The sequence below is a fragment of the Nomascus leucogenys genome, chromosome 12 (genome assembly GCF_006542625.1).
Source record: "Nomascus leucogenys isolate Asia chromosome 12, Asia_NLE_v1, whole genome shotgun sequence".
Classification (NCBI taxonomy): Eukaryota; Metazoa; Chordata; class Mammalia; order Primates; family Hylobatidae; genus Nomascus; species Nomascus leucogenys.
The window spans coordinates 74,322,424-74,393,146 of record NC_044392.1 but is presented as its reverse complement, the minus strand read 5'-3'; the positions used below and the strand labels follow the sequence as shown (position 1 = coordinate 74,393,146).

Here is a 70,723-nt window from a genome sequence, read left to right as displayed (position 1 = left end):
CTATCTATCTATCTATCTATCTATCTATCTATCTATCATCTATCTATCCATCTATCTATATCTACATATATATATTTCATATCATTTATTCCTCACAATCCATTTCAAAGGTTAAGAGACTGATGCTCAGAGAGGTCATTATGAAACTAAGTTCCAATTCAGGTTCAATTAACACCACACTCTGTAATTTTAACCTTGAATACAATGAAAGATTTGTCAAGTTGCTTTCACTTCTGGCTTCATTTTGTGATTTAAGAACATGTTCGTCCATTTGCACGGGTAAGACTATCTTCTCAGTGCAACAACTAAAGGTTTCATGGCAGTTCTGATAGGCCTAAGCTGGGAAATAAAAATAATTCTGAGATTTGAACTGCAGATGAACTTCACATATTTTTAGCAGGCCTTCCTAGGTATTTAGCAGAGCCTATTACTGTTTTTGATTAAGATTGAAATTTCAATTGCATTTTGAATCTTCAGAAAGGATTTCCATAATTTTCTCCTATCCTTCTCCTCCTCCCAGCATCACCCATCCTCAGCTCCCTGACTTCTGCACAATAATTCTTTGAGGTAGAGGCCATGAGCTTCTTGACCAGGGTCATACACACATTAGAGGCTGTGGCATCAGTAGCCTCAGATTTGTTTTCGATGTAGCAGTGTAAGTATAGGCTGTGGTTGAAAGGGGGTTGTAAATAAAAGTGATAGTCTGTAATTTCCTTATATCTTTTGTTTTGCAATTTCCAAGTAGATTATTTGAGCTGGCGGTAGAGCTCTCCAGATCTATCCCTTTGAGAAAGAATCACAGTTTATTTCCTTTTTTTTAAACTTCAAGGGTAGCTGTACCCTACTTAATGATTACATGAATTTTTTCAACTGTGCTGTTTATGGCATATCCTATCTGGCGTATTACCTTAGCAATAGTAATAATGTGACTTAATTAGTCTTTACACTTAAAAAAGAGATAATTTGTGCATTTCATTGGCATATAAAAATAGGCATTAGCTTGTAGTGTTGATGGATGCAGAAGTTTAATCAAATTCTCTGTATAGAGGAAGAGTCCTATTCTGAAAATTATAAAATGGCTATACACACGCATGCACAGATGCACACACACACACACACACACACGACAGTCCTAGGTTAAAACAAATTAAGCAATTTTCTATATCAGATCTTGCTAGATGTGAGAACACTCTCTTCTAATATGGAAATGCTGAATTTTTAAATTGTTGCCTGTGGACATGTGATCTTTCATTCACATGAACACAATTTTGGTAAGCTTTACCATATAAATGAAAGTGAATTTTTCAATTGCTTTTAAAGGAGAGATATTGTGTTTTAGGATTTTCACCTGCATGATCCACAAAGTGGACATTATCAAGTGTCTATTTAGAATAAATAACAAACAATTATTTATCTAGATAAAGTATAAATGGTTTTCACAGAGCTGGATCTCTCTTACAAATGTGCCTCCTCAGACATTGTTTGAGCCAATCATACACCACAGGAATGTAGGGATTTCAGTTTGCCATTTCTCTGACACATCACTTGCCCCCAGAGATGCTGGTTTACCACACCTGTTGGAACTTTGTAACTAAAGTGTAAGAGGGGCTTTATAGGCATGTTAAATCAAGTGAAAGAAAATTGTCCATAGTTAGTAGCTAATGATCAACAATAAAAATATGGCCATTAGAAAAAAATGTTCAGAAGGAAGCAAACATGAGAAGAGCATAAAATGCCATAAGGCAAGTAAGGAAATAAAAGATCTATAGATTGGAAAGGAAGAAATTAAACTATCTTTGCAGATGACACAATTTTTTATATACAAAATCTCAAATAACTGACAAAAAACCCCCAGAATGAATTAGCAGTTATAACAAAGCGGCAGGATACAAGGTTAATCTACAAAAATCAATTGCTTTCCTACATACCAACAATGAACAATTTATAATTTGAAATTAAAAACACAACACGATTTACACCAAAAATAAAATGTTTAGGAAATTACTTAAATACTTGGGTATAAACCTAACAAATATGAATATTTATAAAGAAAACAATAAAACTTTGATGGAAGAAATCAAAGAAGATCTAAATAAATAAAGAAATATTCCATGTTCATGGATAGAAAGACAATATTATCAAGATGTCATTCTTCACAACGCAGCAAGTTGTTTTGTGAATATTGGCAAATGGATTCCAAAGCTTATATGAAGAGTCAAAAGACCCAGAATAGCCAACACATTATTGAAAAAGAAGAACAAAGTTGGAGCATTGACACTACTCAACTTCAAGACTTTCTATAAAGCTACAGTAATCAAGACAGTGTGGTACTGGAAAAATAACAGGCAAATAGATCAATAAAACTGAATAGAGAGCACAGGAATAGACCTACAGAAATATAGTCAACTGGTCTTTGACAAAATAGCAAAGGCAATTCAATGGAGAAGGGGTGGTCTTTTCAATGAATGGTGGTGAAATAACTGGATATCCACATGTAAAAAAAAAGTCTAGACACAGACCTTACACCCTTCACAAAAATGAACTGAAAATGGATCATAGACCTAAATGTAAAACACAAAACTATAACGTTTCTAGAAGATAACATCAGAGAACTCCTAGGTTATACCTTAGGTTTGGCAACAAGTTTTTAGATACAACACCAAAAGTATAATCCGTGAAAGAAAAAATTGGTGGATAGAACTTTGTTAAAATTAGAAACTTCTGTCTATGAAAGACACTGTTAAAAAATGGAAAAACATGCCACAAAAATTTGCAAAATGCATATCTGATAAAGGACTTATATCCAAAATATACAAAGAATGCTTAAAACTCAATAAGAAAACAAACAACTGAATTTAAATATGGGAAAAATATGTGCAGAATTCAAGTTACCAATGTAACATTGGCCAGGTGGCCCAGCAATCTCCACGTGTACTCATTGCAGTCATATTTAACCACTGACATTGTGACTTTGCTTTGTGACTTTTCCTCTTCTGGGTACCGAGATGCTATAAAGCCAAATGATACAGATGCATCACATGTCGTAGGCTGATGCCACTACCTGATTTGTTTACTTGCAATTTGAGCCATTTAAAGACCAATAAACTTCCTTTAAAAAAAAATGAGCAAGAGATCTTCTAAACAGACACCTCAGCAAAGAGGATATATAGACATCAAATAAACATATGAAACAACGCTCAACATCATATGTCATATGTCATTAAGGAATTATAAATTAAAACAACAAGGAGATACCACTACACACTTATCAGAATGAGGAAAGTCCAAAATACCAACAACACCAAATGCTAGTGAGGATGTGGAGCTATAGGAACTCTCATTCATGCAAAATGAAGCGGCAATTTTGGAAGACAGTTTGGCAGTTTCTTACAAAACTAAGATACTCTTACCATACAATGCAGAATGGAATGCTTCCTTGGCATTTTCCCAAATGAATTGAAAACTTATGTGCACAAAAAAACCAGCACATGGATGTTTATGGCAGCCATATTCATAATTGCCAACACTTGGAAGCAAACAAGATGCTTTTAATAGGTTAATGGATAAACAATCTGTGATCCCTTCATGCAATAGAATATTATTCAGTGCTAAAAAGAAGCCAGGAAAAGAAATGGATGAATCTTAATTACATGTTGCTAGGGTTAAAAGCCAATCTGAAAAATGCTGTGCATTGTATGACTCCAACTATATGACATTCTGGAAGAGGCAAAACTATAGAGAATATAAAAAGATTAGTGGTTGCCAGGGTTTGGGTTTGGGATACAGAGGGAGGAATGAATAAGTGGAGCACAGAGGATTTTTAGGGCAGTGAAACTGTTCTGTGTAATACAGTAATGATGAACACATGTCATACATTTGTCAAAATTCATAGAATTGTATAATACAAAAGTGAACCCTAATATTAACTATGGACTTCAGTTAATAATAGTGTATCAATATTGGTTCATCAATTGTGATAAATTTACCACACTAATGCAAAATGTAGTAATAGGGAAACTATGTGTGGGGAGGAGGGTAGAGGGAGTAAATGAGAACTCCTTGTATTTTCTGCTCAATTTTTCTGTAAACCTAAAACTTCTCAAAAAAGAAAGTCTATTAATTAAAAAAATTGAATCAAGGGTTGTGCATGACAATAGCAGGTAATTTAGGGATGAATACAATTTGCTTGACTTAGAGCCCAACTAGCTCTGAAACTGTCTTAGAAACCAAAACACACTGGGTTTCCAAAGCTTACTGCAAATGAGAACTTTGCATACGTGGAGAAAGTTTGACTAGAAAAGTCTTACTGGGGAAGATAGAGTGTCTGAGGAAGTGATCAAGTTGGCTAACAGTAGCTCCTCTTTCCTCATGGCCTTAATTGGTTGAGGTGGCTACCACTTGTGAAAGGAAGCTGACTGGCTGCCACCCACAGCCACCTCATCCTTAGTGGTTGATACAGTTTCTTTCATTAAGTCTGGAGAGAATCTTTCTCCCACAGGTGTCATGATGCTTTGGGGTCCCTTTGAAGTTGCTCTTGGTCTTTCAGTTTTTTTAAATCCAGTACAAGTTTCCCCAGAACTAGGTCAGAGAATATCAAGATGACTCAAGCCAAAGTTGCTCCCAAGAGTCCCCATCTCTTCTGAAAATCAACCACAGTCCCAGCAAACTCTTGGTTCTCTATCCACTCCTCCCATCACCCATTCTCAGGTTGAGTGTGTGCCTCCCATCCCTCTCTCCTTCAAGTTTATCCCACGGTTTTAATTCGTGGGTCCCAAATACTGGTTGAAAATATCATTCATCTTTTACAAAGAGAGAAAGAAAAAGTAGTTTAGAATGTGTCCTCTTTACTGTTTCTTGCAAAAAGCCCTAATGTTTCTCAGTGACTCTGGTCACTCCTGTGGAGGTAGATTGGTCTCTTCCTTGGACCTTTTCATCTCATATGAAATAAGCGATGCCACATTTCTCTCTTTAGCCTTATATTCTTCTATGAAAAGAGGTCGTTTTTTAGCAGCAGCAAGGGATATTCTGGTGAAATTGCTTTTGGCCACTGAACATAATGATTCAGGATGCTTCTGGGTTTTTTTTTTTAAATACCCTGTTATGGATTTATTATCCATTAATTAACTTACACTGAACTTAACCATGGTGTGGCTTCCTGTATGCAATTATAAAACTCAGGCTGGGCGCGGTGGCTCACGCCTGTAATCCCTGCACTTTGGGAGGCCGAGGCGGGTGGATCACGAGGTCAGGAGATCGAGACCATCCTGGCTAACACGGTGAAACCCCGTCTCTACTAAAAAATACAAAAAATTAGCCGGGCACGGTGGCGGGCGCCTGTAGTCCCAGCTACTCGGGAGGCTGAGGCAGGAGAATGGTGTGAACCCGGGAGGCAGAGCTTGCAGTGAGCTGAGATCGCACCACTGCACTCTGGCCTGGGTGAAAGAGCAAGACTCCGTCTCAAAAAAAAAAAAAAAAAAAACTCATTTCAACAATACAGGTGGAAGTGTGGTGGCCTCTCATCATCTTGATGGACTCGGTAGGCTCCCCCAAGTGTATCAAGCTAGAGCTCATTTTCTATTTTTCTGTTTTTCTATTTTCTGATCTCTAAACCCTGCCTATTGGTCCAGAGGTTAAATTCAGAGTGATCTATAGAAACGTGGCCCAGTTTCCCAAAAACATAGTTGAGATTTGGGACAGATTTCCCATGGACTGGGAACCAAGGTGTAAAATCTTGTGTTTGTAAAATCAAATTTTACAATTTGAAATTCAAATAGGCATACAAAATCGTGAAAATATAAGGATGTAGGGTGACTTTCATGTGGCTCATAGGTAGAAACAAATTGTGAAGTGAAGCAGAACCCTCAAATAAACATTTTTTTTTATGAGAGAAAGAAAATGTTATGAGATAAAACATAAATGTGGTGTTGAATGAAATCCCCAAATGGAAAAGGGAGGAGAGGAGCAGAGAGGTTCTGAGGAGACAAGCCAAGATTGTGAGGCTGTGAGGGTCTGGGAACCAGCCCCAAGTTCAGGCCACAGAAGAGAATGGAAGGGGTGGTAAATACTCCACAACTTGGGCCAGCTTCTACATCAACCATTTGGCTTCGACTCTGTATAAAAAAACCTAGACATCATGACTACATAACCTGAGAGAATCTCCACATCTAGGTGTGAGGATTCTAGATTTTTATTTCAAAATAATCTTGGACACTTACTCCCTGATACAGGGCTCCTTCTCTTACCTCATCCCACCGACCCCTGGGCCCAGGCTCCTACAGCTGCCTCATGTCACATACAATCTCTGTTTGCCTCTGTTTAGGAGGATGCCAGAGACCATTAGGATCTGAATAAGATTTTCTTATTAAGTAAGTAAAAAATTTGAAATTAAGAAACATTGGAGGGAAATCTGAAGCTTTCCCTGTTGGGGAAGGACTGCTTCATTTCTGTGCTTCTCTGGACCCTCTGCTCTGAGATGGGGGATGTGATCCTGAGCTTCATGTTTGTTTGGATTGTGAAGCTCCAGGGGCTTCTGTTGAACAGACTGTTCTTGATTCTAAGGCAGGACTGCTGAGAGTGCAAAGTTCGTCCTTAAAAATAACATCTCTATCTCTCAACTGGGCAAAGGGCCTTGCACTTTGGAATGAGACAAAAGGTAACCGTGGGATTTTGAACTTGAGCAAAGAGAGGGGGATTGTGGGTTCTGGGAAGCTGCTTTTTTGGGGCCTTTTTTTTGAAGGACAAAACTTGACAGTTTATAATTTGGCCAACTTGCTAGCAGATAATCAGTTATTATTGTCACTTGTAGATAGTGTCTGGCAATCATAGAGAGCTGGTAAGAACTAATGATTGCTAGGGACTCTGGAACCAACCTGGTGTCTCTCCCTCAATTTCTTTTCATTTTTCACAGAGCCCATTTCAATTAAGGTAATTAAAACGCTATTATAATGTGTGAAAGCCTGAGCAAATTATTTATATTTCTTAGTCAGTTTCCTTTCTGTAAATTGGGACTAAAGGAGGCTTGATGTGAGAAATAAATAAGATCTGACTGTAAAAACCCTAACACATATTAGGCATGCCATAAGTGCCAGTGCCTTCCTCTCTCCATCTCATTTATTGGCTGACTTGTTTATTCCTTTCTCTTGGTAAAAACTGACAAGGGGAAAGTAAGTAAGAATGATGTGAGGAAGCTCTCTCTACTGATTTGTCCTGATAAAAGAGAAAGATTTATTTAATAAATGTTCACCGAGAGCTTTTCATGTGAATGTGCATGCTGGACAGTAGGGAAATGATGAAATTGTACATTATACATTTCATGCCCTCAAGGAGTTTTTAGAGTAGTAGAGAGGCTGAGACAAGATTAGATGAGAGTTCTACAAACTGGTAAATAAGAAACACTCCGGGAATGGGTAGGAAATGTAAAGTCATTTCTGGTTGGATTCATCGTGGTGTTGGGGACAGAATGGAAGCAGCGTTAACAGTGCTTCTCAAGTGCCGACCGTGTGATGATGAGCATGCATGTATGCTCTTATGCAATGCTCACAGAAATTCTGTGTAGTACACGTTCTTAGATTCACTTTACAGGTTAGGAAATCGAGGCTCAGAAAAGTTAAGGAACTTATCTGAGATCAAGTAATTAGTAAATGGTAGATTTGGGACTCTAAACCAGTTATCTGACTTCTTAACTCTTTTTCCCTATCCCACCTTGTTTCAAAGTATTAGGGACAAAAGATAATTCTAGACAAAATGACCATTGTTTATAGGTGGAGATGGAGGAGGGCTCTTTCTTTTGCAGGTGAGGGAAGAACATGAAGAAAGTCCTGAAGCAGGACAATTTATTCTCAATTTTGGCTATGTGATCTTTTCAAAGCACTATTTCCATGAGGCAGATCCATCAAACAATTGGATGTATTGTACCACGCGGACAATTTAGGAGCAATGTAGGGCTTAAATAGAAATGCCACTGATTAATTACAAAAATGGAGAGGACTTCTGCTTGGTGCAGTCACCTGAAAGCCAAATCCCAATTCTGGCTCTGCCATTGATTTCCTGCAGTTTCAAGGCTCTAGGAACAGCAACCGTCCTCACGTGTCTCAGCTACCTTCCTCTTTGTAGTCATCTAAGGCACCAAATGAAAGGCTTTTTTTTTTTTTTTTTTTTTAAGAAATCTTGTTGAATTGTCTCCATATTGTTGCTCTGTTCAGACTCCAGGGACACAGAGTTTCTGGGCAGTCTGGAGCTTCTCCAGGAATGCTAACCTTCTGTGAAGGGGATTGCTCTGAAGAGGCGAAATGCTTGCCTTTCAAAAATACATCCTTAGGGAGGCTATCAGCTGCTTCATTTTTGCACAGTCAGGGGAATTTTATCCTCTGGTAAGGGATTTGAGAACAGTTGGCTGTGGTTGCCTTAAAGACTCCACAAGGACAAATGTCCAGAGCGCAGTCACTCCCATTACCCAGAGGCCAAGGTCTCTTTGTTTATACCCCTTGTAGCTTTTCCTGAATTCCTATCCTGTCTGTCCCAATCTTACACCCTGTTCTGAGTCTGGAGAGAGTCATAGTCATTGGAAGTGACTCCTATAAGAAGCCAATATGTGGTGTAAGTTTTTCCTTCATTCGTTAATTTGTTAGTTTGTTCATTCATTCATTTTAGTAGAATTTTCTATTGTTAAGAAACACTTGTTACATAACATCAATGTTTTCCTAACTATGAGTCATAAAGAGGATGCTGGCTTCCTTTGTTTTGTTCCTATGAAGATATATGAAAACAGGGTTTCTAAAAAATTAAGTTCTTTGACAAATGGCATTTTTTACCCCCTTACCCCAATCAAGTGGTTGGAACCCATTTACTGTGGAAATTTTTGACACTACAGGTGAACCAGTTTTAATCTTAACTCTTCCCTCGAGACCAGTGAAAGATCAAAGAATTTAGAGAATTTAAACAAGTGGACAACCAATGGTTCAGGTCCATGTGTGCAGCTGGAATCCACCTCCATCCAGTATCCACTAGGAATGGAGTCTCCTTCTGGCAAATTCACTCTTCTGAAGCCTGTGGATTGGTCTAGTTTGGGTTGTGGGTGAGTCTGAAGATACACGTTGTCTAGGATGTCTTTCTCAGTCTCTATGTCTCCATCAATCAAATGATAGCATCATGTAGTGTTTATATATTAATAAAAGTTTTGTTCCTTATTTTGTCCTTAATCCTACCTCAAATAGATTAGGATATATAATATCCTAGGTGTAATAAAGAATGTGAAGAGGGTTTATCAAGAACTTCATTACCAATGGTGTATCATGTAGAAAGAGAGCATCCCCTGAAGGGGATAAGGGAGATTTTATACTCATGTATCAAACCAAATGTCAGCCAGAATACCAGCATGAAACAGGAATGACTCAGTGCAGTGAGCAGGCTCCAGACAAATGCGTAAAATAGCTGTGGTTGCCTTTTGATATCTCCCATGCTCCTTGTTTCTGCCTTTCTCTCGTTCCAACTTTAACAGTACTGTCACTAGCCCATACTCATCTCTCTCTCTCTCTCTGTCTCTCTTTTTCTTTATCAAATCTCTAGTATCCAGACATGATCTGAAATGTATTCCCTCTAGGGGGTAGAAGTGACTCAATTTGATATTTCACTCATGAGACATTGAATGTAATAAAAAAAGGATGAAGGTCCAAATATGGACTTTCATACATCTGGGAGCTGAGTGGAAGTGTCTTAAGGGATGAGCGCTTTGTGGAGACACTGGAGTCAAGTGATATAGGTGATTTAATTTACCCTGTTTGACTTCTCAGCAGCATATGACATGTTGACAACTGCCATGTTTTTGAAGGCAAATTTTTATTATTTTAAAAATTATATTTATTATTTATTTATTTATTTATTTATTTATTTATTTATTTATATGTTGCCCAGGCTGGAGTGCAGTGGCTTGATCATGGCTCACTGCAGCCTTGACCTCCCAGCCTCAAGTGATTCTCCTACCTTAGCCTCCAGAGTAGCTGGGGCTACAGGCACACACCACCATGCCTGGCTAATTTATTTCTTTTATAGAGACGGATCTCATTATGTTGCCTGGGAGAATTAGTCTTATTTTTGTGTACAGAAAACTCAACAGTATATGGTTAACCAAGTTTAGTAGCAAGTGTTCCAGCTCTTGACTTTTCCTGCTTGGCAATGTAAGCCACAGATTTAGGACCCAGGATATTGCCTTCCCAGTGGTGGCAGATCTCATCATATCTGTCATTGTCATTGGTCCTGATAGCTTCCGACAGCTTCATCAAAACTCCTCTGTCTTCCCAGTTAAACTGTGTGAAGGCGACAGTGGTGCAGGTCTTCCTGTGGACTAGATGTCCCAATCTTGCCTTCCCGTTGATAAGGCAGTAAGGGACCTATATTTTACACAGGGCAGGCAGAAAGACAACCAGCTTGATGGGATCCTCATCGTGTGCAATCACCACCAGTTGAGACTTCTTGTTCTCCACCACGGTGATGATAGTGTTGAAACTGCTTGAAGGACAGGTGGTCTCTTAATGGGGAGAGCCCCTTTGCTGTCAGCTCTCGTCTCAGCTCAGGCCAACAGTCTCTGCTTCTTCCCTTGCTTTGTTTCTGGATTGCACTCGTCGGCCAGCTTAAGCAGTTGAGTAACTGGCAGTCCAAGGCCTGAGTGAACTGGTCAATGGCAGGAGGAACTTTTGGCTGCTCATGGAGGATAGCCCTTTGCCGCCACAACTGCATGTAGCGGGGCCATTTGACAAAGCAGGTGAGGTCCCTTTTGGGCGGGATATCCTGTCCAGTGCCAAAAGTCTTAGGCCTTTTCTCAAACAGGGACTTACCACCTTCTTGGCCTCCTGCTTCTTCATGACAGCAGGGGTCGGTGCCACATTCTTCCCCTTGGCCTCCTTTCCTTTCAGCACCTTAGGCGGTTGGAGGACAGGGCGACAACTGCCTTTTTTAAGAAGCCCTCTCCTGTCTTGGATTTTCTGTCATCATCCTTTCCTGCTCCCTCCATTTCACTGTCCAAAGCATCTCATATCTCTTTGTTCTTCTCTAAACAGCTTTAAATATTGCTGTTCCTAAGGGATTATTCTCAGGCCTTCTTTATTTCTTTCTCTAAACTCTCCCCCTAGGTTGCCTTGTTTATTATCAAGGCTTTAAACACCATCTTTATGCAGATGTCTTCCAAATTTTTATATCTATCCCTCTGAGTTCCAGACTTCCCTAAAACTTTACTTGACATGTCCTAGTTAAAGCAGCTAAGTCAAAACTCTTGATTTTTTTTTTTACCCCTACAACCAATTTCTCGTCTCTACCAGTCTTCCTTAGCTTAATAAATGTCAGTGCCATCCACCTGGTTTGTTATTAAGAGCCATCTTTCATTCCTCTCTTTTCCTCACCAGCTATATCCACTGCATCGTTGATATGGTTTGGCTGTGTCCCCACCCAGACCTCATCTAGAAATGTAGCTTCCATAATTCCCACGTGTTGTGGGAGGGACTGAGTGGGGGATAATTGAATTATAGGGGTGATTTCCCCCATACTGTTCTTGTGGTAGTGAATGAGTCTTATGAGATCTGATGGTTTTTATAAGGGGTTTCCCCTTCCACTTGGCTCTCATTCTCTCTAGCCTGCTACCATGTAAAATGTGCCTTTGCTCCTCCTTTGCCTTCTGTCATGACTTGAGGCCTCCCCAGCCATGTTGAACTATGAGTCCATTAAACCTCTTTTTGTTTATAAAATACCCAGTCTCAGGTATTTTTTCATAGCAGTATGAAAATGGACTAATACAATCATCAAGTCCTAAATTCTACTACCAAAGTACATCTGAGATCCAGCAGCTTTTCTCTGTCTCCATTGCCACCATCCTAATTTATGCCACTATTGTTTTTCCCCTAGACCTCTGCAATAGCCGCCTTCCTTATTACACCAAATAAGATTACATAAAAAGCAAAAGTGTAGTGATTTAGAGTGAATACTCTGGAGAGATACAACCTAGGTTTGAATCCTGGCTCTGCCTATTACTAAATATGCGAATTTAAGCAAGTTACTTAAGTTTTCTGTGCTGCAATTGCTTCAGCTACAAAATGATGAGAATAATAGCACCTGCCTTAATATTAAGTGTATTTTTTCCATTTGATTAAATTAGTTTTTTAAATGAGAAGAATTCTGCCTAACATAGAAAACTCTTAATATGTAAATAAAGTCATGTTATTCAGTGCTTAAAACCCTTTAGTGGCTTCTCATGTACTTGATATAAAATTCAAGCTTCAAATCAGAGCCTCTATGTCCCATGTGACCTGGGCCTGCCTCCACCCTGACCTCAACTCTGTTCACTCTCCCTCTCTTGTTGTACTCCAGACACACAGGGCTTCTCTCAGCTTCCCAGACATGCTAAGCTCTTTGCTGTCTCAAAGACTTCTCTCTTCCTATTCCATCTGCCTAGAACCTCCTCCAATTCCTGATTCCTTTGCCTATTTCAGATTCAGCCTAAATAACACGTCTTGTTAGCAACTTTCTCTGGCCATGTTATTTAAGGTAGGTTGCCTTCTTTTGTACTAGAGCTGTTTTGTTTTGTTCATATCACTTACTATGTTATTTAGTAATTTCATTTGTTGTTGTTTTCTGCCATCCTCACCAAAATGCAGGTTCTGTGAATCCAGTGGCATGAATATTGTGCTCATTGTTGGATCACTGGTACCTAACACAGTGCTTTGCACATAAGTGCTCATAAATATTTACTGAATGAATGAAATGAACAATTGCTAGGCCAGTCTTGACTTTCAGAAGAAACTCAAATATAAGCCAGAATTCAAGCTCTGCAGGATGTACCAAATAATACACCAACAAGTACTGGCCACCTGACTTGCTTTGCTATTCAGTAAAACAAGCAATATGGTGGATAGTTGTCAGCCTAGTATAGGAGAAAGTTCTGAATATGGAGACAGAAGTCCTGGGCTCTTTGTCCAGGATCTGATACTAACCATCTTTGTGACCTTGAACAGGCTCAACACATCTCAGAAACTCACTCTCTCATTGGAGAATGAAAGTGGTTGAAGTAAGCAACCCCTAAGGTTCCCTCCAGCATAACATTTGTTCTGGATGCAACATTTCTCCATAGAGAAGATAAAATCAGCACATAATTTGGTTCTCATGTTGGAGATAAATGAATTTTAGGAGAATTAAGAAATCATCCACAGATACTAGGATAGATTCACCTTAGAGTATTTTAAATACATGAGAATTTATCCATTGGATAATTATTTATTGATCCCTGCATGCTCTCTGGAGTCATGCCCACTGTTACCTCGCCTAACAGCAGCTCCTCTACTTTTTCTTTGTTTGCACAGGCCACAATTTAAACAATATTTCACTACACACATGCACACACACACACAAAGAAAACAGATACACACACGTGTATGCACACAGTCATATAAACACACATTTTCTTTAACTCTAAGCTTTTATTCTTGCCTTGTTTCCTACAAAATCCACTATTCTATCAATTTATTGAGAAAAAATATCCCCAGTCCTGTTAGATAAGGATTATTGGGTTATAATTTTACCGAGAATGGGAAGGCACATTTTCCACAACTTCTGTCCCACTAATATCCAAAGCCCTTGAGTGTGCCCAGGGCCCTGCTAACAATTTCTATAAAAGTCTCTATCCACTTCTTCCTCTCTCACACATTCAAACATTTTTTCACATTTTAAAAACAATTTTAAAATATGTTTGACTTAGCTAGTAATTCACATTATTATTATGATATTAAGGTTAATATTCAAATGATATAATTTTTATATATTTTGTAATGTGATTATACAGTGTTTTAGTTACATTTGGGGATAATGGGTTCTCTTAGGTTTGATAAGCCTCCATGCACCATTTCTTATTCTCCAAATTCTACCCGTTCTTCCAGAACCAGCTCACGTGCTGCCTCCACCATAAACCTTGCTTTATTGCTTTGTCAGGAAGTAACCTACCCTTCCTTTGATCTCCTGTAGCACTTTATTCATTCATTTGTTTATCTATCCATTTATTCATTCACTCATTCACTATTCATTACTATCTAATTACATAGTAGATAGTAAATATCTACTATGTGTAAATAAAAATCTCTTCTCTCGTGGAGCTTATAATTTAATGGAGGAGACAGACAAAAAGGTGTACATATTATGTTAGATAGTGATATGTTAGATGGTGATATGTTTCATGAAAACATAAGGCAGGATTATTATTTTCATGAAAAATAAGGCAGGATAAGGTTATAGATAGTTTTGACATAAGGGGGTAGCCTCAAGGAGAAATGTTCTTTAATCAGAGACCTGCCAGGAGTGAGGGATTAGGCTGGAAGACGGGTACAGGGGAAGAAAATTTTAAGTGGAAGGCCAGTATTTTAGTCTATTGGGGCTACTATAACAAAGTATTTTAGACTGGGTAACTTAAAAACAACAGAAATTTCTCACAGTTCTAGATGCCGGGAAGTCCAAGAAAACATCAGCATATTCAATGTCCAGTGAGGGCCTCCTTTCTCACTCATAGGTGACTCCTTTTCTCTGTGCCCTCACATGGTAGGATGAGGTAGTTCTCTGAGGCCTCTTTCATAAAGGCACTAATCCCATTCATGGGGACTCAACCCTCATGACCCAACCACTTCATAAAGGCCCCACCTCTTTTTAAATTAAAAAAAATTTTTTTATTATACTTTAAGTTCTGGGGTACATGTGCAGAATGTGCAGTTTTGTTACATAGGTATACACGTGCCATGGTGGTTTGCTGCACTCATCGACCCATCACCTACATTAGGTATTTCTCCTAATGCTATCTCTCCCCTAGCCCCCCACCCCCCAACAGGCCCCAGTGTGTGATGTTCCCCTCCCTGTGTCCATGTGTTCTCACTGTTCAACTCCTACTTATGAGTGAGAACATGCAGTGTTTGGTTTTCTGTTCTTGTGTTAGCTTGCTGAGAATGATGGTTTCCAGCCTCATCCATGTTCCTGCAAAGGACATAAACTCATCTTTTTTTTATCAAGGCCTCACCTCTTAATACTATTGCATTGGGGATTCAGTTTGACCATATGAATTTTGGGGGACTATAAACACGCAGGTCACAGCATCTCACCTGTAGGCCCCTAAAATTTTATCATTTTCTCATAAAAAATACATTCATTCCATCCCATAGCCCCCCAAATCTTAACTCATTCAGCATCAATAGTTCAAGTCCAAAGTCTCATCCAAATATCATTTAAATCAGATATGGGTGAGACTCAAAGGTGTGATTCATCCTAAGGCAAATCTCCTCTAGCTATGAGCTTATGAAATCAAACAAGTTAGGTGCTTTCAAAATATAATGGTATGACAGGCCTAGGACAGACATTCCCATTGCAAAAGGAAAAAATAGGAAAGAAAATGGATAACAGGTCCTGACCAAGTCTAAAACTGAAGAGGGCAAATGTTACATCTTAAGGCTTCAAAGTAATCTTCTTTGACTGGAATTCCCATCTTCCAGACACACTGGCTGGGGTTGGGTCCTCAAATCTCCAGTAGCACCCATAGCTTTGCTGGGTACAGCCCATGCTGCAGTTGTCATGGGTAGAAGTCTGGTGCCTTTGGTTCTCTTAGGCTGGAGTGGCATGCTGGTGGATTTAACAGTCTATGGTATTGGAGGTTGTCCTGCCCCCATTAGGCATTGACCTAATAGGGGCTATCAGTAATGACCCATTCCTGTGGCAGGCCATTCTGTGCTTGGGCCCTGCTGCTCTCTGGGACATCCTTCCAAACCTAGGGAGGCAGCCATATCCCCACAGCTTGTGTACTTTGCACACTGCACTTTGTGCTGGGGTTGGCACAGCATGGATACTACCAAGGTTTATCACCTGCCCTCCAGAAAGGTGGCTATTGTAACCTGCACCACACTTGGGCCACTGGAGCCATATCTGGGGCAGCTGAGGGGCACTGCACCAGAATGCAGGGAGCAGAGACTTGAGTGATGTCTTGCAGGCACCCAAGGCCACACTTGGCATTATTGTGTCCTCCAGGCCTTGGCACTCTGAACGTGTGATGGCAAGGACAAATGAATAGTTTCTAAAATGCCTTTGGGGTTATTCTTTCGTTGTCTTGAAGAATAGCACCTGGCTTCCACTGACAATTACTCATCTCCTTTTCAAAGGGTCACTTGGCCATAACCTTGACATCCTCCTTTTTCTTTCTTTACAATATGCCTAGGCTGAGAATTTTCCAAATATTTAAGACCTGCTTCTTATTTTATTATGAATTCTGTCTTTAAATAATTTTTCTTTTCTTGCCCTTTACTGTAAGCCATGTCAAGAGAAACTGTGCAGGTTCTTCAACATTTTGCTTAGATATTTCTTTAGCCAAATATCCAATTTCCTTTTTTGCAAGTTTTATCTTCCATAAAACACTAGAACATGAACACAATTCAGCCAAGTTCTTTGCCACTTTATAACAAGGATGGCCTTTCCTACCATTTCCAATAGAGTGTTATTCATTTCCATCTGAAATGTCGTCAGAGTGGCCTTTACCGAATCTCCATGTTTCTAACAACATGCTGTTTATGACTACTTATGTACTATTTAAGAAGACTGAGGCTTTCTCTACAGAACTTTTCTTTTTCCGGGTCCTCACCTGAATCACCGTTAATGTTTAGTTCATGGCAACGTAGGCTTTTTCTATCATGCACCTCCAAACTTTTCATCCTCTACCCTATTCTAAATCTACTTTGACATTTTTAGGTATTTGTTATAGCAACACCCTGCTCTTGGTACCAATTTCTGTCTTAGTCCATTTGGGCTGCTGTAATAAAATATCTTACACTGGGTAAGAAATAAAAGAAATTTATTTTGCACAGTTCCAGAGGTGGAAATATTCAAGATCAAGGCACTAGCAGATTCTGTGTCTGGGCCTGCTTTCTGGTTTGTATGTGGTGTTTTCTCATTTCATTCTCACAAGGTGGAGGGGTTCAAACAAGTTCTTTGGGGCTTTTTCCATCAGGACACTAATCCCCCTAAAGGCCTCACCTCATAATACTATTGCAATGAGGATCAGGTTTCAACATAGGAATTTTTGTGGGACACAAACATTCACACCATAGCAGCTAGTGTGTTTGGAGAGGACTGTCTGAGAGGGAGTCTGATAGGAGATGAGAGCAAATATGTAATGTGATGGTGGGATGGGGATAGGGTGCCAACTCTATAGTTAATTAAGGATTTTGATTTTTACTCTGAGTGAGATGGGAGACCATTACAAAGTTTTGAGCAGAGAAATAACACTATCTGAATTGTGCTTCAAAAGAATTGTTCTGGCCGCTGGGTGGCAAATAGGCTATAGTGGGTGAGGGATGGAAGCAAGATAATTGTCCATAGGCTAAGGCCATGGTAGTTATGGTGGAAATGATGAGACATAGTTTTATTTTGCAAATGTTTTGAAGGTAGAACTGGCAGGAGATCACGCTAAGATGTGGGGGATGAAAGAAAGATCAGGAAGATGGGAGAGGGAGCAAGTCTGGAGAAGATTAGAAGTTCAGATTTAGATGTGTTATGTTTGAAATGTCTATATGAATTTTGGGAATAATTGTGGAATGAACAGTTATATTTATGAGACTGGAGTTCACTGGAGAGATCCAGGTTGAAGATGTAAATTTGGAAGTCATCTGCATATAGGTGGTATTTAAAGGCCTGAAAAATGTAAGAGCTTACAAAGGAATGGTGCGTTTACCTGTGCCTCTTTTAAACATGTTTTCTATACTTTATTATTAGTTCTAAGTTTTCTCTTGCCCATTACTAGGTTAATTTCCTTGAAGGTAGACTCTGTGCTTTAACTCTCACAGAGCCTAGCCCAGAACCTAGCTGTAAGTAGGATCTTAAGAAATTATTTTAGCTTGAGTCAATAAAACAACTTACTAACAGTGCAAGATAGTGTGATTGTGAGTTAAAATTGTGGTATGGTTAATGCTAGAAGATTTCAGCAAATGATGTGCTCAGTGTGGTTTGGAAGGCATTTTCCAGAACATTGACACTAAGAGGGGAAATAAGGAAAGGGAATGATCAGAATAGGGGAAGAAGAGGAGAAAAGCCTATGGAATTGGGAGAGCTGGATAATAGGAGTTGTTTTGGTTCTACGAAGGCTATTACAATTGAAAAAGACATGCCAAACCCTGGTTTTCTTTTCTTTTTTTTTTTTTTTTTTGAGACACAGTCTCGCTTTGTTGCCCAGGCTGGAGTGCAGTGGCATGATCTCGGCTCACTGCAAGCTCTGCCTCCCAGATTCATGCCATTCTCCTGCCTCAGCCTCCTGAGTAGCTGGGACTACAGGTGCCCACCACCACTTCTGGCTAATTTTTTTGTATTTTTTAGTACAGACGGGGTTTCACCGTGTTAGTCAGGATGGTCTCAATCTCCTGACCTCGTGATCTGCCTGTCTCAGCCTCCCAACATGCTGGGATTACAGGCGTGAGCCATCATGCCTGGCCCAAACCCTGGTTTTCTGTACTTTATTATTAGTTATAAGTTTCCTCTTAGAATGGAAAAAGATGCCAAACCATTGATTGGATAGGGAATAAATAATTAGAGGATGGTTGAAGAAGAGGGTGACTTACAACAGCAATTCTCAAACTTGAGCCTGCCTGGAGGACTTGTTAATACACAGATTCCTGGGCCTTCACTTCTGAAATTCCTGGTTCGATTGGTCTGGGGCAGGGTCAAGAATCTGCATTCCTAAAAAAATTTGTACGTGCTGTTGTTTCTGCTATTTCGAGATCTATACTTTCAGAACCACAGGCTTACAAAGGGGGCAACCTTTATAAAATAAATTTGTAAAATGTACTTTGTATGAATATATGTCACAAAATCATGCTCTGATTTGTTAAACTCTTTTCTAAAAATTTTAGAGTTTAAAGTTCTTATTCCAATCTTGCAGACTGAAACATTTTTTCAACAACTCAACCTTCTTGCCAGCCTTACTCAGAACCACCATCAACTCCCACCAGACTTTTCCTCAGGTATCTGGAACAAATCATGGCATACCTGATGGCAATATGCAACATGTGACTTGAGGGTCACTGAATTACAGGGCTTGAACAGAAGGCAGATATTATTTAGTTCTTTTCCTTTACATAACGTTTTAAAATTTACAAACCACTTACTGAGGTCATGGTATATTTCCAGTGCTAAACTAGATGCCCATGGCATAATAATTACAATATTAATGATGTCATTTAATATTTATTGAGAGCTTCCTATGTTCTATCCACTGATCCTAGTGCTTCCCATGTATTAACCATATCACCAGCCATAACACCACTATGTGGTATTGTAGTACTCTTTTTTCTTTTATTTATTATTATTATTTAGGTTTTAGGGTACATGTGCACAATGTGCAGGTTTGTTACATATGTATCCATGTGCCGTATTGGTTTGCTGCACCCATTAACTCGTCATTTAGCATCAGGTATATCTCCTAATGCTGTCCATCCCCCCTCCCCCCAACCCACAACAGTCCCCGGAGTGTGATGTTCCCCTTCCTGTGTCCATGAGTTCTCATTGTTCAATTCCCACCTATGAGTGAGAACATGTGGTGTTTGGTTTTTTGTCCTTGTGATAGTTTACTGAGAATGATGTTTTCCAGTTTCATCCATGTCCCTACAAAGGACGTGAACTCATCATTTTTTATGGCTGCATAGTATTCCATGGTGTATATGTGCCACATTTTCTTAATCCAGTCTATCGTTGTTGGACATTTGGGTTGGTTCCAAGTCTTTGCTATTGTGAATAGTGCCGCAACAAACATACGTGTGCATGTGTCTTTATAGCAGCATGATTTATAGTCCTTTGGGTATATACCCAGTAATGGGATGGCTGGGTCAAATGGCATTTCTAGTTCTAGATCCCTGAGGAATTGCCACACTGACTTCTACAATGGTTGAACTAGTTTACAGTCCCACCAACAGTGTAAAAGTGTTCCTATTTCTCCACATCCTCTCCAGCGAGCAAAATAACCAACTAACATCATAACGACAGGATCAAATTCACACATAACAATATTAACTTTAAATGTAAATGGGCTAAATGCTCCAATTAAAAGACACAGACTGGCAAACTGGATAAGGAGTCAAGACCCACCAGCGTGCTGTATTCAGGAAACCCATCTCACGTGCAGAGACACACATAGACTCAAAATAAAGGGATGGAGGTAGTACTCTTATTTCTGTTTTATAGATTAGGGGTTGGCAAACCATGGCCTTTGGCTTGTTTTTTTAAGATTCACGAGCTAAGAATGGTTTTACATTTTCAAAAGATTAGAGAAAGAGAGACAGAAAGAGACCAAGAAAGAGAAAGCAGAATATGCTATAGAAAGTATACTAGAGTTTGCAAAGCCTAAAATATTATCTGACCCTGTACAAGAACAATTTGCTGACACCTGTTATAGATGATGCAACTCAGCCAAAAGGAGGCTCAGATGGTGGAGCCATTAGAACCCAGGTAGTCTGTATCCGGGAAAGACAAACTCTGCTTTTGAGTTGGTGATTAAGACCCAGAGAGATAGAAGAAACTTTCCTGTGTTGTCAATTATTGGCAGTGCTGGGACTTCATGCCAAGACTTTCAGTTCAGAGTTATTTCTGATACACCCCAGGATGTTCTTGATACTCTTTCCCACTCCCTCCAGAATAGACCTTAGAAATAACCAATTTTGAACATGTTAAATGCTTGATTTTCTTCTCCTACTTGCCCAGTGTAAAGTTATCTGGTGAGGAGAACTACAAGACAGCTCAATTCAGTTTTGGATACGTTCAGTGGTTAGACATTTGTCATCAAACATCTGGATAGTTATGTCTTTCATTTCTACCTCATCTTATCTTCTTGCAAATTTGGGGCTAGTACAAATAAGAGATCTAGCTCTATCACCTGAGTAGTCTGAAAGCTATTTCCATAATGATATATTGTCTTTTCTTTTTCCTTTTTTAGTTCTTATACTGTGCTTCCAGATGACTCTGTAATGGGTTGTAGTTTTCATTTCTTAGGTTAAAATTACTTTTTACAGTAGGCTGAAAACTTTAAATAGAATGGATGATATGCCTTGGGGAGAGCCAATGCAGATATTGGGGGTACGGAGATAATTAAGATGGTGCCCCAGGCATTATCAAGCTGACATAAGGAAAAAAGAGTTCCTGCACCAAAAAGCCAAGCTCCTCATGCATCCCGAAGATAATCCAGCTAGGCTATATGTCTCAGCCCATTCCTCACATCTAGGATTACATTAATCAGTATCCTTATTCACTGCTCAGGGCAATGTCATTTCACTTAAGCTGAGAAAACAATGCAGCCACCAATGACTAATTAGTCTAGATACTCATTTTAAATATGGATAGCCAAAAACAGTAGAAACCAGCAGCATGCAAACCAAGTCCTAAAATGAAAAAAATTCTGAAGAAACAGAGTTATATAGGAAATTGAAGAGAACTTTAATAAAATTCTAATCAAGTACTTCCAGAAATATTTGAGAAGATTTTAAACACATAAAATAAGAATAGGTTGCTATGAAAAAGAAGCAATTATGAAACTCTAAAGTGCTTTAGAAAATTTAAAACTTGATTTTCAAAATATTCACACTCCTCAGTGAAACATTGAATGAGATAGCTGACAATGGAGTTAGCAATGGAGAACAAGTCTGTCCAGGAGGAATACAATGCAAGTCACATATATAAAAATTTTTAAGTTTTCTGGTAGCTACATTAAAAAACGAGTAAAAAGGGGGACCTGGGCAAGATGGCCAAATAGGAACAGCTCCAGTCTGCAGCTCCCAGTAAGATCAATGCAGAAGGAGGGTGATTTCTGCATTTCCAACTAAGGTACCTGGCTCATCTCATTGGGACTGGTTAGACATTGGGTGCAGCCCACAGATGGTGAGCAGAAGCAGGGTGGGGCATTGCTTCACCCAGGAAGCAAAAGGGTCAGGGAACTATCCCCCCAGACAAGGGAAGCTGTGAGGGACTGTGCGATGAGGAATGTTGCATTCTGGCCCAGATACTACGCTATTCCCATGGTCTTCACAACCTGCAGACCAGAAGATTCCCTTGGGTGCCTACACCACCAGGGCCCTGGGTTTCAAGGACAAAACTGGGGTACCATTTGGGTAGACACTGAGCTAGCTGCAGGAATTTTATTTCATACCCAGGTGGTGCCTGGAATGCCAGCGAGACAGGGCCATTTATTTCCCTGGAAAGAGGGCTGAAGCCAGGGAGTCAAGTGGTCTAGCTCAGCAGATCCCACCCGCATGGAGCCCAGCAAGCTAAGATCCATTGGCTCGAAATTCTTGCTGCCACCACAGCAGTCTGAACTTCACTTGGGATGCTTGCGCTTGGTGAGAGGAGGGGTGTCTGCCATTACTGAGGCTTGAGTAAGTAGTTTTACCCCTCACAGTGTAAACAAAGCTGCCTGGAAGTTCGAGCTGGGTAGAGCCCACCACAGCTTGGCAAAGCTGCTGTAGAGAGATTGCCTCTCTAGATTCCTCCTCTCTGGGCAGGGAAAGTCAGCAGCCCAAGTCAGGGGTTTATAAATAAAACTCCCATCTCCCTGGGACAGAGCACTTGGGGGAAGGAGCAGCTGTGGGCCCAGCTTTAGCAGACTTAAACGTTCCTGCTTGTTGGCTCTGAAGAGAGCAGCAGATCTCCCAGCACAGTGCTTGAGCTCTGCTAAAGGACAGACTGCCTCCTCAAGTGGATCCCTGACCCTCATGCCTACTGACTGGGAGACACACCCCAGCAAGGATCGACAGGCACCTCATACAGAGGAGCTACGGCTGGCATCTGGAAGGGGCCCCTCTGAGACAAAGCTTCCAGAGGAAGGAACAGGTGTCAATCTTTGCTGTTCTGTAGCCTCTCCTGCTGATACCCAGGCAAACAGGGTCTGGAGTGGACCTCCAGCACACTCCAACAGACCTGCAGCAGAGGCGCCTGACTGTGAGAAGGAAAACTAACAAATAGAAAGGAATAGCATCAGCATCAACAAAAAGGACATCACTCAAAAACCCCATCTGAAGGTCACCAATATCAAAGACCAAAGGTATATAAATCCATGAAATTGACAAAAAATCAGCACAGAAAGGCTGAAAATTCCAAAAACCAGAATGCCTCTTCTCCTCCAAAGGATCACAACCCCTTGCCAGCAAGTGAACGAAACTGGATGGAGAATTAGTTTGACAAATTGACAGAAGTCGGCTTCAGAAGGTGGGTAATAACAAACCCCACTGAGCTAAAGGAGTATGTTCTAACACAATGTAAGGAAGCTAAGAACCTTGAAAAAAGGTTAGAGGAATTGCTAACTAGAATAACCAGTTTAGAGAAGAACATAAATGACCTGTGGAGCTGAAAAACACAGCACGAGAACTTCATGAAGCATACACAAGTATTAATAGCCAAACCGATCAAGCAGAAGAAAGGATATCAGAGATTGAAGATCAACTTAATGAAATAAAGCGCGAAGACAAGATTAGAGAAAAAAGGATGAAAAGGAATGAACAAAGCCACCAAGAAATATAGGACTATGTGAAAAGACCAAATGTACGTTTGATTGGTGTACCTGAAAGTGACAAGGAGAATGGAACCAAGTTGGAAAACACACTTCAGGATATTATCCAGGAGAACTTCCCTAACCTAGCAAGACAGGCCAACATTCAAATTCAGGAAATACAGAGAACACCACAAAGAGACTCCTCAAGAAGAGCAAACTGAAGACACATAATCATCAGATTCACCAAGGTTGAAGTGAAGGAAAAAATGTTAAAGGGTTACCCACAAAGGGAAGCCCACAGGACTAACAGCAGATCTCTCTGCAGAAATCCTACAAGCCAGAAGAGAGTGGGGGCCAATATTCAACATTCTTAAAGAAAGGAATTTTCAACCCAGAAGTTCATATCCAGCCAAACTAAGCTTCATAAGCAAAGGAGAAATAAAATCTTTTACAGACAAGCAAATGTTGAGAGATTTTGTCACCACCAGGCCTGCCTTACAAGAGCTCCTGAAGGAAGCTCTAAATATAAAAAGAAAAAACCAGTACCAGCCACTGCAAAAACATACCAAATTGTAAAGACCATTGACACTGTGAAGAAACTGCATCAACTAGCTGGCAAAATAACCAGCTAACAACATAATGACAGGATCAAATTAACACATAACAGTATTAACCTTAAATGTAAATGGGCTAAATGCCCTAATTAAAAGACATAGACTAGTAAATTGGATAAAGAGTCAAGACCCATCAGGTGCTGTATTCAGGAGACCCATCACATGGGCAAAGACACACATAGGCTCAAAATAAAGGGATGGAGGAAGATTTACCAAGCAAATGAAAAACAAAACAAAACAAAACAAAACAAAAAATAAAAATGCAGGGGTTACAATCCTAATCTCTGATAGAACATACTTTAAGCCGACAAAGACCAAAAAAGACAAAGAAGGGCATTACATAATGGTAAAGGGATCAATGCAACAAGAAGAATCAACTCTCCTAAATATAGATGCACCCAATACAGGAGCACCCAGATTCATAAAGCAAGTTCTTAGAGACCCACAAAAAGACTTATACTCCCACACAGTAATAGTAGGGGACTTTAACATCCCACTGTCAATATTAGACAGCTCAACAGGAAAGAAAATTAGCAAGGATATTCAGGACTTCAACCCAGTTCTGGACCAAGCAGACCTAACAGACGTCTACAGAATTCTCCACCCCAAATCAACAGAATATACATTCTTCTCAGCACCACATTGCACTTATTCTAAAATTGACCACATAATTGAAAGTAAAACACTCCCCAGCAAATGCAAAAGAATGGAAATCCTAACAAATAGTCTCTCAGACCACAGTGCAATCAAATTACTCAGGATTAAGAAACTCACTCAAAACCACACAACTACATGGAAACTGAACAACCTTCTCCTGAACGACTACTGGGTACATAATTAAATGAAGGCAGAAATAAAGATGTTCTTTGAAACCAATGAGAACAAAGACACAATGCACCAGAATCATTGGGACACAGCTCAAGTAGTGTTTAGAGGAAAATTTATAGCAATAAATGCCCACAGGAGAAAGCAGGAAAGATCCAAAATTGACACCCTAACATCACAATTAAAAGAACTAGAGAAGCAAGAGCAAACATATTCAAAAGCTAGCAGAAGGGAATAACTGAGATCAGAGCAGAACTGAAGGAGATAGAGACACGAAAACCCTTCAAAAAATTAATGAATCCAGGAGATGGTTTTTTGAAAAGATCAACAAAATAGATAGACTGCTAGCCAGACTAATAAAGAAGAAAAGAGAGAAGAATCAAATAGATGCAATAAAAAATGATAAACAGGATATCACCACTGATCCCACAGAAATACAAACTACCATCAGAGAATACTATAAATACGTCTACACAAATAAACAAGAAAATCTAGAAGAAATGGATAAATTCCTGGACGCATTTTGCTAAGCAAATCTTTGCAGTGCCACATGGTAAGGTCTTTCCTTCCTGGACAAGGCAACCTTCCTTCTCACCTTCATATAGTGCGGTGTGAAAAATAATTTGCATATTCTATACGTTAAATTAAACTAGCAAAGAAAAGAGATAGAGAAATTCGTCTTGCTGTGAATACATTGTTGGTTTTAGTAAGTCCATCAGGAAAATGAAAGTGAAGCATAAGGAAGATAGGGACTAATAATGGGGAGAGCTCAGAACCTGGTTCCTATTAGTCAATACTCAAAGACTTTGGGAATTTCTCCCTCTTTTTCTACCCTCTTCCCTAGTTCTTTTCTGAAAACTGAATATTTTTTAAAAAATCAAAATAACAGTTTTTGCTTCAGTTCTTTTTATTGTGCCTGCTTCTCAGAAACTAATTACAGTTAAAAGAGGCTGATTCCTTAAAGTTCAGTGGTGGGACAATCCTACAATTGTTATAAAAAAAGGAAAGTAAATTTGAATTACTAATTTATGTGATTTAGTAATTTATCTTCTTTCTCACTTGGATGCCATTTATTTATTTTTCTTGCCTACTTTCTCTGGCTAGAACTTCCAGTACTTTGTTGAATAGAAGTGGCAAGAGTGAGCATTCTTGCCTTGTTTCTGATCTTAGAGAAAAAGCTTTCAGTTTTTTGCCATTGAGTATGATGTTATCTGTGAGGTTTTTTTTTCTATATAAATGTCCTTTATTATTTTGAGATACTTACCTTTTATTCCTAGTTTGTTGAGGGTTTTTATCAAGAAAGGGTGATGAATTTTGTCAAATGCTTTTCTGCATCTATTGATGTGATCATGTGTTTTTTATTCTTTATTCTGTCGATGTGGTGCATCACCTTATTTGATTTCCATTTGTTGAACATCTTTGCCTTCCGGGGATAAATCCCACTTGGTCACAGTGTATGAGCATTTTAATGGGCTACTGAATTCAGTTTCCTTGTGTTTTGTTAAGGATTTTTGCATCTATATTCCTCAGGGACATTGGCCTGTAGTTTTCTTTTCTTGTGGTGTCCTTGTCTGGCTTTGGTATCAGGGTAATATTGGCCTTGTAAAATGAGTTTGGAAATGTTCTCTCCTCTTAAATTCTCTGGAAAAGTTTGAGAAGGATTTGTGTTAATTCTTAGTTAAATGTTTGGTGGATTCACCAGTGAAGCCATTTGGTTCTGATCTTTTCTTTATTGGGAAGCTTTTGATCACTGATTCAATCTTCATACTACTTATAGTTCTGTTCAGATTTTCTATTTCTTCACAGCCTACTTTTGCCAGGTTGTATGTTTGTAAGAATTTATCCATTTCTTCTAGGTTATTCTGTTTGTTGGCATATAGTTGTTCATTAGCAGTCTCATAATCTTTTTTATTTCTGTGGGATCAGTCGCAATGTCTCGTTTTTCAGTTTTGATTTTATCTGGGTCTTCTCTATATTTTTCTTAATTAGTTTAGCTAAGGATTTGTCATTTTTGTTTATGTTTTCAAAAAACCAACTCTTAGAGTCTTTTTTTGTGTTGTTTTTCTACTTTTGATTTCATTTATTTTTGCACTAATTTTTGTTGTATCTTTCCTTCTGCTAATTTTGGGATTAGTTTATTTTTTTCCTAGTTTCTTGAGGTGTAAAGTTTGGTTGTATATTTGAGATCTTTCTCCTTTTAAGGGAGGCACTTACTGTAATAAAATTCCTCCTTATTACTACTTTTGCGGTATCTCATGAGATTTGGTATGTTATGTTTTGTTTATCACCAGATCTTGAGGTATTTTCTGATTTTCTTTTTTTTTTTCACAATTTGTAGATCTTACTGACCTTTTAAAAATTTTTTATTTTTAGTTTTTGTGGGTACATAGTGAGTTTATATATTTATGGGGTACATGAAATATTTTGGTAGAGGCATGAATGCATCATAATCACATCATGGAAAATTGGGTATTCATCCCCTCAAGCATGTATCCTTTGTGTTACAAACAATCCAATTATACACTTTTAGTTATTTTAAAATATGCATTAAAATTATTATTGACTATAGTTTCCATTTTGTGTTATCAAATACTATATGTTATTCTTTTTTAAAACTAATTTTAATTTTCGTAGGTACATAATAGGTGTATATATTTATGAGGTGCCTGAGCTGTTTTGATACAGGCATACAATATGCATGTCATATAAAAAGGGTATATCCCATAAAGTATTTATCCTTTGTGTAATAAAGAATCCAATTATACTCTTTTAGTTATTTTAAAATGTAGAATTCAATTATTATTGACTATAGTCACCCTGTTGTGCTATCAAATACAAGGTTTTATTCATTTTTTCTAACTACTTTTTTGTACACATTAACCATCCCCACCTCCTCCTTACCCTCCCCACTACCCTTCCCAGCCTCTGGTAACCATCCTTTTGCTCTCTATTTCCATGAGTTCAATTGTTTTGATTTTTAGATCCCACAAATAAGTGAGAACATGCAAAGTTTGTCTTTCCGTGCCTCACTTATTTCATTTAACATAATAACCTCTAGTCCCATCCATGTTGTTGCAAATGACAGAATCTTATTCTTTTTTATGGCTGGATAGTACTCCATTGTGTAAAAGTACCACATATTCCTTATCCAGTCATCTGTTGATGGGCACTTAGGTTGCTTCCAAATCTTGGCTACTGTGAACAATGCTGCAACAAACATGAGAGTGCAGCTATCTCTTTGATATACTGATTTCCTTTTTTTTTTTTTTTGGATATATATACTCAACAGTGGGATTGCTGGATCATATATTTATTTTTAGTGTTTTTGAGGATTCTTCAAACTGTTCTCCATAGTGGTTGTACTAATTTACATTCCCACCAACAGTGTATGAGGGCTCCCTTTTCTCCACATCCTTACCAGCGTTTGTTATCATCTGACTTTTGGATAAAAGCCATTTAAACTTGGTGAGGTGATGTCTCGTTAGTTTTGATCAGCATTTCTCTGATGATCAGTGACCTTGAGAACTTTTCATATGCCTGTTTGCCATTTGCATGTCTTCTTTTGAGAAATGTCTCTTTAGAGAAACTCTTGTTCTTTTTTCTTACTTTCTTCCAAACAGAGTCTCTCTTTCTCTCACTCTCTCTCTGCTGAGCCACCTGGAACTGGGGGTGCGGTGGTTAAGCGCCCCTGTGGCCACCAGCACCAGGACTGAGCTGGGTCAGTTCTGAAGCCAGCACAGCAAAGGCCCTTCCCTTCAAGGTGGTGAGTTCTCTCAGGCCCCAGGTGTGTCCAGAGATACTATCTGGTGGCCGGGGATTAGAATTAAAAAAATAGCATTTTACCCAATATTCCATTTTACTGTGGCTAAGTTGACGTTCAAACCACAATATGATGTCCTTTCTGCTTTTGCCTTTCCTTTCCACAGGCAGAGTAGCCTGTCCCTGTGGCCACCATCACCACTGGTCCATGGAAGTTTCTCTCGGACTAGTGCTGATGTTTGTTTAAAGTCCATTGTCTCTTCTGTCAGCTTGTAGTAAATGGTGCCAGGCCTGGGACTCACCCTTCTGGTGCAAGGCAGGTCTAGAAACGCTGACCAAGATCCTAGGTCTCAACTTGGGGGCCCCAAGTGCCTGCTTGTTTGCTCTACCTTACTGTGGCCGAGATGGTACTCTATTTTTGGTTCTTGTGATAGTGCTTTTCTATGTGCAGATAGTTGTTAAAATTTGGTGTTCCAGTGGAGGATGAATGGTGTAAGCTTCTATTCCATCATCTTTCTTTGCCCGCTGATTTTGTTTTTTATTTCTTCTTTGACCCCAGTGGTGTTCAAGATGTGTTTGTTTGATTTCCACATATTTGAGAAATTTTCAGGTTTTCTTTCCACTACTAATACCTAGTTTCACTCTATTGTGGTTAATAAAGATACTTGGTATTATTTCAATCTCCTTAACAATTTTAAGATCTAATTTGTGACCTAACATGTGATCTATGCTGGAGAAAGTTCCATGTGACTTGAGAAGAATGTGTATTCTGCTGCTGTTAGGTGGTATGAACTGTATATATCTGTTAGGTACATTTAGCCTATAGTGTTGTTCAAATCTTTTGTTTCCTTATTGATCTTCTATCTAGATGTTTTATCCATTATTGAAAGTGGGATTTTTGAAGTATCCTATTATTTTATTGCTATCTATTTCTCCTTTCAGCTCAGTCAATGTTAGATTTATATATTTAGGTTCTCTGATGTTGGGTGCATATACATTTATAATTGTTATATATTCCTGGTAGATTGACCCTTTTATCATTATGTAATGTCCTTTTTTCTCTCCCAACAGTTTTTGGCTTAATGTCTATTTTTTTTTCTGATATGACAATGCTTGCTGTCTTTGGTTACCATTTATAAGAAATATCTTTTTTCTTCCTTTCACTTTCAGCCTATGTAGGTCCTTAAATCTAAAGTGAGTTTCTTGTAGACAGCATATAGTTGTGTTTTGATTTTTAATCCACTCAGCCACTGTATGTCTCCCTCAACTCATTAGACTGTGCCAGTTCTGTCATAAATCCAAGACTAGAAAGACATAAACTAGGCCTCTTGGAAGCCTCTTCAGAAAGTTAGGGGTACTGGATATGTATTAACTCATTCCTTCCCTTGGAAGCAGCTGGGAGCTAAGGGGAATCTTCCTGATTATATGTCGTTGTGCTAGGAGCAGGGATCTGGTGACAGGGTGTCTTGAGTCTCCCTACTAGTTTCAATGAGTCTGGTTTCATGTTTGCCCAGGTTTCAAGAGACTTTCAATTAGTTTCTTAATTTCTCAGGAAAGGAATTTGTGAATTGTTGCCAAATTAGTTGCTAGTGGGAGGGGAAATATTCAGGGCTTCCTACTCTGCCATCTTGCTAAAGTTACTTCCTATCATTTTTTAAAACAGGTTAAGAAAAATATTTTGAAATAATCAATAACATGAGATTATATATCTAATGTGCTTAATAGAATGACTAGCACATAATATGTACTGATTCTATCTACTAATACTACTGGTAATGATAGTAATTGAAATATTCAATAACATGAGATAATATATATTACATTCTTAATCAAATGACTGGTACATAATATGTGCTGAGTGCTATCTAATAATACTACTGGTAATGATAGTAATAATGATAATAATGATATTAACTTGCCCAATGTCACAAAAGCAGTGATGCTAAAATTTAATCCAGGAATCCTGATAATTTTATGAGAAAATCAGTTTGTCAAAGTGATTCTGTATTTATTTTATATATTATACAAAACTGTTCTTACACAGGAAGCTTGATAAGGAAAAACAAGTCAATCACCCATAATTCTACCATTTCAATATAATAGGTATCATTATTCAATGTGATTTTAGATTTGTAAAGTTTGCTTTAAAAAGTATTGCTGGTCAGGTGTGGTGGCTTACACCTGTAATCCTAGCACTTTGGGAGGCTAAGGAGGGTGGATCACCTGAGGTCAGGAGTTCAAGACCTGCCTGACCAAAATGGCCAAACAACGTTGCTACTAAAAATACAAAAAATTAGCTGGGTGTGGTGGCGGGGACCTGTAATCCCAGCTACTCAGAGGCTGAGGCAGGAGAATTGCTTGAACCTGGGAGGCAGAGATTGCAGTGAGCCAAAATCGCACCATTGCACTCCAGTCTGGGTGACAGTGTGAGATTCCGTCTAAAAAAAAAAAAAAAAAAAAAAAAGTATTGCTGATGCTTTAATTTGTCCTCTACTTTCTAGGAACCTTCTGTTTTTGTTTTTGCTTTTGTTTTTTCAGGGCAGAAAATAAACAAGCAAACTGTTTTTTCTTGCTCCTTTTCTTCCATAGCCTTAAAATATCTAGGCTGTACATCCAGTTATTGTAATTTAAAATTATGATAGATCTGAATGATTCAGGTAAAAGAAAGGTTTATAACTATAAAGAGAAAAATTGGAAAATGTTGGTGGTTGTGGCTATGGAAACACCTAATGATTTATTTAATTGAAACATAATACTAATTTATCTGATGGAGTTAAATACAGTGTTATTATGAGTAATCTATCCCTTCTCATCTGTTCTCTGATGAAAGTTATATTATCACAAAGGATATTGAAGAAGTGTTCATCATTTTCTTCTCTTTTACACACACTATCTATGTGAGAATTCACATATACCCCTTATTCTGTTCCCCTTGCCCACTCCACCCCCAGTAATCTCTTAGCAGTGATTAAAAAATAGCTTTATTCATTTATATCAACTTGTATTTTTAATAAATAATAGAAATCCAATTAGAAATTTAATTAAAATGTGACTTTGCTAACCTATGAGATGGATTTCTGACCTCAGTAGTATTAGAGTCTTCAGCTCATCAATGACAGTAAGTATGCTCATGATACTTTTCAGAGAGAAGAAAGAACTTAAGCACTATAGAACTACTACCTTAGTCTTGGCTTCCATTCGTCAACATTTTTTCTTGTACTTCTGCAATGGTTACCTATCTAATTATCTTGTCTCCATTTTCTGTATCCCAAATTTTCCCCCTATATAACCATAAGAATTATATTCTTTTAATAACAGACATTTGATCATATTGTCCTTCAATCTTTTCCCTTAGTATCTTTCAGTGCCTCCGCAATACCTTTAGGATGAGTCTAAACATTTTGTTATGGTATACAGGGTCTTTCATCATCCAGATTCTTCTTATCTCCCCAACCTTATGCCTTTTTATTTCACATTAAACATTCAGCCATATCTACAACGGAAGTTCTTTACATATGTTATTATTTTTTGTGCCTTTTTGCTTTTGCATCTGCCTTTTCCTTCCCTTAGAACAACTTACCCTCCTTTTCCAGGGTAACTTTTCATCCTTTATAAATCAGCTTTTGCATCATCTAATGGTCATGTTTCATGACAGACACTGTATGCTATGTGTCCACCAAGCCCCACTTCCTCTTTCCCCTGGAATTACAATTAGACTGTTTCCTAGGCTCCCTCAAAGTTAGATATGGCCTAGTGACTCAGTTCTGGTGAATGTGAGTGAAAGTGATTTATATCACTTCCAGACCTGACTGAAAACATTCCATATAATACTCTATGTCCTCTCCAGTTCCTCATCTTCAGGGCAGATGTAATGGATCCTGGAGGACTTTAAGATCCTAGTGAGTGGTAAAGCCACTAGACTGAAAAGCCTGGTAACCCCTTGGGCCCTCTGACTAGGCACATCCACACTGGACTACAGCATGAGCAAGGAGTAAACTTACATTGCGTTTAGTCTCCTGGACTTTAGAGTTTGTTGTAGCAGTTAGCCCACAATGACTAATACACTTCCTTTGGTGTCCCCTTTCCTCCAAAGTCCTTACCACTCTGAAAAAGTTATATGTGAATAAGGCACCCTTATTCTCAGGCCCAGATCTAGGACTAGTTTACTTATCTAAATGAAAAAGTGAAAGTTTTCTTCCTCCTAAAATTCACATTCTGGTGGTCAAGACAGCTAATAAATGATAAAACCATAAAATGTAACTTTAATCAATAAGTGCTGTCAAGTGAGATAAGGCTGGATAACGGGATGGAGGATGGAGGGTGAGGAGTATTCTTTTTATAAGATATCAGAGAAGGTTCTTCTGATGATGTTATGTTGAACAGGTTCTGAATGTGAAGTGAGAGATAAGCTATATGTAGTTTGAGAACTAGGCAGAGAATAGAAAGAGTTAAGAAACATGCAAAAAATAGTGTCACTGTTTTATATTAGGACTATTAATAGCATGAAGAAGAGCAAGAACACTGATATGGCAGGAGTGCAGTGAATGAGAAGGAGAGAGGCAAGAGGGAGTTCAGGGAAGTAGTCTCAGGTTACAGAAAAACTTGAAGAGCCTAGGGTTTTACTCTTTCAGAAGTTGGGGGAGGGGCACTGGAAGATTATGAGCAGTTGAGTGACTTTTTTTTTTTTTTGTAAATTGCCTTATCTCAGGTACGTCTTTTTTTATTTTTATTTTTTTTATACTTTAAGTTCTAGGGTACATGTGCACAACGTGCAGGTTTGTTACATATGTATACATGTGCCATGTTGGTGTGTTGCACCCGTTAACTCATCATTTACATTAGGTATATCTCCTAATGCTATCCCTCCCCCCTCCCCCCACCCAACGACAGGCCCCGGTGTGTGATGTTCCCCACCCTGTGTCCAAGTGTTCTTATTGTTCAGTTCCCACCTATGAGTGAGAACATGCGGTGTTTGGTTTTCTGTCCTTGCGATAGTTTGCTAAAAATGATGGTTTCCAGCTTCATCTATGTCCCCACAAAGGACATGAACTCATCCTTTTTTATGGCTGCATAGTATTCCATGGTGTATATATGCCACATTTTCTTAATCCAGTCTATCGTTGATGGACATTTGCATTGGTTCCAAGTCTTTGCTATTGTGAATAGTGCCGCAATAAACATATGTGTTCATGTGTCTTTATAGCAGCATGATTTATAATCCTTTGGGTATATACCCAGTGATGGGATTGCTGGGTCAAATGGTATTTCTAGTTCTAGATCCTTGAGGAATCGCCACACTGTCTTCCACAATGGTTGAACTAGTTTACAGTCCCACCAACAGTGTAAAAGTGTTCCTATTTCTCCACATCCTCTCCAGCACCTGTTGTTTCCTGACTTTTTAATGATTGCCATTCTAACTGGTGTGAGATGGTATATCATTGTGGTTTTGATTTGCATTTCTCTGATGGTCAGTGATGATGAGCATTTTTTCATGTGTCTTTTGGCTGCATAAATATCTTCTTTTGGTATCTGTTCATATCCTTTGCCCACTTTTTGATGGGGTTGTTTGCTTTTTTCTTGTAAATTTGTTTATGTTCTTTGTAGATTCTGGATACTAGCCCTTTGTCAGATGGGTAGATTGTAAAAATTTTCTCCCATTCTGTAGGTTGCCTGTTCACTCTGATGGTGGTTTCTTTTTCTGTGCAGAAGCTCTTTATTTTAAATAGTTCCCATTTGGCTATTTTGGCTTTTGTTGCCATTGCTTTTGATGTTTTAGTCATGAAGTCCTTGCCCATGCCTATGTCCTGAATGGTATTGCCTAGGTTTTCTTCTAGGGTTTTTATGGTTTTAGGTCTAACATTTAAGTCTTTAATCCATCTTGAATTAATTTTTGTATAAGGTGTAAGGAAGGGATCCAGTTTCAGCTTTCTATGGCTAGCCAGTTTTCCCAGCACCATTTATTAAATAGGGAATCTTTTCCCCATTTCTTGTTTTTGTCAGGTTTGTCAAAGATCAGATGGTTGTAGATGTGTAATATTATTCTGAGGCCTCTGTTCTGTTCCATTGGTCTATATATATATTTTGGTGCCAGTATCATGCTGTTTTGGTTACTGTAGCCTTGCAGTATAGTTTGAAGTCAGGTAGTGTGATGTCTCCAGCTTTGTTCTTTTGATGTAGGATTGTCTTGGCAATGCGGGCTCTTTTTTGGTTCCATATGAACTTTAAAGTAGTTTTTTCCAATTCTGTGAAGAAAGTCATTGGTAGCTTGATGGGGATGGCATTGAGTCTATAAATTACCTTGGGCAATATGGCCATTTTCATGATATTGATTCTTCCTACCCATGAGCATGGAATGTTTTTCCATTTGTTTCTATCCTCTTTTATTTTGTTGAGTAGTGATTTGTAGTTCTCCTTGAAGAGGTCCTTCACATCCCTTGTAAGTTGTATTCTTAAGTATTTTATTCTCTTTGTAGCAATTGGGAATGGGAGTTCATTCATGATTTGGCTCTCTGTCTGTTATTGGTGTAGAGGAATGCTTGTGATTTTTGCACATTGATTTTGTATCCTGAGACTTTGCTGAAGTTGCTTATCAGCTTAAGGAGATTGGGGGCTGAGACGATGGGGTTTTCTAAATATACAATCATGCCATCTACAAACAGGGACAATTTGACTTACTGTTTTCCTAATTGAATACCCTTTATTTCTTTCTCCTGCCTTATTGCCCTGGCCATAACTTCCAACACTATGTTGAATAGGAGTGGTGAGAGAGGGCATCCCTATCTTGTGCCAGTTTTCAAAGGGAATGCTTCCAGTTTTTGACCATGCAGTATGATATTTGTTGTGGGTTTGTCATAAATTGCCCTTATTATTTTGAGATACGTCCCATCAATACCTAATTTATTGAGAATTTTTAGCATGAAGGCTGTTGAATTTTGTTGAAGGACTTTTCTGCATCTATTGAGATAGTCATGTGGTTTTTGTCTTTGGTTCCATTTATATGCTGGGTTACGTTTATTAATTTGCGTATGTTGAACCAGCCTTGCATCCCGGGGATGAAACCCACTTGATCATGGTGGATAAGGTTTTTTATGTGCTGCTAGATTTGGTTTGCCAGTATTTTATTGAGGATTTTTGCATCGATGTTCATCAGGGATATTGGTCTAAAATTCTCTTTTTTGGTTGTGTCTCTGCCAGGCTTTGGTACCAGGATGATGCTGGCCTCATAAAATGAGTTAAGGAGGATTCCCTCTTTTTCTATTGATTGGAATAGTTTCAGAAGGAATGGTACCAGCTCCTCTTTGTACCTATGGTAGAATTCGGCTGTGAATCCGTCTGGTCCTGGACTGTTTTTGTTTGGTAGGCTATTAAATATTGCCTCAATTTCAGAGCCTGTTATTGGTCTATTCAGGGATTCAACTTCTTCCTGGTTTAGTCTTGGGAGGGTGTTTGTGTCAAGGAATTTATCCATTTCTTCTAGATTTTCTAGTTTATTTGTGTAGAGGTGTTTATAGTACTCTCTGATGGTAGTTTGTATTTCCATGGAGTCGGTGGTGATAACTCCTTTATCATTTTTTATTGTGACTATTCGATTCTTCTCTCTTTTCTTCTTTATTAATCTTGCTATTGCTCTATCAATTTTGTTGATCTTTTCAAAAAACCAGCTCCTGGATTTGTTGATTTTTTTGAAGCATTTTTTTGTGTCTGTATCTCCTTCAGTTCTGCTCTGATCTTAGTTATTTCTTGCCTTCTGCTAGCTTTTGAATGTGTTTCCTCTTGCTTCTCTAGTTCTTTTAATTGTGATATTAGGGTGTCAATTTTAGATCTTTCCTGCTTTCTCTTGTGGGCATTTAGTGCTATAAATTTCCCTCTACACACTGGTTTGAATGTGTCCCAGAGGTTCTGGTATGTTGTGTCTTTGTTCTCATTGATTTCAAAGAACATCTTTATTTTTGCCTTCATTTTGTTATGTACCCAGTAGTCATTCAGGAGCAGGTTGTTCAGTTTCCATGTAGTTGAGTGGTTTTGAGTGAGTTTCTTAATCCTGAGTTCTAGTTTGACTGCACTGTGGTCTGAGAGACAGTTTGTTATAATTTGTGTTCTTTTACATTTGCTGAGGTGTGCTTTACTTCCAACTATGTGGTCAGTTTTGGAGTAAGTGTGATGTGGTGCTGAGAAGAATGTATATTCTGTTGATTTGGGGGGAGAGTTCTGTAGATGTCTATTAGGTCCACTTGGTGCAGAGCTGAGTTCAATTCCTGGATATCCTTGTTAACTTTCTGTCTTGTTGATCTGTCTAATGTTGACAGTGTGGTGTTAAAGTCTCCCATTATTATTGTGTCAGAGTCTAAGTCTCTTTGTAGGCCTCTAAGGACTTGCTTTATGAATCTGGGTGCTCCTGTATTGGGTGCATATATATTTAAAATAGTTAGCCCTTCTTGTTTAATTGATGCCTTTACTATTAAGTAATGGCCTTGTCTCTTTCGATCTTTATTGATTTAAAGTCTGCTTTAATCAGAGACTAGGATTGCAACCCCTGCCTTTTTTTTTGTTTTCTATTTGCTTGGTAGAGCTTCCTCCATCCCATTATTTTGAGCCTATGTGTGTCTCTGCACGTGAGGTGGGTTTCCTGAATACAGCACACTGATAGGTCTTGACTCTTTATCCAATTTCCCAGTCTGTGTCTTTTAATTGGAGCATTTAGCCCATTTACATTTAAGGTTAATATTGTTATGTGTGAATTTGATCCTGTCATTATGATGTTAGCTGGTTATTTTGCTCGTTAGTTGATGCAGTTTCTTCCTAGCCTTGATGGTCTTTACAATTTGGCATGTTTTTGCAGTGGCTGGTACCAGTTGTTCCTTTCCATGTTTAGTGCTTCCTTCAGGAGCTCTAGTAAGGCAGGTCTGGTGGTGACAAAATCTCTCAGCATTTGCTGGTTTGTAAAGGATTTTATTTCTCCTTCACTTATGAAGCTTAGTTTGGCTGGATAGGAAATTCTGAGTTGAAAATTCTTTTCTTCAAGAATGTTGAATATCAGCCCCCACTCTCTTCTGGCTTGCAGAGTTTCTGCTGGGAGATCCACTGTTAGTCTGATGGGCTTCCCTTTGTGGGTAATCCAACCTTTTTCTCTGGCTGCCCTTAGTATTTTTTCCTTCATTTCAACTTTGGTGAATCTGACAATTATGTGTCTTGGAGTTGCCCTTCTTGAGGAGTATCTTTGTGGTGTTCTCTGTATTTCCTGAATTTGAATGTTGGCCTGCCTCGTTAGGTTGGGGAAGTTCTCCTGGATAATATCCTGAGAGTTTTTTCTAGCTTGGTTCCATTCTCCTCGTCACATTCAGGTACAGCAATTAAATGTAGTTTTGGTCTTTTTACATAGTCCCATATTTCTTGGAGGCTTTGTTCATTTCTTTTCACTCTTTTTTCTCTAAACTTCTCTTCTCACTTCATTTCATTCATTTGATCTTTAATCACTGATACCCTTTCTTCCACTTGATTGAATCGGCTGCTAAAGCTTGTGCGTGTGTCATGTAGTTCTCGTGCCGTGGTTTTCAGCTCCATCAGGTCATTTAAGCTCTTCTCTATACTGTTTATTCTAGTTAGCCATTCGTCTTATCTTTTTTCAAGGTTTTTAGCTTCTTTGCAATGGGTTTGAACATCCTCCTTCAGCTCGGAGAAGTTTGTTATTACTGACCATCTGAAGCCTTCTTCTCTCAACTTGTCATTCTCCATCCAGCTTTGTTCCGTTGCTGGCGAGGAGTTGTGTTCCTTTGGAGGAGAAGAGGCACTCTGATTTTTAGAATTTTCAGCTTTTCTGCTGTGGTTTCTCCCCATCTTTGTGGTTTTTATCTACCTTTGGTCTTTGATGATGGTGATGTACATACAGACAGGGTTTTGGTGTGGATGTCCTTTCTGTTTGTTAGTTTTCCTTCTAACAGTCAGGACCCTCAGCTGCAGGTCTGTTGGAGTTTGCTGGAGGTCCACTCCAGACCCTGTTTTCCTGGGTATCACCAGCGGAGCCTGCAGAACAGCAAATATTGCAGAACAGCAAATGTTGCTGCCTGATCCTTCCTCTGGAAACTTCATCTCAGAGGGGCACCTGCCTATATGAGGTGTCAGTCAGCCCCTACTGGGAGGTGTCTCACAGGCTACTCTGGGGTCAGGGACCCACTTGAGGAGGCAGTCTGTCCATTCTCAGATCTCCAGCTGCATGCTGGGAGAATTGCTACTCTCTTCAAAGCTGTCAGATAGGGATGTTTAAGTCTGCAGAAGTTTCTGCTGCCTTTTGTTCAGCTATGCCCTGCCCCCAGAGGTGGAGCCTACAGAGGCAGGCAGGCCTCCTTGAGCTGGGGTGGGCTCCACCCAGTTTGAGCTTCCCAGCCACTTTGTTTACCTACTCAAGCCTCAGCAATGGTGGACGGCCCTCCCCAAGCCTTGCTGCCTCCTTGCAGTTCGATCTCAGACTGCTGTGCTAGCAGTGAGTGAGGCTCCGTGGGCATAGGACCCACTGAGCCAGGGGCAGGATATAATTTCCTGGTGTGCCGTTTGCTAAGACCATTAGAAAAGCACAGTATTAGGGTGGGAGTGTCCCGATTTTCCAGGTACTATCTGTGACGGCTTCCCTTGGCTAGGAAAGGGAATTCCCCAACACCTTGTGCTTCCTGGGTGAGGTGATGCCCTGCCCTGCTCCGTGGGCTGCACCCACTGTACAACAAGCCCCAGTGAGATGAACCCAGTACCTCAGTTGGAAATGCAGAAATCACCTGTCTTCTGCGTCGCTCACACTAGGAGCTGTAGACTGGAGCTGTTCTTATTCGGCCATCTTCGACATTTTGAAATAATTGCTCCGGCTAAAGAGTAGAGAATAGTCTGGGTCGTGGATTTATGTAGGCCGACTCTCACTTGCCTGCAATGCCTTTGGCCCACCAAAGCCTTTACCTCCAGTTCCTCCTGATCCAGGAAGTCAAAGCTATGTGCTTCAGCACATTTATCTGTTGGTCTCATGTCTGACTTCAGGTGATTTCCCTAATTTTCATCTTCAATCATGTTGCCAGAAACTCTGGTTGCTTCTGTTTTTCAGTGAAATAAGAAGTAAGCCTTTAGTTAGATAAGAATGGGAGTGTTGATGGGAAGAAAGAGGAGACTGGTTGGCTTTGAGAGTGGGAGAGTAAATTCACTAGGGAAATGTAGGTTTTAAAATTTTTGCTTTTTTATAAAGTAAAAAGGGAGGCAGGGATCAGCCATTGTCCAAGATGAGCAAGAGAAAGATTAAAATATATAGTCTAAGAAATATCAACTAATTGGAGAAAAAATGAGTACCACATGAAATAATTACATGGCTATATTTCATTCATTCAACCACTATTAATTCAACAACAATTTATTAATGCTTATTCCAAAGCAGAAGACTAAAACACAGGTCCTACTCTAAGTTTAACAGAGAAAAAAAATAAAAACTAGTTCTTTAAAATGCAAATCAAAACTACAATGACATATCATTTCACCCCAGTTAAAATGGCATATATCTGAAATACAAGCAATTACAAATGCTGGTGAGGATATGGTGAAAAGGAAACCCTCGTACACTGTTGGTGGGAATGTAAATTTATGCAACCACTATGGAGAACAGTTTGGAGGTTCCTCAAAACACGAAAAATACAGCTACCATAAGATCTAGCAAGTCCATGGTTACATATATACCTCAAAGAAAGGAAATCAGTGTGTTGAAGAGATATCTGTATTCCCATGTTTGTTCAGTTCTGTTCACAACAGCAAAGATTTGGAAGCAACCTAAGTGTCCATCAACAAATGAATTGATAAAGAAAATGAGGTACATATACACAATGGAGTACTATTCAGCCATAGAAAAGGATAAGACCCAGTCATTTGCAACAACATGGATGGAACTGGAGGTCATTATGTTAAGTGAAATAAGCCAGGAGCAGAAAGACAAAGTTTGCATATTCTTACTTATTTGTGAGATCTAAAAATTAAAACAATTTAACCTATGAACATAGAGAATAGAGGAATCAGTACCAGAGGCTGGGAAGGGTAGTGAGAGAGGGGCTGGGGAGGTGGAGATGGTTAATGGGTACAAAAAATAGGATGAATGAATAAGACCTAGTATTTGATAGCACAACAGGGTGAGTATAGTCAATAATAATTTAATTCTACATTTTAAAATAACTAAAAGAACATATAACTGGGTTGTAACACAAAGGATAAATGCTTGAGGGGATAAATAGCCCATTTTACATGATGTGATTATTAGACATTGCATGCCTGTATCGAAACATCTAAGGTACCCCATGAATATGCTAATATGTACCTACTATGTACCTACAAAAGTTAAGCCCAGGCGCAGTGGCTCACGCTTGTATTCCCAGCACTTTGGGAGGCCGAGGTGGGCGGATCTCGAGGTCAGGAGATCGAGACCACAATGAAACCCCATCTCTACTAAAAATACAAAAAATTAGCCGGGCGTGGTGGCGGGCGCCTGTAGTACCAGCTACTCGGAGAGGCTGAGGCAGGAGAATGGCGTGAACCCGGGAGGCGGAGCTTGCAGTGAGCCGAGATTGCGCCACTGCACTCCAGCCTGGGCGACAGAGCGAGACCCTGTCTCAAAAAAAAAAAAGTTAAAATAAAAATTTATTTAAAAATTAAAGATAAAAATGAGTTCTCTAATAGAGGTGTGTACACAACGCTACGGGAGCACCAAACAGGCAGCCACTCAGTTTGTTTGATGGAGGGAATATGTGTGATCAAGAAGAGCTGTAGATAGGTGAGCTGAGTCTTGAAGGATAAATAGGAGAGTCTAGATACATGGGTGGAATAGGCAGAGTAGTAAAAGACTCAGTAGAGAATTGAAAATACAATGTAATTCAAAGATGAGATTATCATTGGGGTTTGATGTAGTCAGGGAAGGCTGCATAGAGGAATTGGGACTTGAAAGGACTTGAAAGAGAACAAATGGGTGTAGATTTTAGGCTGGGAAAAGTGTATATAACAGAGGCAGGAATATTCATGGCATATGCTGGGGATGATTAGGGGAAATACGTGATATGAGCAGCCTTAATCATAAGCACTGTACATGTACAAGCTGCCTTCTTCTGCAGAGTTGTAGGGGTGATGGGGTAGAGAGAGGCTAGATGGAGTGATTGGACTAGATTGTAGAGGATTGTGCCTAACTCCAGGGTATATATCTGATGTTTAATTGTCTTTGGATGAATATGAAAGAAGATACTTTCCCCTTTGTCTATTTCTGCCTCAGGTAGCCCCAGCACATTATTGCCTCTACTCTGGTTCCTTCAGTTATGGAGAACATCTGGTGATGGACTACCATCCCGCAGGAGGGAAGCTAGGTGGCACTGCATTACTGCCCAGCCACTGCTCCTTCAGGACCCTTTGGTTTTAAATCAATGTTGACGAATATAAAACCATGCAGTGAGAAAAATGGCCCGGAAACCTTCTAGAGAAAGGAATTTTGTTTCTTTTGTAAATTTTAATGTAATGAACTATTGTTATTTGGCCCCAAATTAGCTAGCTGATCTGCCTGAATTCTGCTATCAAGGACATAACTCTATCAGCAGATGAAGATCACATTGTATTTTGCTATTTGGGAAATTCTTTATTATATTCTGTAAGGAAAGGGTTGAAGTTATTAAAGATATGTCACTATCTCTTTCTAAGCTTCCATAAGGGGAAAACTGCCCTTTTTTGTTTTTCAGCTAGAATTCAAAAGACAGAAATAAAGCTGCCTCTTCCCCCAAGCCACTTAGTGATAGAATTAGGAATCCCACTGAGGGCTAATGATAGCTAAATAGGTGTTTGCCTGGATAAACTGCTGCTGTTTTGATTTTCTCGAACTTTTTTTTTTTCCCTGAGGAAAGTAGCATGAGGAACTCAGGTAATTTAATAGTACCCCATACCTGATGTAGACAGTCAGCAGGCTTCAAAAAAATTAGGTGCTTGCCTCTACAGAAGAGTGAGCTGGGGGAAGGTGTCTAGACACTCTCTACTGATAGAACATATTGATCTAGACATAAATTTGCTTCTTAAAGAAGTCAAATACAATGGAGAAGATAAAGCAGACTTATCTAACAGTAAACCTATTTTAGAGAGGCATTTAGTAGACTAAAATCTTCCCCTCCTCATTTTTCTCCTGACTTCCAGTTATTATGGTATGAAATTACATTACCTAAATTAATAAAGTTGTACAAAGCATCTAACCACAATTTTACTTAAAATGTCAATTTCAAAAAAAAAAGGAAAATAATAATAATAAGGGGCTACATGGGCCACTGACTATGGATGAGAGCTTATTTGGGGTCAGTAAGAGTCAGCTGAGGAGAGATGTAAACTCTGCAGGATTGTACAATGTACAGAGAGTGGGAACGTGACTCTATGCTAATCTTTGAAGTGCAGCAGAGAGTAGAGAAGCTTGAGAGGTCAGCTGCAACCCCAGTCCATAAAGCAGGATAAGGCTGTAATAGATCAACAGAGTCAGGAGCCCGATTGTAACAAATGGAAGTAGAAGCAGGGGCGGGACCAGAAAGGAGAGCCTGCAGGGGACTGGCTTAATGGTGCCAGATTGACTACTGAAAACCATTTTGTTTTCTAGGGTCCTTCCTAGTTGCATGCTGACATATTTTTTACACAGCTGAAATGATCACTCATGTTTAATGAGCCTTAATTCTCTTCTCCGTGAAGGTGAAAGAATGATTGGAATCAACATGTTTTTGGACTTGCCCTGAATCACATTTTTACTACCCTCATGCATAGTTGCACAGTTTTATATTTCCAGCATTGTGTTGAAACACATACCCTTGGGTCCTAGTACTATAAATAAGGTGGAACTGTCTTGTCCAAAAGTAACAGTAAAAGGGGCCATTCAAAACTCAATAAGATGTCAGGAAACACTGAAAAATTACAGTTAGTGAAATAAGCATTGTAGGCAAATATTCTGCAAGATAACCAGGTTTTTAAGAACCTGACTTTGATTAACTGAAAAGTCAGGGGAAAAAAAAGACATAGAATGTTTCCTATTGTGACTTTGTTTGCATGTTCTGATTATCTTAGTTTGAAATAAATCAATTGTGGTTTTAAAAAGTCCTGAATATTTCTCCACAGAACATGTAGACCAATTTGAAAAACAATAATCGAAGCAAACAAAAAACAAACTCAGTTCTTGGTAAAAAGTCTGATTTTCTGTTTAGTAAAATTTTTATTTTCAAAATCTTTCTTTTCCCTTCATTCACAATCTTTCTGTATTTTATACAATTTGGGAAACATATTTCTTTACTTCAGAAAGTCATGAAAGTTACAGATATCTGAACCAGCTTGTAAACCCTGTGGCTTTAACATAGGACCAAATCATTATAATTACTCATACTAATAATAGCAAACACTTATGAAGCAGTTATTATATGCTACAGTTTATATTATGCTCTTTATATATATTAATCAATTTAATTATAATAATGATTCTATAATTAAGTTATTGATTTAGTAAAATTAGAAGGAGATTTCTGATATCATGTAAGGATTCCTGGAATCTTCTGAATGTTGTGAAGTTTTTCTTAACCTAAAGTATTCTTTTCAGATTTGCCTTGAAGAAAATGTTCTAAGGATCCTTGTTCCTCCTTAACGTCCCAATTTTCCAAAGCAGAAAGCTGATTGGGGACTTGAGAAGAGCATCTAATTTCTTGATTTCCAGTTTAGACATATTATTTCAGCAAAAACTAGGATTTATTATCCTTCTCAGCAACTGTACTGAAAAACACATCACATTCCACTGGCTAGAAAAAGATGGTTTGTTCTGTTCTCTTAAAAAATGCATAATTGTGCATTTCATTACAGCAAAAGTTAAGACATTTTCTCTTTCTCAGCAGGCCAAATGTAGGCAATGCTCTGGCTATAACTTTCTGTTGTCCCAAGTGTCTCGTTGGAAGCGTGGATCGTGACTGGGAATTTTGCCCCTGACATGCTCCTGGGAGTCAAGGGAGGTGTCTAATGCCAACCTGTCTCTTCATCTTCAAAAATAGGGGCAATGCCAACATCTCATTTATTTGGTTTTCAAAAATGTCCTCATTCAGCATGTCCCTGGTTTCCATTTTGATAACCCATGACAGTATGCCGCTTTCAATTTGGCATAAGTGGTACAAGGTTGATGTCAGTCGGCTTTGTTGGATTCCTATACCCTTTTTAGGCTTGTTTTCGTATTTACTTTCTACATGAAGATCATGAGTTTGAGACTGGCTGAAAATGTTCAATCTCTGTAAATGTCTCAGGGCACACTCAGTCTGGTGTCATAAGAAAGCCTGGGAGCACTGGGTCTAGGGTCTACATCCCAGCTTCATTGATCATTAGCTCTGGCATCATGGGACAGTGACAATGTCTTGGAGCCTCAGTTTCTTTAACTGTAAATCCGGAGGGTTAGATAAAACAATAGATTATAACAATATTAATATTATTAATAATAACTGAAATTTTTGGGTGTTTTGACAGGAACTTTATATGGCTTCTCTCACTTAATCATCAAAGCAGCATTATGAGGCAGGAACAATTATTACCCCACTTCACAGAGGAGTCAACTGAGTTCAGTTACTTGTTTAACATAATGTAAATTCATTTACTTGCTTAACATAATGTAAGTGGTGAAAACAATACCAAGGCCAGGGCACCTGACTTTATCTATTCGCAAAGTGTGAACTGCAGAGCAGCAGCATAAACAATACCTGCGAGCTTGTTCAAAAGGCAAATTCTTGGGTGCACTCTAGACTGACTCAAAACCTTTTGGGTGATGTTCAGGACTCTGTGTTTTAACAAGCTCTGTGGGTGATTTAACACTGAAAGTGGAAGCTCTGTTCTAGGACCTGTGTTCTCAATCCTAGATTGTGGTTTTCTATGTTCAATGAATTTTTCAGTGTCAAGAACGTAGTCCGATTGACTCTCGATTCTGTGGTGGTCTCCTTCCTCCATCACTGCTTTGAGTCTGCCTATCCCTCCTGCAGCTGTGTGCTTGACCCAGATAATGGCCTCTGCGTAGAGAAGCAGCACAGGGCATGTGAAGATTGTATTCCTGCTGGGACTGCCAGTGTTCTTTCCTTGGCTCATACGTCGTCAAAGTCAATGCATGTTACAGTTTTGCAGCCAGAAACCCTCCTATTTAACAATTCAAAAAAAATGCTCAAACGGTTGGAAACTCTTGAATATGAGAACTTGTAACTTATGGCTGTTAAATGCATAAACTTCTCCTCATTCCTACCACAGGAGCTTTGGTAGACTTTATCTGTTCCAGGAGATTTTGAGGCTTTTAGTTTTGTGAATTAACCAAGAAACACCGCACACTTCTCTTTTTCTTGGAAAAACATTAAGCTACGTTTGTTACCATCAGTGATAACAGATGCTATAAATACAACAATTTGGTGTATACCCAGATTGTTATATAAACCTTCAGGGGCCTTTAAAATTTTTTCCAGGAAAAGAACACCAATCGAATTTTCTTTTTTTTTTTTCTGTGGCTTCTAGTCAATCCTGGTAATTATCAGATATCACATCATCAATATATCTTGTCAATGAATTTGAATTTCTTCCACTAGGTTACAGCTAGGGAAGGGTACAACAGTAAGTGTCACATTTGTAGAGTGTTAAGAGAAGTATGAATACAAAACAGAAAGAAAATCCCAGCAGGAAAGAGAAAAAATATGTTGATTTATATACTTAAAATATGTTTTAAAAAATTGTTATTATAGAAATTCATAAAGTATAATAAAGTACAAGAGGAAACTAAAAATAATTCACACTCCCACTATTCAGCACTAACCAGTAACATTTAGTGTATAAATATTTTTAGACTTTTTTGCTGGCATACAGAGACATTTATACTTTAGATTTCTATTTTGCCAAAAACTAAATCCTACTTTGCACGCTTTTTCAAATGTAATGGTTGTGGTTCTCACTTCATATCAACATGTATAGATGTGTATAGCTTCCAAGAGTGACTCTTCGTGCAGAAAGAATGGATAAGTAGTCACTCGTGTAATTTGGTGTTGTTGGCTCAACATGTCAGACATGTGTCTGCCTGAGTTATCTTCCAGTGTCACCTGTGTACATGTGGGGAAATAATCAGACATGATCTACCTCTCATAGATGGTCACTTAAAAACCAAATCAAATGGCTAATGTGAAGCTCACTCAGTCTATTTCCCATGGCTTCTTGTATTTTTAATTTACTAAGTACTATGCAATTCTGCCTTAGAAAGTTCAACTTTAAGGCACATTTTCACTGATTAATAGTTCCTTTTCCTTACCAATACACACATTCCAAAATAGTCTGAGTTCATTTCTTTTGTTCTTTTTTTTCCCTTAGGGAAATTCTACCCCAGGGAAAGCACTTTTAGGGGGATTCCAGGGATCAAATTCAGGTCATTTGAGCTATGTCCTAGCTGTTTAATTATTAAGAGAACTTAGAGATAAAAAGTTTACTATAAATTTAAAAGGATATAAATTTAGGCTGTATCTACACATAAATTAGCTTGGGAAAAAAGACAGTTGAATTCAGTGGAATGACTAGTGATGAACTAGTTACCAACTGAGTGTGATTTGCTGCATTTTTTAAAGCTGATTTCTGTTGGGGACTAAAACAAGACACTTTTCTTCGTGGTGGGTTTTTCTGCCTTTCAAGTAGAAAAGTCTTACAAATACAGTATGCTTTGCCAAGATATGTTTAATCTAAAGACTTGCCAATTCAAGAATAGAATAATTTGACTGAATCCGACAACAGGCAATGACAAATTCTTTATTTGGTAAAGCATAGTAACTGGAGAACATGCATTGCAGGCACTCACAGAAGAAAGCTACCTCTTTCTGCTCAGATCATGATTCTCTGGTAATAACATACTGGAAAGTGACTTGAGGAATACAAGAACAAATTCTTGAAAGTGCACTGAATTGTGGTCTAATGGTCAGAAAGCATTTGTACAACTTTAAGAATAAATTCTTTTTTCTAACAGATCAGAATTCCTCTACCTCTTCTTTTTAGATGGATATATGTAAAGCAAAAGTAGTATGGCTTGTCAGTTTTCATTTTCTGCTAAACTGAATCATTAACATTTCAAGACTTTTGTTTCTCTTATTTCTAAAGAATAGATACTATTTTGTATTATCTGTAAAGTTTATAAAGAAATATTAGTAAGAAATAAATAAAAATTATAAGTTATATATTTAAAATGTAGCAAGTAATTCTAATTTATAGGATAAACTCTAGAAAAGAAATTAAAAAACTGAATGATATATCTACCTTTTACTCTAATTGTGACTACCCAAAGTCAAAACAATCCACTGATAATAAGACAAATGTGATATTAAGAATAAGTGAGTAAAAATAGGTATTTAAGAGAACCAAATGTTTTAAAAATCTCATTTGATAATCTATATGGATGCTCCCTCTTTAAGGAGGTGGAATATATTTTTCGTCCCTTAGGTATGAGTTGGAATAGTGTTCTCCTTCCAAAGAGTACAGTGTGGAAGCTTGAGGGAGGAGAATAAATTTACCATGGAGAAAACTAGCATATGCAATCTCAGCCAGGTGATGAAGGTTAATATAAACAGTGATAAGACAGGTTGATATTATTTATCCCTGATATTAGGCAAAAGGAATGGCACTTTACCTCTAAGGTCTTCCTCCCCTAAACCCATACCCCCGTGTAATCATTATAAAAATACCAGATGAATTCCAATAGCAGGGCGATATAGTTTAGTTATTTATCCCCTCCAAATCTCATGTTGAAATTTGATTCCCAGTGTTGGAGGTGGGGCCTGGTGGGTGGGAGGTGTTTGGGTCATGGGGACGGATCCTTCATGAATGGCTTGGTGCCCTCCCCATGGGGATGAGTTCTGCTCTATTAGTTCCCGGGAGAGTTGGTTATTAAAAACAGCCTAGCATCTCCCCACTCCAACCCTTGTGCTCTCTTGCTTCTGCTCTTGCCACACGTTCTCTGCACACTCTCTCCCCTTCCCTTCTGCCACAAGTGGAAGCAGGATGAGGCTCTCACAAGAAGCCAAGCAGATGTTGGCACCGTGCTTCTTGTACAGCCTGTGGAACTGTGAGCTAAATAAACTTCTTTTCTTTATAAATCACCCAGCCTCAGGTAATTTATAGCAACATAAATGGACTAAGACAAGGAGCATCCCACACAACCCTGACCATTATCCGTGGTGGAGGGAGTAGAATGTGCAGAGGCACCAAGTGAGAAAGCACATGGTGAATATGACCCCTGGACACGGCTGTGCACAGAGCAGAAAGGAGGGAGTGGTTAGAGATGATGCTGGACAGGGCAATCTGGGGCCACTCACAGAGGGTCTCATTTTCTATGTTAAAAATTTTGTTCTTTCCATGGTCAGTGAGAAGCATCAGAGGCTTTCAAGAAAGAAAGTGGCACAGACTGGTCCTGCCATGGAGAGATGACTCTTACTGGGTAAGGAGACTGGAGACAGAAAGAACACATGTGGCCCCTCAAGTTGAATTAAGAAGGCCAGAGACTACATTAAGGCAATGAAGTGCACGTAGGGAGAAAAGATTGTTGGGAAAAAGTTAATCTCCCTCTATCTATATGTTGTTTACCCATTCAGTATGTCAGTCAACAAATCTGGGGGAGCCGTGTGTACAACCCTGCATGAAGCACACCACTTATGAGGCTTATAAAGCAGCTGCAAATGGTACTCTCTGGAGCTGAGCAATGGCGTGCCTCTAGGGTGTGCATTTTGGCTGGGCACTGAGCTAGATGCTGAATGAGCAGTCAGGAACGGAACAGGTACAGCCCTTGTCCACATGGAGCTCTTTCTCCACTCAGGGCCACACCAAGACTGGTGACTCCCCTGTGCAGAGGAATAATTTGGCATTCCTTCAAACTGAGAGTGGAATCTGAGTCTTGTTTTGTGGGAGTTCTCTGTCCCTACTCTCCAGTACAGACCAATAGCTCTGGCCCAAAATCTGCAAATTTCACACAGCAAAGCTAAGAAGGCAATTTAACTGATCCCTTTGGATCAGTTAATATAGGAGGTGTTTCATTCTTTATTGGGTGACCATGTTCCTTCCATTCAGTCAGTATTCTAAAAGTGGTTACGTTCCTTTCATCTTATCACATCCTGGTGAAGTTTTAAGCAGTAAGTGATTTTTGGCTCCCCTTTTAGACTGATGTTTGGAGTAGCTGTCTGGCTGGGTCACCCCTTAATCCAACCCTAGTTTAAAGTGGAAGATAGACATTAAATAAACCTTTAAAAATATTTCATTGGAGTTAATTTGATTTTGTGACTCTAAATAAATGATAGAATTCTCCTATTCCCCCTCTAGGCAAATCTCTTCATTTTTGTTTCCCTGTTTATTCTTGAAACCTCTGCTAGGAATAAATAGCTCACAGCCCTGTGGAGCTCCTTGGAGAAGGTCTGAGTGAGACAAGTGGGGCAAAGCAGCCCATCTGCACTTTCTGTTCTTTACGTCATGGGGGAGATTGCTGTTTCCTTAGTGCACAGCAGGGCAGCAAGAAGGACAAGGGGCAAAGTGGAAGCTTAGTTTTGGTGCTACACTAGAAGTGCAAGGCTCCAAACTGGAAAGAATAGATTGGGGACCAGTGTATAACACCTTTAATACTTTTTGGAATGGGCTGAGTGGCAATCAAAAATTTGTTAGGTTGGCTGGGTGCAGTGGCTTACGCCTGTAATCCCAGCACTTTGGGAGGCCGAGGCAGGTGGATCACCTGAGGTCAGGAGTTCGAGACCAACCTGGCCAACATGGTGAAACTCCATCACTACTAAAAAAATACCAAAAATTAGCCTGGCGTAGTGGTGGGCGCCTGTAATCCCAGCTACTCAGGAGGCTCAGACAGGATAATTGCTTGAACCCGGGGGGCAGAGGTTGCAGTGATCGGAGATCGCGCCATTGCACTCCAGCCTGGGCAACAAGAGTGAAACTCCGTCTCAAAAAAAAAAAAAAATTGTTAGGTTAAGTTTAATTTCATGGCTTACATACTTATTTTTGAATATCTTCCTGATTCCCCCCGCATCCCTATATAACTAGCTGCTGTTTCTCCTTTTCTCTCCAATCTCTGCTGCTAGCTAAATCTAATCTAGATGGATCACAATAAATGTTATATATAGCTTAGTGTGAATTTAAGCTTTAAGCCACTTTCACTTTATTTATTTATTTATTTATTTTTATTATTATTATTATACTTTAAGTTTTAGGGTACATGTGCACAATGTGCAGGTTTGTTACATATGTACACATGTGCCATGTTGGTGTGCTGCACCCAATTAACTCGCCATTTACTTTTTTTTTTTCTTTAGACTGAGTCTCGCTCTGTCACCCAGGCTGGAGTGCAGTGGCATGGTCTCGGCTCACTGCAAGCTTCGCCTCCCGGGTTCACGCCATTCTCCTGCCTCAACCTCCCGAGTACCTGGGACCACAGGCGCCCGCCACCACACCTGGCTAATTTTCTTTTGTATTTTTAGTAGAGACGGGGTTTCACCGTGTTAGCCAGGATGGTCTCGATCTCCTGACCTCGTGATCCGCCTGCCTTGGCCTCCCAAAGTGCTGGGATTACAGGCTTGAGCCACCGCGCCTGGCCCACTTTCACTTTTTAAAAGGAGTACTTGTGCTCAGTTTCATCTTCATTGAGAGATGCAAAGGTTTGTGCCCGGTAAAAGCACTAAGGCATAAACTGGGAGCTGGGAGGTTTTGAGGGACTGTGTAGGAGGCCTTGCAAGGGAAGCCTCTGAATTCATACAAAGCAGGAGCTGCTAATTCAGCTGTGCACTGAGGCAGAACAGAAGTCATATGTAGCTTCATGGCTATTGCTGAAGACTCAGGAGAATCAGTCAACCCTCTTCACTGTCCGGGCTCCTGATGAGTGATGCTGAGGACACGGTGGTTGGGAGATTTTCCTCTGCTAACCATCTGACTTCATTTTGAACTCCGGTTCCCTAACTTGCTAGTTGGGCAGATTACTTAACCTTGGAGCCTCAGACACTTCAGCTGTAAAATGTGGATAATAATAGATGCCACCTCATAGAACCGTTGCTATGAAGGTTGATCAAAATGATGCTGCATGGTGCTTAGCCTGGCACTTAGCGCTTTGCCAGGCAGCCAAGTAAGCTATTAACTGTTAACTGTAAAAAGAGAAGCCAAACAGAGAGTGTGCTTGCTATTTTCCACTGAGTTTGAACAAACACCGGCCCCACTTCCACTGAAAGGATAGGGGTGCATACATGGGGGAGAAAAGGTGAGAGTTTCAGCAAGCTCTAAGTGAGCGTATCATGCAGCTGGTGACACTCGTGCAGCTCAGGCAATTGCAGAGATGTTCTGAGTGACATTTCTCCTACTCCCTGAAGGCTTAGTGCTGAAATCATGACATAGATGACAGGTTTTCATTTTTCCCCCAATTTTCCTGCCTACATGGTTAATCTAGGGGTTCTATCTGTGTGCTACACCTGATGGGAAACACAAAATTCTAACAAAGATGTCTAAAGTGTACCAAATTTTTTTATCTGGGAATATTGTATTGCAGATCCGTCATGGACTCTGCTATATCAGATAAACATAAACATGATCATACCATATATTAGGACTTTAAGAAGCTCCATTCTGGGCCAGTAATCTGAGCTCTCACTATATTTAGACAATTTCAGATTGAAGAAAACAAGAGACTGCAGCAGTTATTAAACATTAGAATGAGTTATTTAATAGAGAAGAAATTCTCATTTCTCTGAGGTGATTTAGAAGTGACGTTGCCTGAGGGAAGGATGAGATAACAGGATTTACTGAGCTCTCTCTAAACCCGAATTATTCAGGGAAGGCTCTAGTTCAAAGGCTTTGTATTAATTGTTTCTCACAGCATCTCCAACATAAATATAGAATCGGGTCATTTCTTTTTAAATCCATTCTCAACATCATAATCACTAATGTCATTCTTTGTACTGACTTTACCTTTCACTCTGGCCAGTGCAATAGCTTCCTCTCACCTTCCAACGTTCTTAGTTGCCCCCTAAATCCATTATGCTCAGAGAGGTCAGAGTAATCTTTTCCACCAACATTTCACTAAGAAAATCTTCAAATATAAAGCAAAATTGTAATAATTTTACTATAAACATTCATGTACCTACCAGCTAGGCTCTGCCATTAGCATTTTACTTACACTTGCTTTCTCACATTTCTGTCCATCCATATTTCTACTCCTTGATTCATTCACTAATCCATCTTAATTCTGGTGTATTTGAAAGGAATTGGACATATCAGTAGTATCCCCCGTAAACACTCTGGCATGCATATAACTAATTAAAGTTCAATATTTATGTGTTTTTTTAATGTAAAATTTGAATACCAAATTTACACGTTTTTTGAGTTTTCACCACTGTGTAACCCTAACTCTTTTTTTTTTTTTTGAGATGGAGTTTTGCTCTTGTTGCCCAGGCTGGAGTGCAATGGCTCAATCTCAGCTCACTGCAACCTCCATCTCCTGGGTTCAAGCGATTTTCCTGCCTCAGCCTCCCAAGTAGCTGGGATTACAGGCATGCGCCACCACGTCCAGCTGATTTTTTGTATTTAGTAGAGATGGGGTTTCACTATGTTGGTCAGGCTGGTCTCGAACTTCTGACCTCAGGTGATCCACCTGCCTTGGCCTCTCAAAGTGCCAGAATTACAGGTGTGGGCCACCGCACCTGGCCATTAACCTTAACTCTTATCAAGGATAGATTACTATCACTCCAAAAAGTTCGCAGAGGACATCAGTGTTCTAAGTTTTTCCCACTGTGTATTAATTTCTCCTGTTCTAGAATACTATATAAATGGAATCATATAACATTTTCTTTCCTGTAGCAGCAAATTAATTCTTTTTTTATTGCTGAGTAATAGTCCTTTTATGAATATTCCACAGTATGTTTACTAATCTTTTATTAGTAGATTTTGGGGATGTTTCCTGTTTGGGGCTATAATGAATAAATCTGCTATGAAATTCTTGCACAAGTCTTTTTATGAACATATATTTCCATTTGTTTTGAGTAAATACCTAGGAGTAGAATTGCTGAGGAGGTGTGTTCATTTTTAAAACAGAGTGGCCTTTTAGAAATATGTTAAATAACATCCCTCCTCTATTTTCAGTTCTCCAGTGACTTCCATTGTAATTAGGATGACATCTCACCGTAGTAAAAGCTCAGAAAGATCAGGCTTCTGTCTTCCTTCCAGCTCAATCTCATATTGCTCCCATGACCATATCTTCCATTCCATCCTACCTGCCAACTTGTCACCATTTCCAGTCTATTCCTTAACAAGCCAAATGTGTCCCCAACTTGCCCATACCCTTGTTACCCCAGCCAAGACCATTATTCTTCCAATCCATTGCATGGCTGATTCATTATTCAGGCATCAGTTTAAACGTTACCTCTTCAGAGAACATCTAGGTTAAGAGAGGTTAAATCACTTGAGCAATGTCACACAGCTGGTAGAGCCAACATGTAAATCCATGCGAACAAACAATCTGTGCCCAAAGCCCTCCCCCAAGTGTCTTAAAACAAAACCCTCCCTTCAACACTATGTCTTGTGATAGTTTTTTTCTTCTCTCTTTTAGCTACCATTCACTGCCCTTTTTGTTTGTCGTATTTTTTTTCCTTTGCTTTTTCTTGTTCCTTGGAATTGTTCCTTCTAAGGTTATCCATGATCAACTAATTGTTAAATTTGATGAAAATACTTTGTGGACCCTACCTGACTTTGTCTCTCTTCAGCATTTGACTCTATTGACTATTTCCTTTTCTTGAAATGTTGCATTTGGTATGTATAAGCATAGTCATTCATGGTTTTCTCTGCCTCTATGGTCCCACATTCTTGGTATCTCTACTCAGTGTTCCATTGCTTTCCCTTCAGATACTGGTGCTTTAGAAGTCTTCCCCTCATCTTATTCTTGTAGCGCTTCACACATTCTCCCTGGGAGAGCTCATCTATGTCTATGGCATCAGTCATGACCTGCATATTGATTGTCTCTTCTGCTAAATCCCCAATCTAAATACATATTGAACCACTTTAATTGCACGTCCCAAAGGCATCGTGTTAGTCTCCAAAGATGGGCCCCAATGAGCCATGTCTCTCAGTCTTTATGCCCTCTGGAGTCCCCTGCCCTTGAATCCGGTCTGACCCTGTGACTCTCTTTTAACCAGTAAAATGCTGCAAAAGCGGCAGTGAGTCCCAAGGCTAGGTCACTAGAAACCTTATAGCCTCTGTCTAGGCCTCTTGAAATGTGAGTTGTTGGGATATTGTCTCTTGCAATCCAGCTATCCTGCCACGAGAAGCTCAAGCCACACGAAGAGGCCATGTGCAGGTGGACAAGCCCAGCAGAGCTTTTATCCAATAGCCAGCATCAACTGCCACCCATGTGAGTGAACTGTCCTAGATAACCAGCCCACTTGAGCCTTCAGATGACTGTAGCCTAGCTGACGCCTGACAGAAACTACATGAGAGACCCCAAGCAAGAATGTACAGCTGACCTTGGTCGACTCACAGGACTATGAGAAATAATCATGAATTATTCTTCCAAGCTACTAAATTTTGGAGTAGTATATTATGCAACAATGGATAACTGGAACAGTCTTCTCAAAGGCAATATTTTCAAACTGAACAAACTGTCTTTCTCTTATCCCAGGTCCTCCTCTAACCTTTGTCATTCTGGTTAATGGCATGGCGAAATACCTGATCATAAACCTGGAAGTCATTCTTCTTTTATTTATTTTGAGACAGGGTTTCACTCTGTCGCCAAGGCTGGAGTGCAGTAGTGCAATCAGAGCTCACTGCAGCCACCCTGTGGGCTCAAGGGATTCTCCTGCCTCAGCCCCTCAAGTAGCTGGGACTACAGATGCATGCCACCAAGCCTGGCTAATTTTTGGTATTTTTAGTAGAGATGGAGTTTTGCCATGTTGCCCATGCTTGTCTCAAACTCCTGAGCTCAAGTGATCTGCCTGCCTCAATCTTGCTATTTTGCCCAGGCTGGTCCCAAACTCCTGAGCTCAAGTGATTCTTCTACTCTTATTGAATCAACTTCCACCTCCAGTCAGCTTCCCTTTCAGTTCTATAAATTCTATTATCTAAACAGATCCTGTAGTCTCCCTTTCTCTCAGCCCTGGTCCTGCTCCCTTAGTTGTGCTTTGCTATGGCTTGAATGTGACCCCCACAAAAGTATATCTTACAAACATAACCACCATTGTAACAGTATTAAGAGGTGGGACCTTTAAGAGAGGTAATTAGGCCTTGAGGGCTCTGTCCTTATCAGTGGATTAATGCTTTTCTTACAGGAATGGATTCCTTATAAAAGGATGAGTTCAGCCCCCTCCTGCCTCTCTCTCTCTCTCACCCCTATTTGCCCTTCTGCCATGGGATGATGTAGCAAGAAGGTCCTCACCAGATGCTGACCCCTTGATCTTGGATTTCCCAGTCTCCAAAACTGTGAGAAGTAAATTTTTATACTTTACGAATTATCCAGTCTCAAGTATTCTCTCATAGCAGCACAAAATAGACCAAGAGAGACCCTTTATTTCTCATGTAAATAGTTAACATTACTGTCTTAACTGATCTCCTGACCATTGGCCCTCTCAAAACCATTCTCTACACTTCTGTGAGTTATCTTCCTAAAACATGGGCCTGATCTTGGTTATAAAGCTGCTCATGGTTCCCAGCTGCCCTCAGACTTAAGTGCAAACTTTAGTAGGGTACACGCGTTCTTCATAATCTGGCCCATTAGCTCTTCATTATCATTTACGTCTGCTGCTCTCCCATGACCATTTGGTCTCGTTCATATCCACTCCCATTTTTTCCCCAGAAAGCTCTGTTCACTCTTTCATCCCTGGACCTTTGCGTATATCTTTCTGTACTTGTATCCTGTAGTGGTTAAGAGCTCTGGATCTTATTGTGGCTTTGGCACTTTCTAGGTATATGACTTTGGCCAACTTACTTAGTCTCTCTGTGTATCAGTCGCCACGTTGGAAATAAAGTAGAGACTACCTCGTGTTGTTCTTTTATGGATTTAAAAAATTAACACAGGAAGGGTGCAGTGGATCAAGCCTGTAATCCCAGCACTTTGGGGGGCCAAAGCGGGTGGATCACCTGAGGTCAGGAGTTTGAGACCAGCCTGGCCAACATGGTGAAACCCTGTTTCTGCTAAAAACACAAAAAATTAGCCGGGCATGGTAGTGGGCACCTGTAATTCCAGCTACTTGGGAGGCTGAGGCAGGAGAATCACTTGAACCTGGAAGGCAGAGGTTGCAATGGGCTGAGATCACGTCATTGCACCCCAGCCTGGGCAACAAGAGGGAAACTCTGTCTCAAAAAAAAAAAAAATTAACACAGGTTAAAAGCTTAGATCAGTGCTGAGCACAATATAAACATATCAGTGGCTAAAGCATCAACAAGTGTTGGGAGCTGCTGCTATTTTTTCTTTCCCTAGAATTCTATCTCTTACCTTCCACTCCTCTCACTGCCCTTATTTGCCCAGAAATCCCTTTATGTCCTGCAAAACTCAACTCTCATATTTTACTTTTAGGAAATTATCAGTGACTGCTCTAACACAGTTCTTGATGTATGCTCTTCACTCCATGACCTTTAGCTTTGTTGATACTTTATTATTGTACTTACTACTCCATATTTAAAAAAATATAATTGGTAAAATAAAAACGTAACTAGTAATAGGCAGAAAAACTGGAACTGATTCCCAGTGCCTGTTACATGACAGGGGCTCATTGTATACTTGCTGAGTGAATGATGGAAGGTCAAGTGAACAAATTAAAGAAATCAGGCAGAAAATATTTCCAGGCATCTTGGGGAGTTGAGAATTAGGGAAGAAAAGAATGAAGGAGGTTGGGATTTGATGAAGAACATATCTGTGGCAGAGAAACTCAGTCGTGGGATTTGCTGTTTATATTGTTTTCTCTCCTTCTCAAATCAACGTGAGTTGTACGGACCATAATAAAAGCTTCCTCTTGAGCCTGTTATTGCATCACTATTTGGCTGATGTTTCACTTCTCCATCACTGTGGGAGGTTAACACTCACTGAGGGGTGGCAGTACCCTCTGCATTTCTCTGGGAAACTCCAATGATTCATCCAAAAGTGTGAGAAGCCAAGCAGCTTTTATCACCCAGGAGACAGCTGTAACCTGGCCTCAATTCATGCCAAAGAAGCCTAAGGAAAGTGCCCTGGAAGTGAACAGCCTCCTCATGACTCAAGGAACTCAAAAGCCAGAGTTCTGACCAGTATGATCGGGGTGGGCAAAAGAATTTCATTCCCTCAGATCTGAGACTGTCCTTGCCTGAGGCGAGGGAGACCTTATTTCAAGTGTGTTTGAATAAACATGACGTACATAAACTTGATTTTCCAGGTTTTGGAGAAGGCATACATTTGTCCTCTGCATCATGAAATAATGTCCCTGGTGGCTCCTTTCAGGGCCTGTGCTGCGCTCCCCTTGGTGACTATTAGCATTGGAGTTGGAGAATTTAAGGGCAGGAGTGGAGACCTGCTACTTACAAAGGACGATTACACTTACTTAGGGATACTGCTCACGCTGACTCTCAGAGCAACTCTGTTGTTCCAACAGCTGTTCCCAGGGTAGGGTAATATTGCAACAGAGGCTTATGCTGCAGTCTCCTTGTGAGTGGGACTGAGGCCCCTTCAGTCGCTGAAAATCCCCACTTCAGTGCTGCTGCTTCAGCTACTGCAGCCCTTACTGTCTTCAAAAACAATGGTAAGGATTCCTTTAACCTCAGAGGAGGAATTAGCTTTTTGCAGGGACTACAAAGAATCCATAGGATACAAACATTTCTACAGTCCAGGAAGGAGTCCCACATATAAAAACAAAACTGTAATATATTTTATAAGTGCTTTGCCTAAATATTTGAGGCTGTATTTACTCAGTTTCTCAAGAAACATTTCTTGAGAAGCTACTGTGTGCCAGAGCCTCCTTAGGGGGCAGGAACTACTTATTTATCTTCATGTCAACATCCCTAGGTAAGTGCCTAGCCCATCGTATGGGCTACAGACTATGCAATGCTATTTCCCTTAGCCCCACCAGAGTTCAGGGTCACACTGATGGGCAGGACTATGAACAGATCTTCTTTCTCTCCTTGAAGGTAACTAACCTTCCATGGGACTTGAGGCTTCAGATTTTGCCCTTACCCAAGTCAACTAACTCAAGTTAGAGGGCAGTGATTATTTGAATTGCCAAGGTACTACCCAATGAGAATCTCTGTGACTAAGCTCTTAAAGTTGAAACTTAAGAAAGTAACATTGGCTGAAAAACTTGTTGGATAAACATTGCTACTCCCTTGAAAATTCTGGGAGTTCCAGTTTGGTTGCTGACCATTTTTTACCGTTGATCTATTTGTTTAGCACTAACATTTCTTAAGCTTCCAATGTATATAGAATGCTATGCTGGGTTCTGGGAAATGCAATGAGCTATGCTCCCTGTCTGCAAGTTGGTCACATTTTAAGTGGGGGTGCAATAAATGACAGATTCAAACCGCTGAACAACTATTAACAGAGAAAAACAACTTTTATGGGCAAAGGCTTTTAGCAACTCCAGGCACAGTCTCGCCCAAGGCCTTGGCTGTGACACTGCTTCTGTCACAGAGAATAAGAGTGAAACGTTAGAAGACTTGAAACGCTGTGGAGTTAATGTTATGTTCCTTTTCATCTTTGGGTCTTTGTACATGCTGGTTCCTTGTCTTCCCACCACTACCCCTATATCATTTATCTAATTAAAACTCATAAACATGAATGAGAAGCCCTTTTTGACCACCAGCCTACACACACAGACACACACACACACACGCACACACACCGTGTTGTCCTTCCATTGAAGTACCAACAGCACACTATAATTCCTCCATTATGATAGCATTTATTACAGGGTATTATGATTTCTGCTTAACTTCTCTATATTCCTCCTGCCTGCTACATTGTAACTTCTGTGACAGCAGGGATATATCTGTTTTGTTCACCGTTATATTGGCTGGCATGTAGCAGCCATTCAGTAAATACTTGCTGAATGCATGAATGAACAGATGAATGGCAGAACCAATATTTGAGTAAAGTTTTCATGTATTGTTTACTTTGTGCTATAGCTTCCTAGGTATTTTATGGATCTTGTTTCTGTGGGGTTATAGATAGCATAAATTTGTTGCTATATTATATTGTTTATTAAATGCCTCAGTCACTGGTTAGATTTAGTGCTTGTTGCAGAAGGGTATAATGTTACTGATAGGAAAGTCATAGTCTTGATCCCTATATCGAGACCAAATGGCTTCTTATCTGGAAATCTCTGCCTTAAATTGAGCAGTATCTAGATTAGATGTTTTGAAACTATGTACCACTCACTGTGGTGGGCAAATAGTTCAGACAGACTAGGAGATGGGATATGAGCAACTTAGAATAAGCTACAAAAAGAATTCTAAAGACACATGACCCATTCAATTCCTTTTTCATTGAAAATCAGACCAAAATCTGTGGCAAAAACAGAAAATATATTCCGGAAATATGGCTGTAGAAGTGAAGACTAAATAGCAAGCAGTGTTTAATCTGAAGTAAATGAATGTTATTTCAAGGGGCAAAGTAGCTAACACTTGCAATAAATCTTTGTTTTGAAGTATCTTTCTCAAAGGTCATCAAAATAAGTTTTAATTTAGATTCCTAAATCCAGTTTCTGCTCTGTTAGTTATTGGGGATTTTTTGAATAAATAATCTACGCAAAACTGTGGACTCTGCCCTGCTTTTTCAACCTCATGGTGTGGTCATCCAGAAAGGATTTCTCCTCTGCGCTGAAGGCTCGAGGCTTAGAAATGGGGTACCTCCTGCCTGATGTATCCTATGCTTTCCAGAACCTTAAAGATTACGATGAGTCATTATAAGTGAAATGACCCCAGGCAGAGAACAAAGAGGGCAGGCACATGTTTGCTGTAACATTCCGGGAGAGCTCTTCATCCCGTTTACATGTTCTTGAGAGGGTGCCTTCCGTGCTGTGATGAATGAGCCACCCGGACCTCCTGCTACCACACAGCAATTGTGTAGTCAGAGATCTTGCACATCTGGGTCTTTTTTTTAATCAGCAGGTTCTAAATAAAAAACAAAAAACAAAAACAAGCCCATCCTCTCTGAATATGACTCTGACTCTCTCGTGTTTCTTGTTTCCATTTTATTGTGCGAATGTGATTCGGCTTCTTAGCCTAGTGCATTTGGATTGGTTGTTCACACTGAGCATACATTGCCAAACACTCAACTTTAATCTAATTGTATGTACTATAAACAGAAAATGTTGAAGTTAAAAACATTTCCATAATCACGGATTGGCTGTATGGATGAGTAAGTGGATGAGTTAGGCCTTTTGTCATCTCAGTCCATAGCTTGATCCTTCAAATATTCAAAAGGAAACTGGGACTGTCTTCCACTGATGACCTCACTGATGATGAGGTTCATCTGCCGCCATCTATAGTGAGTGAAACTTTATGGTGTAGTTGTTAAGTCTCAAATTCAGAGAGACTTAGGATCAAATCTCACTCTGCTACTTTCTAGCTATGTGACCTTGGGAAAGCCACATGGTGCCTTTAAGACCCAGTCTCCTTAACTATATTATAAGAATAATAATATTCCCTATGCCAAAGGGATCCTGTGAGATAATAACATCTTAACTGAGTTAAATTATTTAAGAGTTAAATGAGATAATGGATAAAAATCATGGCACATTTTGAGTACTTCATAAATATTAATGATGACAATCCTTATTTAAACGTGCCCTGCATTCTAAAAATGAGAAGTAACTGTCTGGCTGAAACCAACTCCTGAATGGCAACAGAGAAACCTGTTTCAACAGGGTTGAAAAAAAAGCTGGGGGATAAAGTAATGTTTCTAATCTTAGAGTTTAAGGGAAAATGCATTTTTTAATTCACTTGGCAAATTAGAGATCTTTTAGGGACACCAGAAGAAGGCACTTTCTGAAAGAGTTAAAATGATTTCCTTAAAGTAAACAAATCTCCCTCATAGAATTTTTGCTTAGACTAAGTTGATGGGACATTCATTAAAGAAATAAACTTTTCATCCTCGCTTGGGTAATGCAACCAGGGAACGAGTAAATATCCCGGGAAAGCCAACTTGCTAAATGCAGCTACTATTTCTTAAAAATGTTATTTTTATCTATCAAAATAATATTACTGTTATTAAGTATCATTGAGGTTCAATCCTGTGACAGAAACTGTAGTTAGCTGTAGGGAATCAAATATGAATGTGACATAGTTCTACCCTCAGGGGTTTTAAATGGGAAGATAGAATATGCCATTAAAAAAAAAGTAATCCTTGGCATGGAAGGTTAAATGCCTTGTAACTAACTGACGATTGACAGCAGAAGAGTGACTAATTCTCATCTAGAAAGAGAAGACCTGGGCTCTAGTTTTGGTTCCACCACTTGTCAAGTTCGTAACCTGGGGACATTCACTTCAATCCTTTGAACTTTCAGTTTTTCAAAGGAAATGGAGATGACAATATTTCCCTACCATTCCCATAAGGTTGCTGTGAGGTTCAAATAAGCTAAGGTTTATGAAAGCACATAATAAGTTACAGCACTTTGGTGCTGTTCCTTGGCGTGATCATTTTCCTTCCTCTGCCTCCTCATAGACTGAGACTCTCACAAAGTTTTTCTTTTTTATTTTCGGTCTCAGCTTATGAAATATCTGCAAGTTATATCATTGTGTGTGTGTGTGTGTGTGTGTATTGTGTGCACATTATCAAGTCTAATCAAGCCAAAGCAGCAGAACTAAACACAGACATCTGGACTCCTAAAAGTCCACCACTTAATCTTGAAGACAACATTATTAGAGAAGAAAAGATATTCTCTAAGGTTGGACCTATTTCAGAAATGAGTAGTGTCACTCTTCTTTACAGTGGAGAAAACTGAGTATTGATTTACTGAACACTTATTCAATAAAGGTTTATGAAGAACCCATCCTGCACCAGGGCCTGAGGTACCAACTTAAAGAATGCGAGGGAGAAAAACAGGGAACTCAGTCCTGGCATTGACCTTTGCTGTAACTTCTGCGCATTGTAGGAATCAGCCAACTTCCTGTCCTTTAGTTTCCTCTTCTGTAAACTGAAGATTAGTTAGTTGTAGAGCATACAGTCAGTGTTATGTCTGAAAATATTGAAATACAGAGACAAAGTGAAAAAGAAGGGTATGAAACCCCTTTCCATTCAACTGTAAGAGGGAGGATGATTGTTACTCTTGGGAGTTATGAGAGTGGGCAGTGGAGAGAGTGGTTTGTTTGAGGATGCCACGCTGAGCATTGGGTGGATATGGAATTTGTGTGGGCCGGGAAGTAAAGAAGGGAGTTGGGGCAAGCTAAGACTGCCAGCTTCCAGACTGGGAGCTTCTGGGGTAGTTACGGGGAATGAGTCAGGAAATAGTTCTGTGTAAATAGTTAGGAAATTTTAAAGCTAATTTTGTTATGGGCCAAAGGAATTTTTTGGGGATGATGAGAGATGTCAAATTTTGTGGATGAGCCTACAAGTAGGTGATGGTTCTACACTGAAAGATTTGCCACTTTTCTTCACCCTAGAATGTTCATATTGTGTGTGTGTGTGTGTGTGTATGATTTCTTAGTGGACTGTGAGATATGTTAAACATAGATAAAAGGAATATTTAACTAAAAGATGAAGCAACAGAAAGTTAATCAAATAGTATCCAAGACAGGATGGAAATGGGCTTTAGGGGAGTCCTGAGAGAAAGAGAACTCACATTCATTGAGTTCGTGTGAATTTTTTCTGGGCCCTGGGCACTGTCATAGCCATGAAATAACCTTATTATTGTCTTGAAAAGCTGTTCTCATACAGATCTGAAAACTAAGGCCCAGAAACAGTAAGCAGCTTCTGGGAATAACTATGCTGTTGAGCTCAGGTTTGAGCTGTGGAGGGTATGAAGTTATTTCCTCTTAGAAACTCCATCACAGACTCAACATGCTGGGCAAACTCACTTTATCTTTAAAGAACAGTCTCTATTTGCAAAGGAGAGAACCTGCTTCCATACACTTGGGACTGTTAGAATTGTCAGACGATGTTACCAAAGCAAAGGCACTTGAACTTAGGCCAAGGTATATGTTTCTGTAGTCATCTTGTGGTAACTACTGGGGTCAGCATTTCACAAAACCTACTTACCCTGTTTAGTTAGGAAAACCCTAGAGGTGGTGGAGTGGGAGTGAGGGTCCCCAATCCCATTGCCATTTGGAAAAATGTCCAGATGACAGTAGGCTATCCACTTCCTAGAGGCAAATATTTCTGAATCTACATAGTTTCACAGACTCACAGAACTTCAGAGCTGAAGAGACCTTCAGATAGATAGTTTTCAGATAGACCTTCAGATAGACATTTTGCCCCACTGCTCAGTCTAGGTTAGCGGGAAGCTAGGGCAAGAATTCACTTATGGCCCTCCCTTCTTCCTGTATTCAGTATTTTCCTGTCTGTAACATTGGGTGCATGATTAAGCTATTTAACCGGTTTCTGAATTTGTAATTTATAAAGCCAGGAAAAGGACATTTATCACTTGAATCATCCCAGTTAGTCTGTGTCAGAGTTAAGGAGGGAATTATTTTTTTTTTCTAAAAATTCTGTTCTAGGCTATTTAAGGTCACTCTACTGGCCCACCCTGGAGAGACTTGTACATGCATTGCTGATCCCTGGGCTGAGTTCCCCCAGCCCTAGCGAACTCGGAAGTACAGGTCCAGAAGGTTCTGCTTGATGGTTCCCATCAAGGGTAAAACTGAAAATAGGAAGCCGTTGGTTGCTAATTGTAAGATAAATTTGTTTAAATAGTGTGCCAAAAGCAGTGGGTCATATGAAAAGCCACATGACTAACCAGAAATAATTGGAGCTTAAAAGATGCTAGGGTCTATGAGTAAGATTTCTTTCACCATGGGATCTAGGTAAGGCAAACTCACCCACTCATTAATTCTTAAGTCCCATTTTCTTTTTGTCCTGGAACATTTCACCTGCCCTGATGTGGCAAATTAAGTGATTGAATTAATACAGAAATGTCAGCCTTTATTGATGACAATTAGGTGTTCATATTATTTCTGTTTTATTAATAATTTATTTACCTATTCAACAAATCTTTTTTATTTTTTATTTATTTATTTATTTATTTTTATTTTTTTATTTTTATTTTATTTTATTTTTTTAAATTATAATTTAGGTTTTAGGGTACATGTGCACAATGTGCAGGTTTGTTACATAGGTATCCATGTGCCATGTTGATTTCCTGTACCCATTAACTTGTCATTTAGCATTAGATATATCTCCTAATGCTGTCCCTCCCCCCTCCCCCCAACCCACAACAGTCCCCGGAGTGTGATGTTCCCCTTCCTGTGTCCATGAGTTCTCATTGTTCAATTCCCACCTATGAGTGAGAACATGCGGTGTTTGGTTTTTTGTCCTTGCGATAGTTTACTGAGAATAATGTTTTCCAGTTTCATCCATGTCCCTACAAAGGACACGAACTCATCATTTTTTATGGCTCCATAGTATTCCATGGTGTATATATGCCAAATCTTTAAAGTCTACTGTGTGCTAGATGTGGAGGAAGAAACAAGCAACACTTCCTCCATGACGCTTTTTCTAATCCCTCCAGTGTAAATTCTCTCTCCCTTTCCTGAAACTTAGTAGTTCTTTGTTTATAGTTCTCCAATAGATTTATGCCATGTTGCCTTGTATTGTAGCAGCTTGAGAACATGTCTTACTATTTAGAACTAAGACAATTGCTTTACAAATATTTGTCTGTACCATGATATTTAAAGTAGTGCTGGCACAGAGTATGTTGTCAGTGTTGTGGAATAAATGACTAAATGAATATTTGTTGAATTAGGTAAGAAGTTGCTTTAGCTTTGGCTGTTATGCTGCTGTAACAAACAACTCCCAAATTTCAGTAGCTCAGAACACAATGATTTATTTCTCATCTATGTTAATGCCCATTGTGAGTTAGGTGCAGCTCTGATCCCCATCTTCTGGATTTGGGGATCTGGGTAGAAATAGCCATTAGTTGGGATTTTCTTGTGTTGGAGGACAAGAGAGATGGCAGAAACACATGACAGATCAGAAGTAGCATTCACTGGCTGGGTGCGGTGGCTCACACCTGTAATCCCAGCACTTTGGGAGGCGTAGGAAGGTGGATCACCTGAGCTCAGGAGCCCAAGACCAGCCTGGCCAACAACGGTGAAACCCCATCTCTACTAAAAATACAAAAATTAGCCAGGCACGGTGGCAGGCACCTGTATCTCAGCTACTTGGAAGGCTGAGGCAAGAGAATTGCTTGAACCTGGGAGGTGGAGATTGCAGTGAGCTAAGATCGTGCTACCACCCTCCAGCCTGAGTGACAGAGCGAGACTCTGTCAATAAACAACAAACAAACAAACAAAAAAACTGGCATGCATCACTTCTGCTCAAATTTCGTTGGCCCAAACTAGTCATGTAGCCATGCCTGCCATGGAGGGCAGACAAGGATAATTCTCCCAATGATAATTCTTTGGGAATATTAATATAATTTACCAGAGAAGTCATCCTTATTTTTTAAAGAACTTAAAATTTAGTTGAGGAAATAAGCTATACACAAAGAAATACAATTAAAAAAAGGTGCAAGCAACATGTTATAGAGGTGAGAGGAGGAGAGATTTCTTTGGACTGAGATTAGTCACAGAAGGCTTAATAAAAGATGTGTTCTTTAAATTGGACATAAAAAGTAAGATTTTGCCAGGTGGAACTGGACAAAAGGTGAATAGAAGTGTATGTGAAAAGATATGAAGGTACTCAAACAAAAGATGTACTAAAAAAAAAGTGAAAAGTCCACTTTTGGTGGAGAATTAGGTTCTACATTTCAAAGTTGGGAATTTAGAGTCTATTAAGCAGAAAATTATAAGCCACTAGAGTTTTGGAAAGCTAACTAAAGGATGGATTGGAGAGAAGCTGAAAATATTTTTGAGGCTATGCAGAGAGTTCAGGAAGGAGGGACTAAAGACAGAACCAGAACAGTGAAAAGTATGAACAGGACAGAACATACAGAGGCAAGATGCAAAGGAAAGGTACAAAGGTTGAAAACCGATTGATTTGGAAAGCAAAGGAGAGAGACAGTGAAAGAAGTTGCAGATGATTCCGTTAATGGTGGTGCCATTAATGGAATTCAAAAACTAAGAAGAGGACTGACTCATAGGAAGAGAAAATAAGTTTTATTTGAGGTATTCTGATTTCGAGGAATTTCAGATAGAAATGTTTAGTAGGTGTATGGAACTCTGGGAATAGAGTTTGTGGGATTGTGGTTGCGATTGAAGAGGTAGTCCTGAGGGACCCCTGAAGAGGTGACAGTTGAAGCCATGAGTGCAGATGAGAATCCCAAAGGAAACTAGTGGCCAAAAGGCAGAGTCTTGGAGGGCTGCCAACATGTTGGATGTGGGAAGATGAAGACAAACCAGAGAGGGAGGCTGAAGAACCTTCACAAGGCAGAGAGGAGAACACTATAGTGTGGGATCAAGTGAGCTGAGGCAGGCGAGAGGCCCAGGAGCAGGGAGAGGTCAGCAGTGTCAAATGCTTTAGAAAGGTGCTAAGAAGATGAGAATGTAGAAAGTGGTATTGAGGTTAGAGTAGGAGATCATTGGCGATGAGTCAGGAAACAACTTCAGTGAGGACTGGAGATGTTCTTGTGAGATATTTGATAACAAAAGTTACAGAGATTGCATAATGGAGGAGTAGTTGGAACTGGTGGAACTGAGAGTATGCTTAGTGTGGTAACCTCTGAAAAGAAGAGGGACCTATTCCATTCAGGGAAGGCAGGAGAAAACTATGCACTAAGAGAGAACTTGTCCTTGAGAAGGAGTGATTTTTAAGGTGCTTCTTAACAAAGTAGAGTTTAGGGAATGTATTCACTCTTTGAAATTAAAACGAAATTGCTTGTTATTAAAACCCAGGTTAGCTATTAAAAAAAAAGAGAAAAATAAGACAAAAAAAGAAAAAAAAAACATGCACATACAACCAGTCAGGGGAAGCTGAGGAGACCTTCCAAACAACTTTACTGTATTCATTTGCATGTATTCCACGTCTGGCACTGGGCAGTCAAATATTCACAGGTAATAAATAGATATTAGAGAATGTATTATTGGGCCTTAGGACTTACAATTTTCGAAAAATGTTTTTGTGGCTGGGCGTGGTGGCTCACTCCTGTAATCCCAGCACTTTGGGAGGCCAAGGCGGGTGGATCTGAAGGTCAAGAGCTCGACAGCATCCTGGCCAACATGGTGAAACCCTGTCTTTACTAAAAATACAAAAATTAGCCAGGCATGGTGGCACGTGCCTGTAGTCCCAGCTACTAGGGTGGCTGAGGCAGGAGAATCTCTTGAACCCGGGAGGTGGAGGTTGCAGTGAGCCGAGATCACGCCACTGCACGTTAGACTGGCAACGGTGAGAGACTCCGTCTCAAAAAAAAAAAAAAAAAGAAAAAGAAAAAGAAAAAGAAAAATGTTTTTGTGACCTGGAGCTTGTTAATCAAAGTGTCACTTCAGTGAGAGGAGGGCAGTTTAGGCCTTTTTTGGGGTGTAGTCAAGACCTTTTCTTTCCATCAGATTGAGGTTGCTGGAGTCTCTTCAAAGTGACTAGGATATGTGCAACCCACAGAACTCTGCAGGGAAATAAGACCCAATCATAGCATAATTATGTTATGTTGGGTTGCTGTCTGTGATATGAGGAGAGTATCCTTGGGCAGGAAGAACTGGTGAACTTAGCAAAAAGGTGATGTTTACTGATATTTATTCATTTATTTCTTCATTAATCATTCATGTTCATTCAACATTCTGCATATTTACTGAGCACATGCCAGATACTATTCTACGCACTGGAGACAGACGGGCCTCTCCACGCATGGAGATCACATTGAGATGAAAAAATAAGAATGGGAGGTCATATAGTGATGAGTGCTATAAAGAAAAAAGAAAGCATGTTAAAGGAATCAAGAACAAATGGGAGGGGGGCGGACTTCTCTTTCATATAGAATGGCCTTGAAAAGTCTCTGATGAAAAAAACACTAAACAGAGGGCTGAATGATCTGGAGGAAGCATGGCCCAGACAGTATGAACAGCCAATGCCAAGCCTATTCATCACCAAGGAAGGAATGAACTTGACATATTTTAAGAAGTGCAAGAAGGTCAGTGTGGTGGAATAAAAGGAGCAAATGGAGAGATATGGAGGTAGATATGAACTCAGAAAGAGAGGCCAGATCATGTGGGACCTTCAAGGCTTTTATTTTCACTGTGGTGGAAACTCCTTGGGTGGGTTTTGAGCAAGAGAAGAACATGCTAGGGATTATGTTTTTAGAAGATCACTCTGAATACTACATGGAAATAGACTATAAGAGGACAGGACCTGAGGCAGGGAGACCAGTTAGGAAGCTGGTACAGTAATCCAGGCAAGAGAAGAGCAGAAGTTTGAATGAGGATGCAGCAATGGTGATGAGGAGAGGTGGAAAGATTCCAGATATATTTAGAAGTTTTTAATAACAGTTTTATTGATATATAATTTACATAGAATAATATTTTATTTAATTGCATTCATTAAAAGTACACAATTAAATGGCTTTAGGAATACAACAGGACTCCATGACAGGGTAGATACAAAGAAAGTGTGAGAGGAAGAGAGAGGCATCAAGGATGTCATTTGGATTATGGATTAAGAAACTGAGTGGCATTTGCTGAGCTGTAGAGCACTGGGGAGAAGAAAAACACCTATATCACTTGACTAGGAGATGACCTGTCAGCACACAGGAAGATTTATCTAGTGTGTTGTAAATGTAAAATATATTTTTGCTATTCTTTTCCCTACATTATACTTCCTCTCTATTTTTAAACACAATGAGTAAGTCAAAGGTACAGTTATTGAAATCAGGATATACAGTCAGAGAGGTTAATGTTTGGATTTGATTTGATGTTCAGAAACCATGATATGGATTGAGGAAGTTTTCTATTTCTCCTTCCTTGGTTCTGACTCTCTCTCAGTTATGGCCAAAGATAAATTTCTCCTGTAAGCCATATAGCAAATTATCATGCAAGATATTTTCTCTAGGAAGCCAGAGAACAGATTATCATGTTGAATACTTTTAGAGGGCCATAGAATGATCTCTGCTAGTGTCCTCTTATGGAAGAAGAATAAGAGTATATACCACATGGTGATCCTTCTTGCCCAATAAATCATTGATATGTAAAATTTGGTGATCTCCATTGGGATTCCCCACCATTAATTCCACAAGCCTGATGTTATGTGCCAATTGCTTTTCTGAATTGTGTGTATTTGTATAGTAAACTTACAAACAAACTTTAAGATTTATATATAAAGACACACACATATATAAGACTCAGGCTTAACAGTAATATTTCACATTCATTACTAAAGTTACAGATAAAACAACTGGAGAAAAGCCAAGTAAGTTGAACATGGACAGGGAAATCTGGAGACAATATTTATTAACGGGAAGTACTTGGTTTGGATTCTTGCCTTATTCTGAACGTTGGGACTCATTTGTCCGAGTTATCTACTGCTGTGTAACTGACCATACCAATACTTAGTGGCTTGAGGCAACGCTTCATTAGTATTATCCCTCTTAGTTTTGCAGGGTAAATGAACTCATCTGGGCAGTCCTCATGTGGGGTCTCTCATGCAGTTGTGGTCATATAGCTGCTGAGGCTGGAGCCATGTGAAGTCTCAACAGGGCTGAGTATCCACAATGGCTTCTTCATCACATCTGACAACATGCTTCTTCATATGGTCTTTCTTCCAAGAAAAGTAGCCTGGACTTCTGACATTGCAGCAGGAACTTCCTATACTCACAAACGCAAGGCCTGGAACTGACATAATGTAACATTCACCATATTCTATTGGTTGAAGTGTTCAGAGGTCAGCCTAGATTCACAGTTGGTGGAG

The 70,723-nt window shown here is 39.5% G+C and overlaps 1 pseudogene; it reads right to left on the bottom strand.

Annotated features, from left to right (window-relative positions):
- Positions 1-10,118: 10,118 nt before the first annotated feature.
- LOC115837578 lies at positions 10,119-39,720 on the bottom strand (annotated as a pseudogene).
- Between the last annotated feature and the right edge of the window lie 31,003 nt (positions 39,721-70,723).